At 40.7% G+C, this 51,987-nt stretch overlaps 2 protein-coding genes across 4 annotated transcripts; one reads left to right on the forward strand and one right to left on the reverse strand.

Annotated features, from left to right (window-relative positions):
* Nucleotides 1-757: 757 nt before the first annotated feature.
* Nucleotides 758-25,720, forward strand: TBCE (tubulin folding cofactor E). 3 transcript variants are annotated; one of them, XM_061365682.1, is made up of 17 exons: nt 758-835; nt 1,525-1,625; nt 4,182-4,266; nt 10,628-10,820; nt 11,865-11,949; nt 12,667-12,766; nt 14,919-15,021; nt 18,794-18,870; nt 19,073-19,168; nt 20,424-20,488; nt 20,589-20,653; nt 21,086-21,238; nt 21,963-22,116; nt 22,656-22,724; nt 23,820-23,879; nt 25,184-25,275; nt 25,527-25,720. In XM_061365682.1, the coding sequence occupies exons 2-17, from the start codon at nt 1,526-1,528 to the stop codon at nt 25,617-25,619; spliced, it is 1,590 nt and encodes a 529-aa protein (XP_061221666.1). In that variant the 5' UTR covers nt 758-835; nt 1,525; the 3' UTR covers nt 25,620-25,720. The 3 variants fall into 3 exon arrangements, with proteins under 3 accessions (XP_061221666.1, XP_061221668.1, XP_061221669.1); XM_061365684.1 differs by having other exon boundaries at nt 758-779; XM_061365685.1 differs by lacking the exons at nt 758-835; nt 1,525-1,625; nt 4,182-4,266 and adding an exon at nt 4,941-5,045.
* An 835-nt stretch (nt 25,721-26,555) lies between these two features.
* Nucleotides 26,556-49,177, reverse strand: B3GALNT2 (beta-1,3-N-acetylgalactosaminyltransferase 2). The gene is made up of 12 exons (XM_061365686.1): nt 48,890-49,177; nt 43,021-43,168; nt 41,600-41,700; nt 40,302-40,495; nt 38,916-39,011; nt 34,410-34,520; nt 33,640-33,718; nt 32,203-32,386; nt 30,459-30,584; nt 27,792-27,951; nt 27,344-27,400; nt 26,556-26,981 (listed from the first exon to the last, which is right to left on the reverse strand). Exons 1-12 carry the CDS (start codon nt 48,990-48,992, stop codon nt 26,847-26,849), a joined length of 1,494 nt encoding a protein of 497 aa, XP_061221670.1. The 5' UTR covers nt 48,993-49,177; the 3' UTR covers nt 26,556-26,846.
* Between the last annotated feature and the right edge of the window lie 2,810 nt (nt 49,178-51,987).

A 51,987-nucleotide genomic window follows, 5' to 3' on the forward strand; every position in this document is an offset into this window, starting at 1 on the left:
AGGGTGTTAGGAGATTCTGAAATAGGAAGCAATGTGGAGGATGTCAACTAGGATTTCATAACCATAGAACTGTGAAAGCTCTAGGATCTAGTTATACCTGTCTCCATGAAACTGAAGAGCTTTTAGTAAATATCTGTACCCCAGAAATTGCTATGTAAAGAATACTGTCCCATCTTTCACTTTTTACTGTTAATCTGCACACATTGTACACCTGTCAGTGCCCCAGCCTTTAAATGTGGCTTTACTGCCTTTGCTCAACACACAGCCTGCTTGTAGGCAGAAAAATGCGCACTACTTGCTTGCCTCTAAGTGTGCTCACTGCCCTTAGCTGAACTCAACGACCAAAGAGGTTTGAATTCAGACGCCCGGCCACTGTAGCCCAGGGGCACTGGGTCCCCTCAGCGCAGCCCCTGGTCCCAGCCAGGCTCCGAGCCCCGCCCAACAGCGCACCTTCTCCTCGCCCCACGGCATTTTGGGAGGCGTAGTCCAGGGCTGTCAAGTCCTTGCGGAGCGGCCGCCTCCACCAACAGCGCTACCCAGAAAGCTCTACGGCGGCGACGCCTCACGTCGAGTGCCTGTGAAGGGGATGACTTCACGGGGTCGAAGGTAGGTTTAGGCCAATAGCGGCTGAGATAGGGCGGCACTGGGAGCTGGAGCTAATGCGAGGGCGCCGATAGGTCGGGCCGGGTAACAGCTGCCGGTCCGCGCAGAGCGCAAGAGGGACTGGAGGGGAGGCTGCACCGGGAGCTGTGGTGTCGGCGGTTGGTCCTTCGGCGCGGGTAAGAAGAGGGTGAGCTGGCGTGCGGGCCCGGCCCAGGGCTGCTCCTGCCGCCCGGTGCGTTGCTTGCCCCTATACCCCCGGCTGCGGGGCGGTGACTTGCAGTAACGGCTCTACCCGCCGCGCGCGGTAACGGTCGCCTCTCGCGGTGCCGGGCCGGGGCGCGACCGCCGGGTCCTCGCTGTGGAGAGCGCCGCTGGGAGGGCGGGGCGCGGTCTGGGGCTGGGTGAGCCGCAGGCGGGTCCTGCTGCAGGAGCCCAGCATGCTGCCAGGCAGTGAAGAGGCAACTCGCGGCAGGGCGAGTACGCAAGCAGCGACTTCCGTGTGTTGTGGGCATCGCTTCTTGCTCGTCACTGGGAATAGCTCACAGCAGCCTTCCAGAATCTAAAGGAGGCCGACAGGAAACCTGCAGAGGGGCTTTTTACAAGGACGTGTAGTGTTGGGACAAGGGGGAATGGCTTTGAACTAAAAGAGGGAAAATTTAGATTAGACATTGGAAAGAAGCACTTCACTGTGAGGGTGGTGAGGCCCTGGCACAGGTTGCCCAGAAAGCTCTGGCTGCCCCATCCCTGACAGTGTTCAAGGTCAGTTTGGACGGGGCTTTGAGCAACCAGGTCTAGTGGAAGGTGTCCCTGCCTGTGGCAGGGGGTAGGGACTGGATGAGCTCTAAGGTCCCTCCCAACCCAAAGCAGTCTGTGATTCTGTCTCTGCAGGTCTGTGAGTAACTCTGACTTCGGTTTTCCCAGGATGACTGACTGGGTGCCTTCTGAGGCACTGGGTCAAAGAGTCTTGTGTGGCACAGAGTATGCAACTGTGCGCTACGTTGGCAGTGTTCCTCCCACAGCAGGTAAATGTTACAATAGTCAATAGCCTTTACATTTAATGGTTGTTTTCAAAATTCTAATTATGTTCTTAATTTTAAAAAAGTTAAGTAGAATGTGGGAATATACGGATTGGTTGTTTTCCTCATTGTTCCTATATAAATGTGGCAACTTTTAATGTAGATAGGTTGTTAGGGATTTTTTTTATTTTTATTTTTATTTTTTAGTCAGAGTTGACACAAGGAGTGTTAAGAAGAACTTTTGGTTGAAATTGGTTAAATTTATTTTTACAGCGTAAGGATCTCAGTGGCTTCTGTTTTGCATTAGTTTTCATGAGCAGTCTGCTCCCTGATCTTTGTGTACTGGCATAGTGTGGGAAGGAGAGAGATGGGGGGCAGCAGCAGATCAACAGACTAGGCGTGCTCCTTTGATAACACGTTCACATTCATGGGGACAAATAAGATGCGGCCCAGCTTGCTGAAAGATCTCAACAGTCTGACTGCAAGAGCCATATATGTCATCTTTGAAAAATTGTGGTGACAGGATGGGGACATTAAGAATTTTTGGAAAGAGAGTAGTCTTGCTTACAGTTCTTGAAGAGGCAAGAAGGATGACCAGGGAACTGTAGACTCATAAGCCTTTCTCCAATTCCTGGAAAGATCACTTAGCACGTTCCTTTGGAGACCATTTCCAAGCCTATGAAGGACAGGGTGGGGATTGGGAATACTTGATACTTTTAAAGAATAACAAGTTGTGCTTGGCAAATCTAATTACCTTCTATGATGGTAAGACTGGGAATGTGGACAAAGGGAGAATGGGGGTTGTTACATACTTGGTCTTCAGTAAGTCTTTTAACAATGTCTCAATAAAGAATCTTGTTTGGAAGCTGGAGAAATACAAGTCAGATGAATGGAGGTTTCAAGTCTGCAGGTCTATGAAGTGGATAAGTGGTAATCAGTGACTTTATATCTGGTAATGCATGAGTACTGCAGAAATAAATGCTGGGGTCTGTTTAACATATTCATCAGTGTCTCTGACAACAAAAAAAAAACCAAACTTGCTGATGTGACAGAAGGTAGAACTGCAGTCTAGAGAAGCTTTATGAACTTTACGTTTGGGCCTAAGCGATTTAAGAAGGATAAATTTCTACAGGTAGTGCAAAACAAACCTGCATGTCAGTGCAGACTGGGAAACACTAGCAACCCACGGGGTCTATTGTAAAGCATTTGAGAGTTAAGGTGGATACTGTCATGAATGTGAGCCAACAGTGAGCTCATGTCACAAGCAAGATACATGTTGTACCTTTGAACAATGAATATGGCCAACAAATCAAAGGGACTTGTTATTCCCTCTGGGGCGGGTGTTCTTGGTAAGTTTTCACTGGTTTTGGACGACCCCAGTGGAAGAGGGATGTGAATAAACTCAAGAGGATCCAGTAGGGGGCTGCCAAAGTTCTCAACAACATAGACCATGTACATGTGTTTTGGAGAGGTTGAGGGATCTGGACTTGGTTCAGGTGGTGAAAAGATTAAGTGGCATCTAGTAGCTGCCTGCTGCTGTTTGGCAGATGGTTACAAGGATGGCAGAGCCAAACTATTATTACTAGTATTAGATTATATAATAATGGACAACGGCCACAATTGTGGCTGGAAAGGTTTAAATTGGACACCAGTGTGTCGGAGACGATAGATAATGGTCTGTGGTGAAACACACAAAAATAGAGCAGTACTGTTTGGCACGGGTTGTGGGAACATAACCTTGAAAACACCGCTGTTAGCAAAAGGGGGTCTTATACCAGTTGCAAGACACATGAGATAATGGTCCGTGGTGGGTCATCCCCAAAAATCCCCTAAAAGTCCCACAGTTCACTTTGGAAATCCCCAGACAGAGACCCTTTGGTACTAACTGCGTAGTCGTAGCAAATAGCCATAACTGGCCACTCCTTCCGATGTAGGCTGGCCCCCTCCATCGGAATGAGTGTGCCCTTTCGCTGGCATAGAAGCCCGAGCCTCATGCAATGCAGGGAGGCAGACCCTCATGCCACCCAGGTCAATGTTGCCTCCATGGGGATACTCACCAAGTTTGAGGCTGCTGCCTCGCACTGCGATGATGGCTCTCAAAGCTGATTTCCTGATTGTCATCACATGGTCTTTGGGATTGGTAAGAGAAACACACGCCAAAAATATCCATCACTGTTTCTTTTATGCTTTGGCAGCTCTTCCTCCATATCTTTTCCTATAGTAATAAACTAGTTGGGTTTTATCCATTGTGTCTCATCTCTCTCTCAACCTGGAATCCTTGAACTCTGGAACAACCAGGAAAATCTTTTTCTCTACAGAAATAATGCAGCAATGGAATTCTCTACAGGAATAATGCAACCAAGTAGGTTGGAATGTTTCTCTCCTTGGAGATTTTCAAGATCTGGCTAGGTAAAGACTTACCTGGGTGACCTGTTTTAGTGCTGGTGATAGTCTGCTTTGAGAGAGAAGGCTGGGCTAGGTGAACTTCAGAGGTTTCTTTCAACCATGATTTCTATGGCTATGATGCCATAAATCTGAAAACGTATCTACTGTACTTTTCAGGAATTTGGCTTGGTGTGGAATGGGATGATCCTCAGAGAGGAAAGCATGATGGTACCTATGAAGGAACACAGTATTTTAAGTGCAGGTAAGTTGATTCAGAGTGTTGGTATGTCATGTGTACTGATACAACAGGATGGTCATGGGAAGATGCTCTTTGTGCAATCCTTTTGTTATCAGTTGGCTAATAATAGATAAATAAATGAAGAAATCTGAATGCTGTGACTAGCTATACCATAAAGGCCTGGTGCATTGTTATTAATCCAGTTACAGGGATTAGAATGTGGTAAATATGTAGAAAATACAAGTAATGTTTTCAGAGGTACGTCACAAATGTGACTTTTGGACAGTCTGACCTTAATGAGATGAAATGGAGAGATTTTTCTGCCTCCTACTTTCCAAGGCTTGTAGTAACTCTAAAAGGCAGTTTGATTACATTTTGTTTGTAACTGTTCAAGTGCTCATTCAAGTGAAATGAATCTAATATACAGAAATCCTGTGACAGTAAGCACTGAGAATTAATAGAAGGCTTTTGAAAATATGAAAGAAATTGACAAACCAGAAAATTAATTTAAAGTGGTCAAGTGGTCTGTGGCCTTACTTTTGGCTTTGGTTTGTTGGAAAAATGTAAGAAGATTTTTCTCTGAAATTAATCCTTCATGTTACTTATCTTGAAAAAGTTAAAGCCATTGATGAGAGGATGAGCAAACTGGTTCTGGTTTTGTTTTTGTTTTTGTTTTTTACTTGCATGCAAATGAAAGTCATAATAGCTGAATTAGGTCAGTCCAGACATATGTCTTGCTTAGTTCCTTGCCTATGACATTGGCTAATAGCAGACTGCTGGAGAAGTGTGGAAGAGCAAGAAAAGTATGTAGTGAGTTTTTCAGAGTCTCATTAGCTTTAGCTTGTCATGGTTCAAAGGTACTTTTTTTTCCTCAGAGCCAGAGGTGGTATATTTGTACATGTACTTTGGTTTGCTCTCAATGTGTGATTCAACAGACATTTTTTTTTAATGAGAATTTCCTGCAGAATAATAATTAAGAGTATGTAGACACAGCACATGCACGTGCTTACCTTTGAACATGTGTTTTCAGCTTGTAAAAAATGGTGATCATTCCCACTTTTATGAGTAGATGAGTCTTGTCACTTTCTCCTGTCTCAGTGTAGGAACATAATATGGAAGGGACTTAGAACTGTTGCTGTAAAATGTCACATAGAATTAAAAAAAGACATTAAAATTACTTCTGCATGCCCTGTTCAAGAATACACTTCATTATCAGTTCAGATCAAAACTATTCTCAAGCCAGCAAGTAGAGCTGATTGGTCTCGGACTGAACAAGCAGAAGAATTTATCTGTTAAATAATTAAAAAGTAGCTATTTTGAAATCTTTTCTGGGAATACTATCTTTTCCCTGTACTCAGATAGGCATAAACATGGAAAGCGTAGATTACATTCACTAGTGTAAATCACAATTCTTAGTCTGTATCTTCTTAAGTTCTGCATTTGTGAAAGGGTGAATCCCTAGAGATGTCACTATCAGAAAATGAGATGATAAAATCTGTTCTTTAGAAGAATAAAGAAAAAAAAACCCAACAACTCACTGGTGAGGACTGGATATTTTTTGCTTTATATATAATAGTAAAGTAAGGCTTAAGGAGATTAAGCATACTTAATGCAAGAAAAAAATCAACATTGCTGTATTTTTCTTAGCTGAAAAATAGGAAATTATGTTCTTAGAGTAAGCATGTCTTTTGGAGTAATGTATTAGCAGAAGTTGCTTCTTAAATGCTTTGAGTTTAATTGAAGCAGTTTCCAAGTTGAAGCTAGTTGTATTCTGCTGTAGGAGAAATAATAAAAGTAACTGGCTGTCTATTCCAAACCTCTATGGACAGAAGAAGCAATTGAATGTGTGGTGGATGTTTTTATGAAACTCAAGTGCTTTATGTTTGTGTGTATAGTATTTATATACATGTGTGTAAACTCTTGCTTTTCTAGCAGCTATTAGTGTGCTCACAGGAGATGAGATCTCAGACAGTGATCTCAATTCTTGTACGAATCAACTTTTTGAGTGAAGCTGCATATACCCATAACATTTAAATATTGTGATTCTTAAACATGTTGTTCTTACAATACCTCTTGTTTGTACTCTGCTGTGTTCCAATCAGAGAAAGTCTTTCTGGAGTCTAAGAGAACAAATAATAGTTCCAGCAGTCAACCATGACTCACAGACATAACTTTCCATGTGCAGACTAATTTGGTTTTGTACTAATTGTGAAGATGCGGGCAAACTTAAGTAAAAAATGATTACCTTATTTCATCAAAAAGATGCTTAAAAAACCCCAAACCTAAAACCCACAACCTAAAATGTCATGTCTTTACTACTACTGTTGAGTAGTTTATTTATATAACATGTATACGTATATAAAAATAATTTTCTTTCCCCTCAAACATTATCGTTAGTATCCTGTACTTACCAAGCCTACCTTTCTCACTCTCTGAAGTCTGATAAGCAGAAGCAGCTGATGAAGTAGCTTTACTGTAAATAAATGCAATGAGAGGACATTTTAAAGTTCTTTTTAAGGTAATTTTGAAAAGAATGCCTTTAAAAATTTAGCTTTTGGAATGACATTTCAAAATGAGATTGTAAGAGGACAATAAAACTGAAATTGAGATTCTCATTATCAGAGAATCTTCTTATTTGGGTAAATCAGAAGGTTTGCTTACTTACATGATCTTTGCAGAGATTTTTGAAATGTGACCTAAACTTTTTGAAAATGTGACCTAAACTTTCATGTTCCATGGCAGTACACTTACCTGGGTCATATACTATGTGGTGCTAATGAAACTTCTTAAGAATATGAGAACCAAAGAACAAAACAGCCGTACTTCAAAATGTGCTGACATGATGAGCATGTTCATCAACTGGGTTAGCTAGAAATGGCAATGCATACTCTAGTGGCATTTTTGTGACTTTTTTTTTTTCCCCCGATAATAAATTCTTGTTTCCTAATAACTGAGGAAGCTATTATTTTGGCTGTCAGTTGCAGTAGTGTATCATGTAATTAAAATAAGTGATCTTCTACAGTTCAAGAGAAATGAGAAGTAATCAAGCCTTAAAATAGTGTTAAAATTTAAATACAGCTTTTGAAACGTGAGTATGCTTTCAAATATGTTCTTGTCCCACACACCCATTCATGCAGTTATATGCATGTGCTACCGTGGGAGATGTGAGTTACAAGCACATGCACCTCCCCTGGGAATGTGAGTGCCTTAAGCCTCTGGAGGGAGACATGGGTGCTCCAGCTCTTGTGTCCCTGCACTGCTTCCTGCAGGCTGCTAACATGCATGCTGATAGAAACCACCCCTGAGGCCACAGGAGCACACTGAGATGGGGACATATCTGTTGTTCCCAACGATGTCTTCCTTGCTGGGCGCAGGCTTACTTGGGCATCTTGCCAGATGGCTAGGAGGCAGCTCTGTCTGGCCTAGGCAAAGCAGTGGTGCTGGAGGGGTGACTTGAAGGCACCAAACCAGGTTTCAGCTGCTGCTCTGGTACCCTCTTCTTTCTCCCCACAGTTACAGATGTTCAAGCTTCTCTTATGCATGCAGTCAAAGTGGAGTCAGTCTTAGTCTGGCATAAAGGTCATCTTCCTTAGTTCTTCTCTCAGTCAGTATTCAGCTCACGCACAGTGTTTACAGCGGCATTGCTATTTTAGCAGCTGTTTTTATCCTTGCCATTTTGCTGGAGGAGATGTGTGGATTCCCCAGCAGTAGATGACATACTTCCCTGCCTATCTCACAAGATGGGAGTAACATCCTGGTGAATCATATATTTAGAGTGCTTTGAGTCATAATTAAAAAGAACATGTTCCTACCCATTAAAGAATATGTTTTGTTCTTCCCAGAGGAATTCTGATATTTCAGCAGATATTGTTACCAAAAGTATTGACCATATTAAATCCTGATACATTTCCCCAGGTTTGACTTTCATAGCAAGCCAGAGAAATAGAAGTATAGTAAAGCTTTCTATGGTGTTTTCAGCCTGGGAGAACTGCAGTTGCTTCTCAAGTCTTTGTAGCCTTTTTTTCCCCCCTCTTTGTGTTAAGTTTTCTTCTGATGGGAACTTTGAATTTTGTATATTTGTGTAGTCCTGAAATGCCAAATTATCCTGGCAACGGCATTTCCTGTGTTTAGTTTTTTCTTCTTCAGTGAGTTTTATAATTTGCATACACACATGGTTTTACATCTACAGAGAGCAGTTTTGATTTATCATGTACTGTTTGCATGAAATTTATGTTCCTGCCCAAAAGATCTGCTTGTATTAAATTAGACTACCTCTCCTTCAAGAATGACAGATTCACCTCAAGAAATATCTACTTAGAGCACAAACAAATTCTTCAAATATAGGAAGATGTCAGTATCATTGTAGTGTCTGTGAAGACTGCCATTCAACGAAGGGAGAGTGCGCTCCCAAGATGCCCCAAAAGTTCTTGGTTAGGAAGTTTGGGTTGTTACACTGTGTGTCACTGTACCCCTCAGAGACTTCTGTTCTTTGCTGTCAGTTGAACAGTGTTGAAACAAAACTTGTCCAGTGCACCAGGAGAACCTTAAGATAGCAGCTGGAACTGCAGATGTCTGGCTTTCCTTGTTTTGTAAAAGCTCAGACTCGGCTTTAATGCTTGTTTGAGGAGGGTAAAGTTGCAAAGAACTTCAAGTACTTGCTCATCTTTTCAAAGCTTCTGCTTTGATGCACCACAGCAGATTAGTGCTAAGTGTCACAAGTGTTTGATGCTGCAGATACCTCAGACTGTTCTAAAATTTGAAGGGTTTTCCTTACTGCAGTATGTAGATTCTCCTAAAAGAAGTCTGGTCTGTTGAGCACCTTCCTGTAAGAGGAAGAGCCTATCTAGAAAAGACACGCATGGATTCAGCTAGCTATATTTTATAATGCCTTATGAGCTTTGTAGTGTGTGCCTCAGTTGTGATGATACTTGCCTTGAGAGAATCATTGCAAACAGCTGGTACTGGGCAAAGAAGCCCTTCCATCCACCTTGATTGTCTAGGCTGATAAAGCTGAGGTCTCTCTTTTTGGCCCAGAAGCCCATAGCTTACAACATCTAGCCAAATGTTTGCAAGCTATGAAGAACTTCAAAGGAAAGGAAGAAAAAACTTAAAAGAAGATTCGAGATTAAAAAAGTTGAGAATTGAAAAAGCTTATTGAATGTGAAAGTGCACACTGGATTTACATTGTCTAAGAGTATGCCTTTCTGCTTGTTTTGTAATCATTGCACTCTAAAACTTAGTCACTGCAAAACTAGACTGAAAATGTTTTTGAAGTTAACAATATGTGGTTTCTACCCAGATCCTTTAGGGTACTAAATTACTTAAATAGGCATTAGAAATGTTGAAGAATGAAACTGGCACAGGAAATTTCCAGTACTGCTTTTTTAATAAAAATGTGAAAATACAGTGCCCGAGCTATTCCATCTGCTTGTAATAGGTCCATAGGATTCAGGGTCTCTAGTTACTGTTTTTCTGAGATAATTTTCAACTCTGTAGTATTGATGGTTTGTATTATGGTTTGTTAATTGGGCAGTTGATGTTTACATGCTGTTCTGGAAAGAGGATTTTTGTTTACATAAGTGATTTCTTCCTCTTGGGTACTTTCCAACCAGAGTCTGTTCTCTTCTCAGCTGGAAGGCAGACAGGTAATCATAACTACCAATTTTCTTCCTGCTGTTTTCTGGCTGATCCTCCTATCAGATCCTCCGTCTGCTCTGTGATACCATTCCCACAAATTGTCTCTGTCAGTTCTTCCTGAATGCTGTGTTTCATTGCTAACTTTGATAGAAATTGTCAAAGCAATTGTGTGGCAAGAAATTATCATGCAATAAAATTTATTCAGTGCTCAAGAAAAATGAAGAAACTGTGTAGAACATACATGAGCTGGATAATTCTGTTAAATATTCAGTTTCAAAATTGTTGCTGAGTTAGTAGCAGAATTTTTAAATGATTGAATTTAAGAGTTCCAAGTGGTACAATTTGCTTCATGTGTCATTTGTGTGGATGGAAGGACAAGGCTGCGTTCTTGCAGAATTACAAGTGCATGGTAGAAACTTAATTTGCTGGAAAACCTTATTTTCTAGTGAGTGTGGCAGTTATTTGTAATAATGGCACTGCCATTGTAATTTTGATGTGCAAGTACATTTGGAGATCTGGTGCTGCAGCTCTTGTGCCATTTCACAATATGAACTTGTTGGGTCTGATCAAAGATACTTTGTAAGTTTTACCTGGTCTCCGTACTGGGGACAGTGATACCTAAAATTAGCCTGTAGAATTGTCTTTTGACTGCTTTGGTCCCCAGTGTTTAATAAACATAACAATTAGTACTTTTGAGACAAATCATTCTTATGGTAGCTCTTCATATTTCCTGGCTGTTCTGTTCTAGGCATCCAAGAGGAGGATCATTTATCCGGCCAAACAAGGCAAATTTTGGCATAGATTTTCTTACTGCAGTAAGGAATCGGTATGGATTGAATGATGAGCAAGATGCTCAACATGGGACAGAGAATACATTAGTATTTGGAAAGAAGACTGTGGAATTTGTTGGCATGGATTCTATTGCAGAACAACAAAGGCAAGTATAATATATGAAAATCCAAGAGACACTTAGCACTTGATTAGTCAAGTAGTAGTTCAGCTATAAGGAAAGGAAGCTGGCTGCCTTGCATATAATATGGTCACATCTCTAAAAGTAAGCCAAATTGCACTCTGATGAAAGAGACAAGAAATCTTATTGTGGCTTCATAATTTACCTGTTTTACAGATAAAAACTGGGATTATGTAATGTTTGAGTGCTCACAATACTCATTTTGATTTCATTAAGTAGGACATGATATCTGGAGAGGAATGAGTGAGATAAATTGTGCACATGCATGGCCCTTTTAAAATACATGTGGTTTTATATTTTCTTAATATTGTATGGTATTTAATATTTGTTTACTTATATCAGTAATGACTTCGTAACAAAAAGAGGAAAGCCAGAAAGTCACTGTACTGTTAATGAAGTTTTTCAGGCAGTTCATTTCATGTTCATGTATCTGGAAGGGCAAGAAAGGAAATAACAAAGTGTAATAGCTTGCAGTTTTAATGGCCTCTAGCAGTAGAGGTATCCGTTCAGTAGATGGCAGTCTCCTTCTGAACCGATACTCCAAAACTATTCTTCCTTTGTCTCCCAGAACATAAGCAGTTGAAAATACTCTTTTTTTTTTTTTTTTTGATAATTGATACAAAGAATGCCCAAATCACTTAAAGTTTTGCAAAAAGTTTTTCAAGAAACCTGTTTAACTTGGAGCGTCTAATTAAATTCCAATTTGAGTAGCTGTATTTTATATGGTTTATCAGTCTCTCTTAAATTGGGTTAGGGTTGGTTGGGTTGTTGGGGGTTAGGGTTATGGTTCAGCCAGACCTATTTTGTAGTCACAATGTAAAGGCAAAAAATAGAAAAGATGTATGTGTTTTCAAGTAAGAAAGACACTCAATGTAGCAATCTGCATATTGCTAATTCGAAAGGAGACAGTATGTATGGAAAGAATATTATTTAGTTGTAACAACCAGGTATTTATATAATGTACCTATTTCTGTTTGAAGATTACTTAACAGAATGTTCTTTCTCATTTAGCCAGCTGAACCAGCTGGTAGATATCTCAGTGTGTGAGTGTGCAGTGAGCCATGCTGGTCAGAAAGAGGAAATCAGCAGAACGTGTGCTAGTATCCTTTTTTTGCTATATTGTGTGATACCACAAATGAAGTAAATACTTTTAGCATTCCAAGTGTTCACTTCAATGAATCATATCTGTATCCTTTTATTAAAAAAATGTTTAAAACTGCAGTTTATATTTAGAAGCTTAATGTAATGTTTACAGAGTTAAAAAGTAGATGCCTACAATTTTTGAGAGGGAATGCAAACTGTGGATAGAAATAGAAATATGGTCATAGGTTGCTCCTGTGACTGCAATCTCAGAAGGCTTCAGCAATGTTTTGTTTTGATTGTTTTTCAAATTTAGCTCTAGAATGGATAACCCAGTAAAAATATAACTGAGATGTCATGTAAGCACCAGAGGTTTCCAATATATAATAAATAATTTATTCACTATACAGTGTGTTGTAGCAGTGTTGCGGAAATACAAAGCAGGTATTATTTCTTCATTTATAAGGACTGGTAGGAGTTTCTGCCAATGCAGAAAATAATCCATTTTAGGATTTGTAAAGTTAAGCTCTTTTATAAATCTATAGGCCATTTCCATACCGCAAATCGAAATACAATTTGTTGTAACAATATATATTGTAATATGTAATAGTATTTCTTAGCTCTAACAAGTGTAATCTGTTTAAGTTTATTTGATTCAAAGCCAAACCCTAATTCTAATTTCTGAAAAGAAAGTTCAGATTTTAGATAACTTTATTTTTCTTAATGTGAAATTTCAGATATCAGGCATATAAATCTATCAAAAAATCTGATATCATCTTGGGAGACAGTAACAGCTATTGCTTCTGAAATTCAAAATCTGGAAACACTTAATGTCAGGTATAAATACTCATATTTGGGTTTCTGTTCATTTGGGTTAGAGACTAAAAAAAGGCTCTTTTAGACACAGGGTCAGCTTTCTAAAGGTATCTAGACGCCTCAATACTCGTTTAAATGGGATATAAGTTTCTAAATACTTGTTTTTAAAAGGCTTGTCCTTAAACAACTAATGAATGTGCTATATTTTTCAGACATTCCTTTTCAAGACTAGATCCCTAGGAGTTCAGCATCTATGCAAAACTAAATTCAGGGAAAGTGCTTGGGACAGATGGATGTTCACTGGAATTTTGTAAAATTAGAAAAATCCTGGTTGTCTGAAAAATAGAACACAGATTTCACCCATTAAACATTCACAGGAATTTAGACATTTGTCAGTGTGTTCTACATTACATAAAAATTATGAAATCCGTTGGCTAAGGAGCCTGGTTTAAAATGCATTATAGATTTTTAGAGTGCTGTAGAATTTTACCTAGGTTTACAGCATTGTAAGATGCCCTTATACGCTTCTGTGACATCTAAGACAATTAATTCTCATGATTTAAAAGCTTAGTTTGCCACAAGGCAGAAATGGCTTAACACGTGTATGCATCCACATTGTGTGTGTGTGTGCAGTGAGCCTGGTTTGCAGTGTGGAGCCCAGCTTCGCAGCAGACATGGGCACACTGGCTACATGCGAGTGCAGCAGGTCAGACTCTTTGGATGCTTACACTTCTAGTACACACGTACACGCTGTACTGGACACATGCCAGAATAGTTTTCTGCTGTTAACTAACACGATGGATTAAAGTCTGTAAACAGGCAGTAGCCTAAACCACTGATTTTTGAGAGTGTTATAGCTGCAGCTTTAGGAAGCTTTTTTTGTTGTCAAGGTTAACATCCAGACTGCTGACTCTTTAAGCAGAGTTGTTGAGCTGCTTTGGAGGTTGTATTAGTCATTGAAGGCAGCAGCAGGGCAATAGGAGTGAAGGCAGAAACCCAAAATACAACTTTTTGAGTCTTGGAGACTGGTGTTGAGATTAGCAGCTTCCAAAGTCTTCCTTGTACAATACACATATTGTAGCTGAAAAAGTTGAAAGTGATATAAGCTAAACTGAAATAAATATCAAGTTTAATTAAAAAAATGACCCCAGTTTTTGTATTTGTTCTTACAGTTACTGTGAGAAAAATGTATTTCTGAAATAGTTGTAGGTGTTCTCTTTTCTTCTGTATTTAGCAGTGAACAGCTGTTTGCAACCTGGGTGCTATTTGTAAATCTGTCTTTGCCTAGAGCAGATGTTGTCCTAGTTTATTATTGTCAGCATGCATGAGAATATAGAGAATTTATTTTAATTCACGTAGAATAATTTTTTCAGGTTTTCATTGCTAAAAAATATGGTCTAGATTGAAGGGTTTTCGGAAGTTATTTGTGATAAAATTGAAAAACAAAATGGGATTGGTGCTGGAATGTGATGCTTATGACTACTAACTGAAATAGTTTGAATTTGGTTTTTATTGTTCTGACTTTGTTTACTTTAAAAAAGAAAGATGTTGGCAGGTAAGTCTGTTAGTGACATTTGGTGCAAGCAATGTTGGAAGAAAATAAGAGTGATTAGTCATCCTTCAGTTCCCTAGGAGCTTGTTAAAATGGGGAAATTTAACCCATACGTATGTAAGTATACCTATATTAGGAGGTTTTTATCATCATATGCAGGTAGACTGGACCTTAGGAAGGAAATAAAAAAATTGTTCAGGGGTGAGTAATGAAAACTAATTTGAGGATTGCAGATTTGAGAATCTTTTAACTATTTTATGGAGATATTTTGCTATCAAGAGTGGATTTTACATCCTTTCTTTTACTGGGGTCTGGGTGGTCATATAGGCTCTAAGGTGTTTAAGTCCAAAATTTGATTTTCTTCATTTAATGAAAATCATTCTTTTTATACTCAAAACTTATGGGAGGAAAAGGTGTGAAGGAGGCCACAGAAGAATAAATGGGAATAAGAAAGTAAATTAGAAAAGCTTGAATGTAACTAGAGAGGTCGTTTATAGTATTTTAAAATATTTGACACTTCAGCAGTGACTAAATTGGTTTTGTCTTTAATACATAATTCTGTACCAGTGGCTTAAATAGATGCAATTGTTCGTTAAGTTAATAATTGTTCTTCTTACACAGTGGAAACAAAATGAAATTTCCATCTACGTCAACTTCTGTATCCAGTGTATTTTCAAACTTGAGGGTTCTGGCACTTAATCAGACTGCAATAACATGGACAGAGGTAATAACCTTTCCTGGTTTTGTTTGTGTTGTTAGGTTTTTGAGGCAAGGAAAGCACACTAAACATTTCTCTGTTATGGTACTCTACTGAAATGTAATCATCCTGAGACAAGGTGCTGTGGCATATAACTGCTAGTCACGTAGTAACTAACATAGTTGGTACACAACCTAGGAAGTTATATTGGCACAGGAGTCTACTAAGAAATGTTTAACTTTGCCTGCATTTGTAAATAACCAAGTCAAGGTAAAGCAGTTGGAGTATAATATAACTTCATGTCCCAAAGGTTTGTGTGAATTAAGACTTTGTTTCCTTGTAGTTATTAAAGGTTTATCTGTATTTTTAACCATGTAATAGCACAAATGCAAATGGAAAGAACGTATGTCATTATGACGCAAAGTACTTGTGTTGGCATCACTTTGCATCAGCAGGAGATTGGCTTAGTTAGTATCTTTGCACATACTGACCATTCTTGAAATACAAGATGCCTGGTTATATGCAGCACAGATATAGCACAGAATAAACAAAGCTCTGGCTTGTTTCAGGGAAACATGTAAATGCCTCTCTCCTAATGTCTTATTAAGAATGATGCCCTGTTTTTAAATATGTTAACAGTGGGCCTGTTTTCAGAGATGGGGCTTATGAAGCATATCAGTAGTGCCATGTTACTTACAATGGCTTGTAAATCCAACCCATTAGTTGGATTTCTCAGGGGTAGATTTTGTGTGTACTGCATTGTGAGTTTACCTGAATTTTCATGGGTTTGCTGCCAGCCACAATCCAGTAATAGAGCACTTCCCAAAACTGGCCTTGAGATAAGAAACTCCTTCATTCTTTCACTTGCAGCGGGGCTGCTATATTTCTGGTTTGCGTCCATTCACTGTGCACTTATTATCAGTGGGGTTTATGCTAGGACAGTTTATAATCCTTCCATAACAGCAGCAATATGAATGGTGAAGTGAGTGGAAGAATGAAGTGGCTGCAAACACATTAAATGTCACTTAGTGCTGATCAGGCTAAATTGGTGCATTCATTGTGGTGTTTAAAATGTTGGCAGCTGCCAGCAGCTCTCCTCCATGCTAGAGTGGCAGAAAGGCTGGTCTGAGCCCTGGCTGCAGACCCATCAAGAGTTCTCTAGGGGTAACTGAGTTTCAGAAAGAAGCCCTGGGTTAGTCAGAGCAGTTTAAAATTACATAGCACTTGCAATTGGTTGTGAAGCTCTGCTCTAGCTGATGTCTCATCATATGCAGGAAAGATGTTTTTGGTCCAGAAATCTTTTTTATAAAGTTGAAATTTGTTTGATTTTGTTTTTTTTCCTTTATAACTGGGGAGACACAAGCCTGTGCTTAAAAGTGGTGTTGCACGACAGTCACACAAAAGAGAAAAAATAAAGGGGCCTACCTGACACTAGCACTCTATGAACAAACCACTTGAAAATATGTCTGCTTAAGCTGTATGGGGAGTTACTTTGAAAAGTCAGCTTTTTTAATGGAAAATAATAATGAATATGACCCAGGCAAAAAAAGCAATACAGTGATTGTCAATGGGAGCATAAGCAAAGTCTGAAAATCCTAGAAATGTTTGAATTAAAATGAAAACAATTTAATGGTGAACAGCATTTCAAAATAACATATTGCCATATATGAGTATATGGCATGGGGATAGTTTAAAAAAAAAAACAACTTTTGGGCCTTTTTCAGTTGTTCCTCTTGATATACTTTTCACAGTAGGTTGACATGCTAAACTTCCACAACTATGCATAACTCCACATTTAAATGTGTTCAGTACAGGTTCTCCAAAAAGTCCTTTCATTATGCATACGTCTAAATACATCTGAGGTTTCTATTAACATATCAGTAAAAGAGCTTATTACTGTATTGTAATTGATTGTTCAAAACATAATATATGGCCTTCAAGGGGGGAATGATGTCCTGTAAGGCACCTTTCAGTTACACACCATTGACTTGGAAATTGGATTAATGCATTTTGAGTTTCTCAGAAATGTGATGTGGCAATCATTTGTTTGTGGCAATTTTCTAGTCATTTGGTCAGTCTGTCAAAGTCCTCTGATGCTTCAGTTTTGTGTAGTTTTTCTATTCCGTTCATCACAATGCAGGGCTTCTGGGGGAAATGCCCCAAAAGTTCTCTGTAGCAAAAGTGCACCTGAATTCTCTTGACTCTACAGGCTTCTCTTCACACTTCCTCATAACTATTAGGAAAACTTTCAGTCTGTCTTACTGATATAGGGAAACACTGTCCAAATTAGAGAGAGAAGATACTGGTCTTCTCTGCTCTTGCTCTGGAGCAGGAAAACCTGTATGTGAGTTTCTAAGTTTATGTATGTTGCAGATATGGCAGCAGGATGATGTTTCATTTTTTGGGGTGTGAAGCAGTTGAGCCCCAAGTTGTACGCTGCTTGAAGAGATCCCAGTGTTAACAGTCTGTAGTGTGTATATAATGAGACAATTACACATACATCCAGCTGTGTAACTTTGTACAGCTGTAACAGAAAAAATGAAGAAGAGCTGATGAAAGGAGGCTTTTTGGTGTCTATGGTAGAGGACATTTACAGGGTAATTGGTTAGCTATGTATGTAACAAATTGAATTTGATGGTCCAGATCTCTGAACTGCACTGCTTTGTAAGCTTTGTAACCTCCTGTAAAAACAAGCTTTAGGCAATTATGCTGTGCATGTGCATGTGCATGTGCATGTCTGTGTTCTTCCATCTCAAAACCTTTGACTCTGCTAGCCGATTACAAACACATTGTGCAAAGAAGTGGGAGCTTAACAATAACTTATTACCTACAAGTTCCCAGAAAATAGGAGGACAGAGCCTTATGAGTTCTCACCAAGGAAGGAGTAGCAGGATGAGCTCACCCTTAATTTAACTCTGGAGAATATACACAGAAACCTCAGTGAAAAAATTACTTTGCCATTCACAGGCACAAATCTGTAGAAAACCAGTCAGTTCCAGTGCTTACGCAGCTCCATTGCCAGAACTGCAACATTTTTGGCACTGTCACAATTGCATATGAAGCTGGGCTTTATGCTGGCAATTTCTATTGCTTTGTAATAAGTGTTTAATTTTTAAAAGTTGTGTTTTCTGCTGTAGATTTTGCAAAAAACCCACAAACCACTTTATAAAATAATGGGGTTTTTTTAGATGTAATTTCAGGACACAAGGTATAAAGCAAGCGCATCTTTATTCAACTTGTGGCCTTTTTGAACTAATCTGTTTTCTTTAGAGTACTTGGAAACTTCAGGATATGTGCTGACTTATGCAGTTCTTGGGTTTTAATGGTTTCATGTGCTGGCACGGTCTCGTAACAGGGAAGCCTTCAAGCTCTGATCAAGACATGCAGAAAGTCTCTGTCAGACCTGATGGGATGTGCAGATGTTTAAGAACTGTTAGCAGTCAAGTATGTACTGCTGTTTCCTCTAGTCATGATAGGTAAAATGTGGTTGCTCCAACCATGTTGAATAAACTCGGTTTTCAGGTCAAACAGTTTGAGGCAGGGCAGCTGTTGGCCTCAAGCCTGGAACTGTAGGTGCTGTGACCACAGAACCCCTTTGGTGTCATCTGTGCTGGCAGACCCGGACACAGGGAAGAGCCAGCTGTGCAAAAGGGAGGGCCAGTCAATCTGTAACACTTGTTTCTGTGGGTTTGGGAGCTACGCCTTCCTCCGAACATGTTCTGAGGAAATCTGCATAAAGTATAATTTCTGGAATAATTTTTCCCAGCTTTTGTTATATTAAATGAAGTTTTGCTCTTAGGTTCTTCTTTGTGCTCCAGGATGGCCAAGACTTGAAGAATTGTACCTTACTTCTAATAATATTATGGTTTTGGAAAGGTAAGATGAGTAATGTATGTCAGCAGATAAAGTTACATTCCTCTGATGTTTACATTACTGTGACATAATTGTAAATAAATGATGCAAACTTCAGAATATTTATAAATGTATGGAATTATTTGCATGCTGCTCCTTAGAAAAGAATTGCTTTCATTAACGAATAGCATTGAATGTTCTGTGTTTCTTTTCCCCACTGTGGCAGGCCCGATAATGTCCTGCAGACCCTGAAATTGTTAGACCTTTCAGACAACCAGTTACTAGATGGAAATCAGCTGCATCTAATAGCACATCTCCCCAGGTAGCTATTAAACAAATCTGCTGGAAATTCTTTGTCCTGGATAGTCATCTCCATAGCCTTTGCTGACTGATTATGATAGTATTGATGTTGCATGGAAGATTTATGGAATATTGAAATACAGGCATTTTGCCCTCTTGAAGAGAGTAACTGAATTATTTAATTGAGCTGTTTTAATGTAACCTTATTTTTGTTGTATAGTAACACATTCTTAAGTGGTGTTTCACTAGGTTTTCATTATATACTTACAAAACTAAAGTGATTTATCACATTACTAAGTTATTTATGTATTAGTATGGACAGGGTTTTATCCAAGATGACAGGAATGTACAGTTTGTGTGTAGTGGCAAAGCAAAGGAGCTGTGGAAGTTGTTTCTTGGGAGCAGTCTTCTGACTGTGTCAACACAGCGCAGGCTCACCAGTAGTGGCACAGCCACCTCTGGGTCAACTAAGCCTGCCGGAAGCAGTCAGTTTGTTGGAAGGGGTCACTCCTGAGGCTGACACCCTAAAGGTTATCAGCGATGGACATTGCCATCATGAGCACTGTACCCTGGTGGCCCCTACTTACTTGTCCTTTGTAAAGAAAGCAAAATATAGAGGGGTTGGAGGGAAGTAAAAGAGTGCGGTGATAATTCGTCCCTGTTGCTTTTACCTGCTCCTGATTATTAACTATGGGGAAAGTTATGTTTTCGCTCTACTGGTATAAGTGACTCACTTTTGGAAGTTTCAGTGTTTTTTGGGGTAGCTTAAAGACTTTGAAATAGATGTGCTTTAAGAAAACCCCAAACCAAACAAACCCAACAGTATAATCCCCATACTGCATTGGTTAAATGTGTTTCCATTTTCTCAGAAGAATGTCTGTGCTAACAGCCTTTACACAGACACTCCCAGTTTACCGTACTCTCCATAGCAGCATCTTTATGGTAGTTGCAGCTTGAGCTGTGATTCCTTGCTTTGGGCTTACTATCCAAGGCAAGGAGGTGTGTGTTCCTGAGGCACTTTGATTACAGCAACTGGAAAGCTGTGGGATTAATACAATAGTTTTGCTAATTTGTGGAATTATTATCTTGCACTGTACACCAAAATAGCAGCTGTGATTTTTAAACAGCCACAAGCTATTTAAATTCAGGAGCCATTCAGAAAGCTTGGAATTATTATATGTTACTCTCTGGACACTCCGTTGGAGCCTGGGTAGTGCCTGTGAAGCTGCTGTTCATTTGTGCCTTGTACAATAATCACTGTATCTACTGAATTTCAGATTAGAACAGCTAATACTTAGGAACAGCGGAATAGCTTCTATTGACTTTCCTGATGCTGGATTTGGTATGTAGAAGGAATTTATTTACAGCTCTATAATTCTGTTTATTTAAAGTTTTCTGTTTATTTAAAGTTTATTGTCTTGTAAATTTACTTTTTTTCCTAGGGTGCAAGACTAAAATGTTTCCTTCACTAAAGCACCTTGCGATAAATGACAATAAGATATCACAGGTGGGTCAGACTGCTGTAGCTTGTCCATACGTCTGTCTTTGAGAGTAACTTGCAGTTTGCTTGCTTAAAATTTCTTTGTATGCATGAGATCCTGAGGCAGAGGCATAATTTAGAAACATTTCTTAATGTCTCAGTTAAAGATGTGTGTATGGTAGCTGGTCATACCTCTGCTACCTCATAATTCCTCTTGCAGAAGTCTAAGGATCTCAGATGCTGACTAGTGCCTCATTTGTTTACTTATTTTTCCACAGGTTAAGTGAAATGTTTTTTTTTCCTTAGCTAAATGTAACAGGTTGAAAGTACTTGGTTCTTCTCACCAAAAGACTAATTTCAGTCATGGTCATTGTACAGGAAAGGTCAGTGTTACTGTGTATTGTTCTGGAATGAAGAATGTTTTATGTTTCCTCAAAAGATTGTTCCCTTCCATTTCAGTGGTCATCTATCAATGAGCTTGATAAACTGCCAAGTCTGCGGTCACTGCAGTGTCACAATAACCCTTTCATGGACACAGAGAAGAACCCAGAGACCCTGAGACAGCTCATTATTGCCAAGATAAGTCAACTGGAGGTTTTGAACAAGTCTGAGGTACGTGATATTTCAACAATTTGCATGAACCTGGGGGGAAAGCATTAAATCAGTGCCTCAGGAATTGTTTTCAGTTCCTTTTAAGGTTACTGTTTGGGTGCAGGAAAAGTGCCAGCTGTTCCATCGCCTGTCAGCTGGGCACTCCTTAGGGCTACAAAATCCAGCCCTGTTTGTGAATGCTGCTGACTCAGCAGGGACTAGGACAAGACAGAGGGAGTGTGTTTTTTACCAAGTGCCTAAGTCATACTGAAGTTGCAGGACTGTTAACATTAAAAAACATTATCTGGCAAAAAAGGAGATGAAAAGAAAAAGCAGCATAGCTGTTTCAGTGTCAGTGATAAAAGCATTTACCTTCTGCAGTAAGACAATGGCTACTAGATTTGGTTTATCTAAACCAAATCAAGCTTTCAGCAAATGTGTATCATAAAAGAGAGCAGAAGCAGCATCAGTTCTATAGCTACAAAAAACATCCTTGTGTCATCATGTACAGCAACATCTTTATGTAATATTCATTTCTGAATCAGTCAGTACATGGAGCTTGGGTTTGCAAGGTTCTTAATAGCTTTAAAAGGTACTGAATGTATAAAGCAGTCAGTACTTGAGAGTTTAGCAATAAAACATACTGATGACCTAAGTAAGAGCAAGGAGTCAGTGTCACTGATCAGATTTTTCTTCTCTGTAAAGTTGTATAATTAAATTATGCACCATTCCTGTGTCAGTACAGATCCCTCCTGCTGAAAGAAAAGGAGCAGAGCTTGATTATCGCAAAATATTTGGAAATGACTGGTTAGCAGCTGGGGGGAATTGGAACCCGGAAAAGAACAATCCAAGTGAAGAATTTCTTGCTGCTCATCCTAGATATCCGTTGCTTTGTCTTAGTAAGTACAAGTACAGTAAAAATAATGCTCCCTTGCTCCTGGCATTGTGGTAGCGCTGGTTTGGTCTCTCTTCCCCTTGATGCCTTTTTCACGTGCTGCCTTAGGAAAGCCCACCCTGCTGGAGGCCTGCATGCAAATGGCTTTTGCATAGCACTGCACCCTTCCAGACACTGCTCCCTCTGAGATGACACCTGTGAGTAGATGCACAATAATTCAAGGCACTTTAGGGATTGGCTGTCTCCACATGGGGCTTTTTTTAAAGTGGGAATGTTATGCAGTACCTGCCTGTGCCTGTCACCTGCTCCACACCACCCATATGCCTCTGCACCCTCCTCAAGTGCTATAGCAGTCAGTCCATGCTGATGTCTGTAGCACCTCGCCTTGCAGGAGCCTACCACCTTCTATAGGCAATATCCTAGCTGCTGAGGGACCTGAGGCAGCAGACTTGCGCCTGATACACCACCACAGTGCTCTTAAGTCTACTCCTGAGTTTGAGTCTTTGAAGGGTTCATGAATATGGGCACTTTTCCTTCACACAGAATATGGTGCACCCGAAGAAGGAGAACTGAAGGCACAACAGCCCTTGACTTTGAAAAATCAGCTTCTGAGTAAGAGGCCAGAAATGGTCAAAATCTTTCCTTCTGCATCTAAAATATTTTACTAGCTCAGTGTTTCCTGGGTGGATGTGGATAACAAAAGGTTCAAAAGCCTTTCAGACGTCACAGAGTTCCAGCTTGTAATTCTGCTTCTCTGAACTGTGTGTATCAAGGAGCTTCACCAGATACCTGCCCTCTGTGTCCTCTGTTGTCATTTCCCCCTCAACCCAAGCCAACTGATTTTCTTAATTAAGACTTAATGGAGAATAGAGGTAATCAATACTCTGCTGTTGTATAAAAGCTATATAGATTTTATATAGACTCCTATATAGTTTTTATATAGGCTTCTATATAGCATTTGAGATTTTAACCTCAGTAGCTACACTGGTTTGTGATAATGTTTTTCATAGCTTCTTAGAAAACTATGGGTAGCTTTGGTATTTGGGGCTGCCTAAGTATTTCAGTTGGGTTACATCCCAAACTTAGAAATTCACTTAGCTTTGTCAGTTGATAGAACTGAACTTTTCTTTACTCCATGGGCAAAATAGCATTTGAAGGCATTACATTCTAATGCATTTAGGTGGAAGGAATCTAGTTGGCTAGACATAATAGAAACCTTTTCTTAAGGCCAAGTCTTTTAATGTCTGTAAAGAGAATTAGGCTAATAACTTCCTTAAAATGTGCTTGTGTGGTGCTTTGGAGATATTAAGGGTCAAAAACCTGCTTTAGATTAGCAAGCAGTTTCCATTCTACTGCAGATTATTTTAAAAAGCTAACTGGAAATTAAGCATTGTTAGGTAAATGCTCCTTTGAACCAAAGAAACAAGTCTTAGGGAGTCACTTTTAAAATATTTTCCCTACAATATTTCCCTATTGTTCTTTTCATCAAAGGTCAATAAAAATGTGACTATTTTAATACAATTACTTGTAATTTTTCAGAGAACGACTCACTGCTCTCTTAGCTGCTCAGATGCAGGCTATGTCCTCATCTTCTAGCAGATCAAGCTGAGCTAGGGGAAACAATCTGTAACAAAAACAGACTAGAAAGACTCTGCTCCTGCCAGGACTTAACATTCATTCACTAATGCCTCACCTTCTTTCCCTTAGCTTTGACAATTAAATGTCCTGAGAAACCTGAACAGAAGCCAGTACAGAAAAAGCTACCAGGTAAGAAGTCTTGGCTTGTGTTTAAGTTCATTTGTAGCTCCTTTGCCAATAACTGTTACAGAATGGCAGCTGCCTCTGGCTTTGTTGGCTCCTTAAGATTCTTCCCTGACAACTCTGTCATATAAAGAAATGACAAAGGCAGAAATTGTTTGAAAAAGCCATTGTTTTTCTGACCTTCATACTTACTTTTAGTCCAGCTTGAAGATTGAAAGCTGATGCTTGTCTTGCGACTTCTGCTGCTCATTTCATGATAAATATGTTTGAGGCAATCAAAGGCTAATTAACAACTATGAAATCTCATAACAGCATTAACTAAATAACAAGATAATAGGATCTAGTATCTAACACATTAAGTTAGAAATCTAACTCTGACCTGTATCAGATTTGTCTTTTGAAGTTTTAATGCCTGCAGTGAGACTAGAATGAATAGACTTTGTTCTGAATCAGACTGGTGTTTTGGAAAAGATGTGGAGTCTGAGAGAAAAGACTTACTCAAGCTTTATTCTAAAATAAAAATCACATTTATTATCACAAGTTGCATAAAATCAGATAGATACAGCTTTTACAAAAATGTTTGATAGAAAAATATTTGTCTAAGTACAATGTGTGGTATTACAGGAATAACTCGCTATTGCTGTGCCTTTAGGTAAAGCTTCAAAAGAAGTGAAAGTTCAACCAAAAAACTGAGTGTATCTATTGCAAACGCAGGTATCACCTCTAGAACAAACTACATTTACTCATTCCAGATCCATTACAAAAAAATATCCCATTGTGTAAGTGACTTAGTAATATAAAGCACTCTACAACTCTGCTGGCAATTGGTTTGGGACTACTTAATGTAATGCCATTTCTAAGAATGGTGTTAGTTCCACAGGGATATGCACTTTTTTTGTGCTGGGGATGCCAATTCCTGGTAATGAAAACTTCAAGGAACAGTCACCAGACGCAAGTGGTCAGAACCTGACTGGTGTGTGTCCCAAAGGTCACTTGGTTTAGCACATAGTAAATACAAATTCAAAAAAGGTAAATTATGAAGCTGAACACTTCAGTTTGGTACAAGGGATCAGAGCACTTCAGCCATAGTAGCAGATCCTGTCCTATCCCCCAGAGATTAAACCATTTTCAGTTTTATATTAGCAGTTATGGTTTCAGGTACAAAAGGTATTATTGCAGTGTTAGAACTGAAGCAGCAATACAGCCTTTCACTGTTGCTATAAGCAAGTATAGTTGAAGCACTAGTACTTTGCTACAGCTCAGTGCTAGCAGCATTTTTCTAGTAACTTTTCTTTCTTTCCCCTTGGCAGAGTCTATGACTGTTCAGAGGGTCAAAGGATTGCTGTATCGCCTACTGAAAATTCCTGGTTCAGAACTGAAACTGTCCTATGAAAGTTCTAAAGTAAGTTAAAAATGGGTAATTAACAATCAAACACTGCATGCTGCTAGAGGGCAATAGCACGTTCTAAACTCCTACCTAATGACATTGATTTCACTTAAGGAGGCCAGACTTCATGCTGTAATTTAGGACCTAATTTCATTCCTGTAATATGCCAGATCCTCCCTGACTGCAACTGCCTGATCTATATTTGGTTTACATGAGCAGGTTTCAGTGTAAGTCTCATCAGGTTGTTTTTCCTTTCTTATTTCTAGCTGGAAGGAAAAGAAGTTGAACTAGACAACGACTTAAAGCCTTTGCAGTTCTACTCAATAGAGAACGGAGACTGTGTGCTAGTACGGTGGTAAGAAGGGCCTCTTGTGCTAGACTGAGGGAACAGCCAGCGCTGGAGCAGCAGACAAGTTAAAGGCTGCCCACGGACAGTGCAGACAGCCTGTGCCTGAACACACATATGACATGTGGCACCGAGGGCTACACAAGAATACTGTCAGCACCTAAACTTGATTGTCAGTCTCTATGAAAGCATTTTGCTTTTGACTGAATCATCTTACTTGAGAGATACCAAATAGTGCTTAAATGCTTAAATGAAATAAAACTTAAGGTAACCTTTTTGCCAAAATTTCATATAGTGCCTTCCCACTGCAGTGGTGACAATTTCTTTTGTGAACTAAGTACGTGTTTTTGACTTAGTTGTGATCTTTTGGTGTATAATAGGACAAAATTAGTGCTGCACTGAAAGAGGCTACTTGCTCACTTTGTTTTCACCTACCTTAAAGCAAACAAAAGTAAAATAGCGTAATCGTAGAAGTATCTACGCAGCCTTAGACTATTTAAGGTCAAAACCTGATAGACCTTCATTCTACCAATACTACGCTGTTAACATACCACACTATAAAGTCCTCAGCATACTGCAAGGCATTACTGATTACCTTGCATTCTTCCATGTGCTTCAATCTTTCTTTACTTCCCTTTGTGTACCCTCAGACTCATATCTAAACACCACAGTGAGCTATCAGTAATCCCTCCTAATCAGGACAAGTTTGCAGTACTTGAAGATTTGGTATAAGCAAACTTTGATACTGTTTTTATCTAAAATGACAACAATATAAACAACTAAACATAAATCCTAACCCCTAGCTGTCCCAGCCCCTCACACAGCACAGGACTGGCTGCAGCAGTTCTCATCCAGGGCCCTGGTGTGGAGCACAGCTCTCCACTGGAGCCTGGTACATCTCTACACTGAGTTAAATCAGTAGTACTTTAATTTATAAAAGACAGGCTAGTTGGCATTCTAATGTGCATTTATTAATTACAAGTAGGTCTTTGACTTCATATAAAAAGGAAATTTTTTATCTTAAACATTTTGGTTTTTGTCAGATCAACACCTATACAATAGAAAATTAATAGTATCAGTCCATTTGTAATTATCAAAAGGGATGTGCAAATATTGTAATACTTTAGTTGAAAGCCAACATTAAAAGATACCTTAATACTCCTTATTGTTCCAAGAATGAATCCAAATGTACACTTTTCCATGATCATTATATGCTACCCTGTTTTCCAAGGCAAATCCATCATCTCTCCTCACATCTACAAGGGTCTCCACAAAGTTCCTTTAGTCTCCAGAGCTCTCTCAGTTCCTGGGGAGAGTACTGTGGGGAAGACAGCATGCCACTCTCACAGGTCTTCTCACATAACCAGAGACTATCCTGTTTGTTAGAGAGAGAACCATTTCAATTGTTTTTCTTACAAATAATTTAGTCTTCAAAAGTCTTTACTTCTGAGAATCAGGTTTTCATTGTGTCTAGCACCAAACTTTGGACACAGAGGTCACCAGCTCGAGGTGTATGTATGTATGTCCCTCTCTGATCTGCTATTTGGAGCATGAGGGGTTTGTGATTTTAATTTTTTTTTCTTTTAAATTCCTCTGAACAATTTTCTGGATTTTAATCCAATTGCTTTTATTTATTTATTTTTAATTAAAAAAAAATACTAATTTCCCTATTTCATGCTACCTGGAGCAACAGGCATGTTCTCTTTCCAAAAGCGCAGGGAATTTCTTCAGACTTACTTGATATCGCTTAGGTCCTACAGCTGCCATCCAGATGCCCATACTCACATCTTCACCCTGAGATGACACATTATGATAAACCATACAGATATTAGCACCAGGAAAGCATGAGGCATGCCTTTGTAGTTACCTTTTTTTTACTGCTGGTACATGATGCAATTTATCCTAATTCACAAAAAGCTATGTCTGTATATTTTAGAGGTGTTAAATTAATCCTCCCAGCTTTCCTCTGAAAATACACTGTTCTTAAGAGTATTACAGCTCCAGAGGTTCTCAGTCCAGCATAGTTGTGCTTTGACCTACAACAGACACAAAGCGTAGCAACCAAAAGCACTGCAAAAAGCCAACTAGGACAACCCAACACAAACACTTGAGCAGTGTTCTTTCCTACTCATACAGTATGCATGCTGCTCCACAGACAAGTTTAAGTGAACCAATGTTTTCCTACCTGGTATGTCTTTAATCTTTCAGAGTTGCTTGCCAGCCACTGAACAATGTCTTTGGAGATGACATAGCCAGATCCACAAGCAAAAGCTGGGTATGCAGGGCTTGGGTACTCCAGCTCTTGCCATTTCCCAGTACGATCAACCGCCCAATTCAGTCTGAAACTGAAGACCATGTTAGCCGTGAGATGCTTAGACAAACCTATGAACACTGCTAACAACTGAAGTAATATTGATGATAAACAATAGTAACAGGAAGAAGCAGAAGGTGATTATAATTCCTAGCCTTAGTTCTCCAGAGCACCCATGTAATCAAACACAACAGCTTTAAGTGTAACTATTGTTTGGTCTCAAGTCTTGGGTAAGGATAGAAAGTTCTCAAAACAGAAACAAACACAACACTGACAGGTCTTAAGCATGTCTGCACCTGCTGCTGGGTTTTGATCCAGGTAAGTGCAGGTAGCCTTACCTGTCTTCTGTAATGGCACATCTGTGTGCCTTTGGTTAACCAATACAAAAGTTGGTGCCTCCAGCAGGAGTGCAGTTATAACCATGTTACACATTCCATTTTCCTAATAAGACTAGTGGCTGCTTAAGAAACAGGAAGCAAGGCTAAGTATTGGGGTTTACATATACCTTCTCTAAGCTGTTTTCCGGATGAAACTCAGCAAAGTGGATGATAAACAAAGGCTGCCATCAGAGTTACAAAAAACCTTCCTGGCACTCATCTTCTCTAAGGCAGACTGTACTCGCTACTGGAGGCCTGCAGAAAGCCTGCTGTGCACACTATTCACACTGATTCCCATCCCAGGCAGTGCAGCACAGCTTTAACACCCTGCTGCACCACACAGCACTACGGGCCCTGTTAAACTGCTGTGCCAGGCAGTGAGAAGTGCTCCACTTCTCTTGTTTGGGAACAGGCTGGTGCCATTGCACTCACAGTACTTCACACTCCAGAGCTAGGTGTCATAACTATGCCAATGCAGCAAGTTCTGCCCCTTTTTGCAAACAGGCTGAAGTCATGAGCACAAGCAGAAAAAAGCTTTAGTGAGCTTCTAAGAATTGTCACCTCAGACAACAGCTCCCTAGGGGAGGAACTGCATTTGAGTGGCAGATCTGTTACCAGGCTCCACGTATTCACAGCTGAAGCTGACATATTAAAAGAACCAAGCAGACGAAAGTCAGATCTGATCCCTGAATTCACTTTAGATTCAGTGTCTCTCACTCTGGCATGTCATAGCAGGAAGGGTGCAAACCCCTCCCGACTGAGGGGGTTATACATATATGATATATGAACCTTCTGCTCAGGAAGTTAAGGTCTCCACACACCACAACCAGCTCAGGGAGAAACCAAAAAGCATTTCATTTGTACTTTGCCCCAACGCTCAAGTCTAAATATACAAGATGTCACTGAGTCTAAAGGCAGGAGAGCTTGTAAGGGTCCCCAGAACCACTCAGAAGACACCTGCATACTTGGTGTTGATACAAAAAGCAGAACACACAACCAGAAAACTCTGGCCAAGGAGCGTGCCCATAACAGGCAGCAACACAAAGACAGGGACACCTACCATTGTATGGGTAGGGACACCAGAGAGAAGGAGAGCAATCTCTTTCGTGTCGCATCCTTGGCTCTAACAGCCAAGAACAGAGTTCATAAGAGCTTTCCCTACATCAGCTGGAACAGCAGCCCAGCCAGCTTATACGTGGTGCTATTTTAACTTTTGCAAGTTGGTCTCCACCTTGTCCAGGAGATCCTGACCTTTTAAATGGCTAGAAGGAACCTGCCTCACCCTCACTCTTAGCTTTGTCTTGGGGTAAAATTTAACAGGCACCAGGCACTCAGGGTTTTTCTACAGGCTACAGAACACATGCTCACCACACAGATCTTTGAGATCATCACAAGATAGCCAGCTATTACACACGCACTTCCATACACCTTATTAAATCACCTTATGAATAAGCAACAGTCAGTACCAGATACATGAAGCAAGCCACCTTTAGCAGCAAAGGCCAGCTTTTCTTCAGTAAGCAGATGGCAACAGGGAAAAACATTGAGCCATTGTGCTATACTGAATGCTATGGCAGCATAGCATTTCTGCTCCACTGGATGTTGCAGCAGTGTAGCAATGCATTCTGTGGTTGGAAGGAAAGGAAGAGATGGGCTATTTTGATCCTAGTTATTCACAAGTGTAATACAGGCTGGGAAACTCAATCAAGAATTCATTAATCAGATCTACCATTTCAAATAAAGTGCAGACTATAAAGGCAATTTTGTTTCTCTCATTTATCCTATTTCTTCAAGCCCACCAGAAAAGTTACACTGGCTTCAAAAAAAGTAACATTTACAAGTCTAGTACATACTGGCCTTTTAACATCACTGCTGGAATGCTTTTATTTACTTAAGTACCACAGCAAAAGACAATATGCAATGCATTTTAAAACTAAGTAAGGTATTCAGCAAGTTAACTCATTGTAAAGACACACTCTGGAAAGCTGTTGTAAAGGACTGGTTTCTCTCTTCTGATTTTCAAAGTTTTACACATACAAAAGTCCTGCTTTTTATAACTAGCTTCCATAGACAGAAGAAGAAACCCCACATGAAAACAGACTTAAAGCAGTAAACCATTCACTAAAGATGTGGTATCTCTTAAGTTAAAATAAAAACAACTCACTTCCCCCACCAAATGTTTGGCCTGTCCAATTTTTTCTGCATTATCCTGTTAAAAACAGCCTCCAAATCAATGTAGCAGTCGTCATCTGTCTTCAGCAACAAATCAAAGCTTGTTGACTCAACTGTCCTGTAGCCAAAAAGAAAAGCAATGAGATGCTGAGCTGCAGCCCACAAACTAGTTACACAACAGAACATGCCACAAGGGTTTTTAGGGAAGCATAGGGAGAAGGAATGTTTTTCCTACCCTTGGCTTTTAAATGTTTTCCCTACCGACCAAGGTTGACTAACTACAGAAAGGAGATGCAGCTGCATCCAGTGATGATCTTACAACGTGGATTTATGTATGAGCAGAAGAAAACAAACTTGGAAGTTGTGTTCTCCAAGACAGATGGTGGGTGTACTAATCTGTCTTAAACAGTATTGACCTCAGAGGGGTATGAATCCCTGATGAGCATGGCAGCACAGCTGTTAAAAGCCACCGGCTACATGTCAGTAGCCTGTTCTTCAGGATGAGCCAGTCAGTTCAAGGGCGATACAACTGCAGAAGGTTGTAAGAAACATCTGTGGAAACAACTTGGTACTTAATTCTTCTTCAATAAAGCACCCTTCAAATATGACAAAAGTAATCTTTACCTCTTTGAAACAGTTCAGTATCTGTCATTTGTAAAATACCTAGAACAGATTTAAGATTCTAGGCACTATTCCTGGGTTGATTAAAGGAACATTGTTTTTTTAAGGGTAACTCTTACTAAGAAAGGCATTTTTCCTGAAGCCTTTGATTACTAAATCTTGAAAAATTTGCTAATCTGTAAGAAATGATCACAAAGATCTAAGTCTTGTAATTTAAACTCCCTTTTTAGACCTGAAAGCATGGTTCAGTTTTTCAGTTACATTCACAATCATTAATTTCTTAGATAAGGGCATAATCTTACAAGCGACTAAAACTCTCAGCTATTTCTTCCTCCACAGCAACATCAATTAATTGAAAGAGCTGTCTCAGAGTAATGGAAAGAGTTATAAATTTGAGGTAATGAACTTATTAGATTCAACACAATGTAATACACTGTGAAAATTCTTCCACTCGGCCTTCTGCCCACCTGTACACAAGCTTCCTGTCCTTCCCCTCTACTCAGCACTGGTCATGCCACATCTGGAGTACAACGTGCTGCCTTAGGCACCCCCGCCGTACAAGAGACATGGACAGACTGGATGGAGTGTGCGGCAAAGGGCCACCAAGATGATTAAGTGACTGGAGCATCTCTCCTATGAGGAGATGCTGAGAGTGCTGGGACTGTTGAGGCTGGAGAAGGCTCAGGGAGCATCACCAATGTGTACAAATACCTGAAGTGATGGTGTAAACAGACAGAGCCAGGCTCTTTTCAGTAGTGCCCAGTGACAGGACGAGAATCAAGCAAACTGAAACACTAAGTATACAAACTGGTCAAAAGCAACCCCTTAATAGGTCAAAGGTGCTAGTTTTCAGTCAGAAACAAAAGAAATTTCAAGGAAGCAAAAAAGTTTTCACATCAGGGCTCCTAGAGCAGAAGCCTTGCCAGCGCGTGCTCACCTGAGGCACCAAGGGGCAGCATTCAAGAAATACAGGTCCTATTATGTTACTAATTACATGCCCCCAAAATTGTGAGATACAGATACATATTTCATGGTACCTGTCAGGTGGGTAATGTGCTCAATCACCTTGCCCTACAAACAGCATTTCCAAGAGGAAATACTTTATTTCAACTTACCATCGGTAGAAGTTCAGCAGTTTGGCTGGAACATTTCTGTAAGTGTCAATAACATCTACAAAGACAATATCATCATAGGTGCTGCTTTCTTCCTTCAATAAAGCATCTTCTTTGTCAAGGTTTTTTATGTGACTCGTAAACCTTTCTGGGCGAGTATGGAGGCTTTTCAAAAGAGCATCACCTTCTGAGAGAAACAACACCCATCATTAAACAAAGACGCATCTCTACATTGTATTTCAGATGTTTCTCTCGGATCACACACAACATATTGATAAATGAATCTGAAGAGTGTTCAACTCAACAGGGTTATGAAAATCCTGTAATTTCTGTGAAATGTTAAAAGTTGCAGACTTTTTGTGTAAGGTTTGATACAGAAAATTAAAGTTAAAAAGTATTCTCTAACTTTTCAGTAATGAAAGAATTCAACTTTTTAAGGGTCTTAAATATAAAGAGTTGTCTGGGACTTCCCTATTAACTCTTACTGGTAGAGTAAAAAGGCTGCCATTACATCGATGGCTCCTAAGCATGTCTATCTAGCATAAAAAGAATTAACTCCCAATCAAACAAACAAAAATCTGATGCTAAATATAATCAAATGCACATTGCTTTGATATAGCATGGGTAGCCCCGGCTGAACCGCACCACAGAACTGACTGCTGGCAGAAGCTAAAAAACACCAAACATTGCGGGAATACTAAAGTTGTTGTAAGGAGATAGTTTGTGGTATTGAAGAACTTTGTGAATAAGGGCTCTAGCACACCTCAGTTTAGGTTCCTACACAGATAAGAAGACAACAGATTGCCCAGTTGTATCTGCCAGGTCATGGGAGTAACGCTTCTGTTGGCTCAGATGGACTGACATGGATACATCTCCTCTAGTGCTATGTGGCTGAAATCTCAGGCATTGGAAAGGGCTTCTATGGAGTCTCTGAACATTCTGCTAAAAGCGTGTAAAATACCAACAAGGGTGGAAAAGCAGACTATGCTAGGTAGTCACTGTCTGTCTGTCAGTAGTTAACATTAAGCTTCACAACACAGTACTTCTAGCAGCAGTAGTAGGACTGGGAAAAGTGTGAAAGTTATCAGGGAAAGATTTCATTGCACAATCTTTTTTAACTTGGGCCTGGGTAACAAAAAGAAGGACAGAGAAGAGAGTCTAGATTAAAAAAAAAGATATTTCTATTAAAAAGACAAAGGGCTGCAAGTCAGTCGGCATGGCCAACAAAGAGGAAGCAAAGAAACCACATCAGGACATTGACATTAGACATAACACCACCATCCCTTTCCCCCCCAAAATGCAAAGAAATTAATTGTTTCTACTAGAAGAAAACAAGATGATCAAGTTCATAGAGATAGCACAAATTTTACCTAAGAAATATAACTTAAAGCTCCTGTTTTATATTAACATCAAATGCGATGCTACATTTTGTAGACTTACCTTGAATAGTGTAGATAAAACCCCCTGCTATTCCCTCCACGCCTTCTGTGAGCTCATGTGGCAGTGACCCTTCCCCTGCCTGCCAGGGACAGATAAAGGGAAAGAAAAAAACTCAGTTCATCTCTCATTACTGATCTGTTTTTCCCCGCGGTTTGAAGGTGTGACGTTTTCTGCACCTAACAATTAAATTCACTTAAAGCTCTTCCGGTTTAGGTACCTGCATAATGGAAGACTTGGGCTAACATTTTTAACTGTAACGTTTTGTGGCATTGTTTGAAGTTTCATCTAAAACCAGCGGTCTCACTGACAGTTTTAGAACAATGGTTCCAAAGCCAAGGTCAGAATGTAAAGTTATTTACAGTTAATGCTAAGTTACAACAGCACAGCATGTTTAAGCAAGCAATGTTTTGACAGGAAGAGAGACACACTGCCAAAAAGCAAAAAACCAGGCTTAATTTCATCAGTTGGGAGTACAGCACAGGATTTTCGACCCACATTTTGCCATCTGATACACTGATACTGCTCCACACCTGACAAAGACAACAGATGAACTTTACTCCCTTCAAATGAAAAGAAAATGCCACTTACTAGCATAGTTTTTTGCATGCCCCTGTCCTTTCCCCAGGCAAAGCAAATTTGCCCTCTAAGACAACAGAAGAAGGCCAACTGAATTAACAATTTACAGAGTCATACAGGAAAGTGAAATGCTAAATACCCAAGACTTGTAAGTAAAATAGAAGCATGGTGAACGGGAAAGTGATGTGACTCACGGTAATGACTCTGAAAACACCCCCTCCATCATTCACCGCCACTTTATGAAGGTTTCTTGAAACAAGACCCTGAAGATCCTGGCTTTCCCACACAATGGTACCTTCAAAACTCTGGTAAAAGAGAAAAACGCTGTTATGCAGCTATTCAACGACTTCAAAGGATGAAAATCAAACAGTTTGGGGGGTTTATTTTAAAACAGTCAGCTTGGTGAAAGTTATAGCCTGAACGCACAGCGTAAGGTATTTTTATTGAAGTGTAAGTAAAACAAGCTACACATGAAAGAAATACATCTGTGAAACTCAGTAACACGTAATCATGCTTTTAAGACTAATCATGAATCTCTGTATTGGGAACATTAAACTTTTAACAGAAGCCTACTGTAAAAGGCTTTGGATTTTTAACTTCACTAAGATGGCATTTAAAGATGACCTGAAGTGAAATTTAAAAATCAACTACAAAATCTGGTGTTACAAAGAGAATACGTTAAAACAGATCTGGAAATAAGTGCAGCTTTTTAGTTATCTGCCAAAACCAGAGATCAAGAGACTCAATCCTGACATCAGCAAAACTCAAAGGAAAATACAGCCACCTTTATCCTGGCAAAGCTGTCACAAGCTACTGTAGGAGTCACAGAACCCTGACCTCCTGTCTTGGGAAAGAAGAAAGACGAGTGAATAGATTTAAAACTTTCTGGGTTTAACTATCTATTTAAGTTATGTCACTCCATGGTTTGTGTGGATAGATGGATAGATAGATAGATAGACAGATAGATAGATAGATATACACACAAGAATAAGACCAAAAGTTCTTGCACTTTAAAGCATTTCACCTCAACTTGCAACTGATGCAGCTAACAGTCCAACTATTACCCATTTTATGTAAGACTTTCCTGAAGACCCCTGAGAACACGTGAGGGGACAGGAGCTATGTTGTACAGGTAAGAGTACTGGTAGTATTACGATTTCTTAAAAGCAATTTCACCCTTACAACCAGGTCGTACAGACTCGGTGCAGGGTGATCATCCCCTTGACTGCTAGGTGAGCACATTCCAATTTGTTTCTCCAATTTCACAGGAAGAACACCAGTAGCTAGTGTGGACCTTGGAACAGAGAAATAACTGGTTTCAACTATTTGTAGACACATTTCTGTTGCCGTAGGAAGTCTGTTTACTTGTACTGACCTCTCAGCTCTTCTCCATTTCAGCTTCCTTGTGCTCCAAAAACCTTCTCCAGAAACTCCCCAGTTACTGACATACCATTAAGTTTAGCTCAGATTTCAGCTCAATTCATTGTTTTCCTCTAGAAGTAGGTCTTAACATTTGCAGCAGTCTCGGTATATAATGCCAGCTGCATATTTCAGAAGTCTCCCATCTATTATTTATAATGCCAGCTTTACAAACACATAATACAGAGAGCTGGTCAGTGTTTATTCAAGCCTGACTTGCATGCTCAGTATCTTCCCCTTGTTTGTTTAATTACCTATGAGTTACCAAAACAAATGGACCACTACTGAATTTTTTTTGGTTGCAGAACCCCTTAATACCCTGCACAGTAAAACCCCAAAGCTCAATTTCTCTATCTGCAGAGGCTGTCATCTCCCATTCCAATGTTTTTTGCTGCAGGGACTAGGCTCTCATCTCACTTCCCTGCCCTGTTTACACACACAGCCTTTGGCAAACTGTTTAGTGAGCCTGAGACTCCTTTCACTTAGCAACCAGAAACATTAGAATTCTCACCACTGACTATCACTGATACTGACTTCAAACCTGTGCCATGAGTCTTAGTCAGTTATTATCAGTGAACCTCAGTGCAAGGTGTCCTAAGGCTGCAAACTATCGTATTTTCCAGGTTGAGAGACTTGTAAGCAAATTTTCTAATGACTTTAGCCTTCAGCTGTTCTTACTCTAAGCTGCTTACTAAGTAAGCTGAGGCCTGAACATGCTTAAAGTAAAAGAAATAGTGGCACACCTGAGACTACATCATCTGATTTTCCCCACTCAAATTCCAGCCTTGTTGCTGCCAGAGCGCAGTGGCATTTACAGTGAATACCGAACAGGTGTACTGACATAATGCAGACCTGTCAAACTCCTTTCCTAATGTCAAACGGTGCTTTGCTTTTGGTTGTTCCAACTACTCCCCTTTAGCAATACAGAGCATGCATAGTACAGAGCCCCATTTTCATGCAAGCAACCCATGGCTTTTTGACAGAGTGAGTGCATTGCTAAGACTTGGCTGTAAGAGCCCCTGTGTGAGTTTTAGTTATCTGCTAGTGGTTCTGCTTTTCTGCGCTTTCAGTCATTCCAAAACCGAATGATCGATTCTGTCTTTGACAGTCTGGCTTGCCAGATGCTTATTCTAATGCTGCATTTCCCTTCCTTTCCCCAAGCAACAGAAAGAGCAGCACTTCAGCTGGAAGATGAATGACACTCTTCAGCAGTCTGTACAACCCATTATTTCTTGAAGGTGAAAAGGCAGAGAATAGATGTCTCAGAAACCATCTTACAACAATTAAACAGTTCACTAAATTTATTGCTCTCAAGCAAGTAGATAGGAACACGTGGGCATTCTATCTCCTCTGAATCATCTTGTACGGTTCAGCATCCTAAGTATCGCAGGAGACTACATGCTGTGCATAAGTCCTATTAATCTACATTAGAAACATCATGTTATTCTGTAAGCATTCAGTGCATGACACGTATCAGATTAAGGAAGCCCACACAAAGAAATATATGAATACTAATATCCCCTTTCCAAATGAAATACTTCCCATCTGCCTCTCAGGAAAATGGCAATCACTTATAGCAAAATTACAACCGCCTAGAATGCTAGTGTATCAGAACAAAGTCTTACAGGGAAAAGGCTTACATGTTAAACTACCAAACCACTAGCTAACCAATACTCTATTTTAAAAGAGGCAAAAACCCTGAATCATTTTGATATCAAATTAGATTGTCAAACATACAGCACAAAATACTGCAAGAGGTCTGTTCACCCGAAAGGTCTCCTGCCAGGATAACAAACATGCACAGTATTCAGTAAAAACTGGTTCAGATGAGAAACCAGATAATCAGCTGCTGATGCACCCTAAAAAGAGCAGGTTTCCAAATGCATTCATTCTTACCCAGGGGAATAAAGCAGGGATTAATCTGGCCCCAAATTTCCTCTCCTCTCGTGGTCCATTCTTTCATAAAACACTTGATTTCTGGCATAAGAGAACAACCCAGACCCAAAGACAACTTACAGAAATAGCAGCAAGGATCCAGTCATATGGGAGAACATTTAAGTGGAGGGAAACAGCCTAAAATGGCAGCTGATGTATTTAGTGAGGCATCACTGGTCCACTGGGATCCTTGTACCTGGGAGTGTCTGCTGAACTAGAATTTTCATTCTAAATCAACTTGTATTCATTAAATGTTCACTGTAACAATATCATTTTTTTCCTACCTATATTCTATTTCTTCAGTGTTTAATCACTTTCCATCCTAAGCAGGCACAAGTAGATTCTATATCCCTATAACAAAACCCTTCAGTGTTTAATCACTTTCCATCCTAAGCAGGCACAAGTAGATTCTATATCCCTATAACAAAACCCTTCAGTGTTTAATCACTTTCCATCCTAAGCAGGCACAAGTAGGTTCTATATCCCTATACCAAAACCCTGCTCTTGGACTGCATCCCCAGTCCCAAAGAGGTTTAAAAAAAAAAAGACCCTGCCTTGTTACTTTAGGTAGCTGTATCTTAGGACAAGCAAGAACATTAACACTCATTACTGACCAAAAAGCAGTTTTCTCCAAAATTTCTGAGGGGGCCCCCCATTAAAAACAAACAACGCACTTCTGCCGAAGGATGTTGACAAGTTTTGAAACTCCAAATGTCAGTCTTCTGTGCAACACATACCTCCTCTAGTACATTACAGATGGACCCTCCTAAAGATCTTGAAGTTCTAAACTCTTGCTTCTTTGCATGGTTCAATGAACAAAAAAATCCTCACTTGTGCATCCACAAAAGGAACAACCAGTAGCCCTCAGTAACAGCTTTTTTAATTACAACTGTTCAATACCATAATTCCAACCATAACACACATCATCTTGCTGTTATCGGAAGGAGTAACCCCTTTTCCAGCTGTTCTCTAAAAATCTGCGCCATCTTCCCCTCCTCATCTTGTGTACTAATGTATGAAAAAGCAGGAGGGGGAAAGAAGTGTGTCATTCTCTGGTAAATGCTTCCACAGAATTGAACCAGGCACAATTTTCACTCAAACTGAAAAAGTTGCTGAAATTGCTACTATTTGTCAATGTAATTTTTAAATTGATTTGTATTTTTCAGGCTTTTGCTTTGAAAACTACTGGTGATAATGAGGTGGGGAAAAAGAAATTCTGATTTTCAGCATATCCCCTCGGCTAACATTCCAGAGGTCTTCATTTGCCCTTTTCTGCCTCATGCAACGGCCAGTTTTATCAGTCTCTCCAGCTGATTTAAAAGGACTGCAGGCAGTTCTGCACACACCTCTGGCAAAATGAACTGCTCCACCGGCTTGTACCACAATTTGTTCACTTGCACTCCACAGCTTGGCGGACTAAAGCGAGCACTGAAGAGAGCTTCCTGCGAACAACAGAAAAGAAAAAAAACCAGCCAAACAAAACACATTAAAAGTGCTGTGAGATTATGCAAATCTTGATCATCTCAGTTACAATGGAAGGAGGCTCATTGATTGTATAAAGTTTACTGAAAGTTTTATTCACACAACAGTCTCAGACTCCACAGAATTCAAGTATTGGGTTGATATGGTGGAAGCAATCAACAATGGAACAAAAGTGCAAGTTCAGCTAGAATCCAATCAACAGAACACATCACTTGGAACACTCAGACTCGTCTTTGTTTACAGACTTCCTGCCTTCTGTTTAAACAGCTGACTACTATTAATTGCACTGGAGGATTAACTGACCCCTAAAACCTAATTGCTACTATATTATGTAGGCCACCAAATGGCTGAAAAGATTCTGCACCAGACTGCATTGTCAGACTCACAGTCTTCAGAAAACAGTCTCCAAGCACTCCTATGATACTAATTTTTTTCCTTCACTGGAATTAAAAAGGTAATACAGATCAAGTTATTAGGCTCTCAAGGTTTAGAATTCTAACATTTAGCAAACATAAACCTGATTAAAATATACTTTTTTTTTCCTATTATAAACCGTATTTCAGTATACTTTCTATACTTCATTCTAATTATTAGCTTAAATTTAAACCTCCTTCTACTGTAGCATAGCCAGAAGTCTTGAAATTAGCCTATCAAGTTACTGGTAGAGATAAATGCAATATACCAAATGCATCATACCCAAGTAATTTTTTTTTCCTCCAGGTTAGCACTAAGCTATTCTATCAAATCCGTAACAGTTTGGGAATGGGAGGAATTATCACCAAAGTTTGATTATTACCTGTAAATAATAACAGTTTCTAGAAACCTCAAAATGTCTTGCCAGAAGCCACACAAGAAAAAGTTACAGCTCTCCTGCATCTCTCTGCTTGAAGGCACCAAACGTGTCTTTCTGCTGATGTGTTTTAAATATACTCAACAGATTAATTTTTATTCCTTAATACCTATCAATACTTTAGAACCTCAAACACAATCAAAACTGTGTCTCTGCATCAAATGTAAGTGTTCTTTAAAAAAAGCAATAAAATTAACTCATAGCATTTCATCTTTTCCTCATCCGGGATGTGTGTGAAATAAGAATTTGCAATGCAACAGAAAGAAAGTGTTATTCATATGCTTGTCAGTTAAATACTTCTCTTTTAATAACCAATACAGCATGTCACTTTCTGTAAGAATTTAATCCACACTAAAGTGACAACATGCTTTAGTCCATTTTCAAAAGAAAACTACAATACCTCGTGTTCTGCCTGGTACAGCTTTACAGTAATGTTCCTCTGGAATCCCACTCCATCAGCCTCATAAAATACCCCAAGACTGGTAATGACAATGGGGTAAAGTACACGAAAGTTCACACTGACAATTCTGTCTTCAGATAGCTCAGAAGGTACATCCTCAGGGAGACTGAACGCTTCAATTTCCTGATTCAAAACTGTATGAAAGAGAAAGGACAGGGGTAATGTGAGAAGACTTCTGGGTCTTTAAAACTGGATACGCATGAAGCACATTGGATACATGCAAAGCATTCCAATTAATGAGCATGGCTTGCAAATGCACAAGGATAATCAAATGCTGGAGAAGAATAAAATACAACTGGCTGCAGACTGCGGAAAGGAGAAATTCAGAGCGATGCAGCAATGTGCAGGCTACCAGCAATTGCAAGTCAATGTCTACATATCCACAAAGACAATATTAGAAACACAATATATCCAGAGTGAAGACAAAAATTCTATTTGCCTGCATGAATACCTGTATATTAGCACATTAAAATAACTGTTCATCAAAATGGCATACACCTTCACTTAATTCTGCTGCCTGCTTTTTGGCATGATTTCCCCCCTCAACCCTGAGGTACCATTTATTCTCTGGAGATTGGTTAAGCAGTGGATGTTGACATTCGAAGAGAAAGTAACAGAAGTTTCATTTTATGGTGAATCATGGCTCAGAGTACCAAACAGTCCTAAGTTACCTTGCAATTAAAGAGCAAAAATAAAATAAAAACTAAAAGGTGACAGAAAGAATGTACAATTTTAATCATGATTTTTTTTATATGTCAGCAATTAATATTTTCCCCATGGGACATTTAATTTTTTTCTCTCTAGAGCAGAATCTGAAAAATCGATCAGCCAGGCTCGCTTAGAATTCACTTTGTCACCAGAGAAGTCCATCTGACACTTGAGACTGGTGCCTCACTACTTTCTTCACATATGACACTATGCCAGGTCATTCTGATTCTCTTCAACCCCATTTTATACAGAGATCAGGTAAAAATGTATGTTTTATGAGAGTTCCCCAATGCAAGGAAAATGCAGATCCATTAGAAGTCAATGGCCTCCCCCTTCACACCCCCAAAGATCTCTCCCTTTTACACCTGCACAGGGTACTTACAGGAAGATTATGCAACAGCTAAGACAGCAAGTTCTAGATGGCATTTATTTTGAAGCCTGGCTGCCTCAGTTAAGCAACCAAACTACTCTCAGAAAAGATGATTAGTTCTAGTTCAGATCATAGTATTTTTAAAAGGTAACTGCTATACCTGGGTTACTGATGTTCAGAAGTTTGCAGGAGTAGGGGTCTTCTCGGTCCTCCACTGGCACAGCACAACCATGTGCACCTATTATAAACTTCACAAGGACACTAAAATAATTTGGTTTTATTAACACCAGTTCTCTTCCCTCCTCCCTCCATCTTCAATAACCTTATTTCATCACAACAGCCTGTCTTTCACAGAATTAAGACTTTGAATGCTTTAGAAATCAGTGGTGAATGTATGCTAAGGAATCATGTGAATCCCCTCTTAGGGGCTCAATTCCAAACCCACATTAGCATTTCACAATAAGAATGCAGGAGGACTGTCAGCTAGGAATGGGATTTAAGACAGCCAGCAAACTACAATAGGAAAGGACCCAAGGCAAAACTGAGGGATCCCAAAGATCTGCCCTTCCCCACCTGGCTTTGTTACTTAACTGAGAGGTGTTTAAATAGTCTGCATTTAAAAGCCAATGAGAAGGAAAAAAAAAAAAAAAGGTAGAAGAAAAAACCAGACACACAGCATCAAAGGAGGAACAAGGACTCCAGACTATCTGTTACAGCGAAACGTCTCAATTTTGGATTGTAGCAAAGCAACAGGTTGCTCTTTGCAGCCCAAATCATGATTGTGTAACAGTCAGGAGGAGACCAAGAAGCAGCACGAAGGGGATCCACCATAGCCTAGCCTTTCACCTACCAGAGCTCCTCCTAGAACTCCATATAAGCTATGAAAGGTGACATTTTTAGATGACTGAAGTAGCTATGCTTCACTCCAAACTGTGTGCTGGCACCAAATTTGAGAACAGTAAATGGCTTTCAGAGCAAGGCAGCCACCAAGATGTGAGGCGTATCAAGATGACAGTTTCCAGGAATGAACTGCAGCAGAATTTTCTCAGCAACAACAGAGCTGTCTGTAGAATGTCAGGTCTAGGCAAGCAATCAGGAAGGGTTCTGCTGGTCACTCACACTGCAGCAGTTTTGTGCACCTGGCTCAGTGAGAAATAAACCTGTACTTTGCAGTTGAGACTGTTCTAAGTTTTTTGTGGTTCTTTCACCAAATGCAATCCTGTCTGCTTTCAAGTATCCTGGACTGCTAAGCATTCCAACTTGTATTCCATACAGAGTGTGCATTGCAACATAGAAGAAGGAAAGTCTTATACATCACTAATGAACAGCAGCAAGTAATTACAAAACAAACAGCAGTGACCAGTCACACAATTACATTTTATTCCTTGCATAAAAAAGTTACAGTCCAGAAGAAGAAACAGTCTCATATGATACTAAGCAGGTAAAAACAAACAAAAAAAAAATCAGAGTGTAAGATGCTCACAAATAAAGCAACAAAGGAAATACTTAAAAAAAACCTATATCAAGATATTTAAGCATTACAGTCTTCCCCCCACCAAATTACAAAACACTAGAAATTACCGTTGGCTCAGTGCAGAATGTTGTTTCAGGTGCTTGAACCAAGTGCTCCTTATAACACTGCGCAGTTCATGATTGTGTCGAGCTGACAAAACACCTACAATAACATCATAATGTTTCAGCTTCCACTGAGGAAAGAAGGCCAGTGGACCTAGAAATATAAAGTGACAAAGATTTACCGAATGCACATATTACCAGGCCTGAGTTGGAAGCAATAATTAAAATGTAACTCAAAAGCAAGAGAAATGGGAACCTGAAACACAACAGGAAGCAAAATTCCTATTGCAATCAGGGAAACATTTTCAACATGCCATAGCCTTCACTAGCAATCTCGGAAAACTTTACTGCCCTGAACCAAGCAAGTCAGCGCAGGTAAGTGACAAAGCTATGAAACTGTGACTCACAAAGGAGGCAAGAACATAAGCCTTGGTTTTGACTGACAGCATCTTTCATTCTTTAAATATGTGCCTGCCTGTCCTATGAACAAACTGTCCCCTGAGAACATGCCCTTGCTGGCCTTCTCTTTCCTACCAAACATCGTGGGCAAGCCACAATGCCCTACTGCTCTCTCTGCAAACTCTTGAGACAGTCTGTTTGCTCCCTGATGCCTCCTCCAGCATGATTTATCCTAAGTTATTTAGGATATTCTCAACTAATCCACTTCATAAGATAAGACTAAAAAGGAACAATACCCCTCAAAAAAAAAAACAACAACCCACACACTCCAGGTTGTCTCTATTATTGAGACTCTGCAATCATATTCCTGGTTTTTCATGCTTTTTTCTTCTGTGCTGCTTTGTGAAAGATCTAAACACAACGGACAGAACTAAACTGGATTCAAAGAATGCTGACACACAGAAAACGAACAAACCAATGAGTAAAAGCAGGTCTTTCCCTCTCTCTAACCTTCTTCACCTTAAGTAATCTGGTATAGCTCATCTGCATTACAGGTTTCTCTGCCAGCAGAGCTACAGGACTCCCCTGTGGCACCTACTTTATACCAGAGGTAAAAAACACTAAGATGCACACCCCTGGTTTCTGCGGGAGCACAGTACTTGAAACAGACAAGCCTTCAAACAAGCTTTTGAACAAGCTTTACAGGTTGAAAGAGGCAAAACCTCTGCAGGCAGAGTCTGGATTCCTCTGTTTTCACAATAGCAGTCCTTTAAAGAAATAGGACAGCAGAGTCCTGAATTGCGAAGTGTAATAACAATATTGATGGGATGATAGTGCTCTAAACACCATTAATGATATAGCACTGGAACACTTCTAGACAAATCTGGGAACGATGGAAAAGCATCAGAAGCATAGACATAAAAGGAATAAACCAAATCCTTTTTGCAACACTGAAAATAATGCCCCCTCCACCTCTTTTTGGGGGGAAGAGGAGCACAGAACTTTATCCTTTGAAAAGAACTCACCAGTCTCTGATCCCATGGAACAAAAAGCCTGCTCCCAGGCTGTTCTACTCAGCAGGCAATTTAGAAGACAATTGGTGAAGACCTTCCTTCAGCCAGAAGCATTGCTTTCCAACCCTGGCAGAACTGGTGCTCTTTGCCACCTACTTCAACGCCAAAACACAACAATGCAGCACCAGTGCTGCTCCTTAGTAGTTTGTAATGTGTCTGGCATCAGTTTACAGAATAACTGCAAACTCTAAAAAGAACCCCAATTCAGTTGGAAAATACTGTCACTTTTGTTGTAGATTGTCAGTTATCTCATGCCCATCAAAGGTGAGGTGATTGTTTTTGTTGAGGATGGCCCACCCCTGGAAACAATGCTATAGTAAGATCTTATAGATGAAGGCTGGGAAACAACCAGCATTTTAAGCTGAACTGCACAGGTACTGCCAGTGCCAAACCTGACCCACTGATGGAAGGTTTCAATTTCCAAGGCCACCAGCCTGTTAGTGTTTACATGCCTACAAAATATGAAATAACTTTGTGACCAAGCATACTACTCCCTGACAGACAGGCTTAACAGACTTCAGACAATTCGGTTTCCTTAAGAAAGTACACATTTTGGGAGAATTTCTCCTTACAGAGCATGGCATCACTTTCAGAGGCCAGCGACTGAAGAAGTACGTGCTGAACCACAGGACAACAGATGGCATAGAAGCAGCTTCTAGAAAATGGTGGGTTTTAATCTGTTGCATAATTATTCACTAGTAAAAGATTGACTGTAATAAAACCAAAAGGGCCAATTCTTAGCTGCCACACACCCCCAGAAATGTAACAGGAATAACGTCTTAAAGGGCATCAGCATCAGCAAAGTAGCAGCATATTACATGGAATGTGTGGGGCTTTCTGATTAGGCACTGTAACTGAAGCCCTACAGTGAGTAATTTCCTAGTCAATAAAACTTATGCCATCAATTAAAGCACACAATTAGCAATGAATCCACCTGGAGTGCTAAAAGCAGGTCCGTCTGTTCCTTCCCAAGTTTCTGAGGTCATTTTATAATTAGCATTTATCTAAGATTTTTACAAAAATTAACTAAAGCTTCCTACCCACAAACTTCCTTTGGATAACACTTGTTTGCAACCAGTTAGACAAGGACTTAAATTAAACCTAAAACCATGTTCTTGCAGAGGTCTTGCTTGGCAACGTGGATTACAGTCCCATTAACTGATGAACAAAAAGAAAGCAGGAGCCACCAAAGTCAGGACACTGAAACAAAGGCCAGTGCCTTTGGTCTTGGAACTGATCCTATTTATTTTTTCCCTTTAAAGAGTACTGCCTACAAAAAAGTGTTCTGTGCCTTCCGTGACACCAAGGTGAAATGGATCAAGAACACAGAGAAAGTCAGAATACTGCACAGGTAGAGAAACAACTGAGGGCCAAAGCATGCAGGCAGACCACAGGCCTTTCACATGGTGTAGTTAAGAAAGTTTTATTAAAGGCAATACTTCCAATAGATGAAGAGAAGTAGATGGAATGGGTGAAGACTGGAACATTGTTTCATCTGACCTACAAACAGCAAAAATGAAATGTTGTCTGAAACAAAGCCTATTTTGCCAGGAGATGTCAGAATCACCTGAATTGCTTTAAACTGGAATAAGGTAATTTAGATTAGATATTAGGGAAAATCTTCACTATGAGGGTGGTGAGGCACTGGCACAGGTGGCTGCCTCATCCCTGGCAGTGTTCAAGGCCAGGCTGGATTGGAGCTTGGAGCAACCTGGTCTAGTACAGGGTCTTCCTATCCAGGGGAGGGTGGCTGGAACTATATGAGCTTTAAGGTATGAATTGCTCAGCTAAAGAAAACAAAGGTTTAGATCAGATATCTTTGATTTCCATGGTTACACCATGGAGGTGTACCTTAAGGAAGAGAAAGACCTTTTAACTGAAAGCCTTAAGAACAGAAGGGCATAAACCAGTTGCAAGTGAGCTTAGGCCAGAAATGAGAAAACATTTCTAATTAAGACAACAACCTTATGGAACAGCTTCTCCCTCAACCCTCACTAAACAAATTTAGGCTGCCCAGCTGCCATTTTAAGATAGAGACCAAGAGTTGCTTATTAGAAGTAGTAAGCAGAATTGATGGTCAGAGATGTCTATTCCAGCCTTGGGTTAGCAAGTCAACAATGTTAAAGTAAACAATCATTAAAACAGGTTATTAACTTTATAACAAATTTCCATTTGTGTACATGTGCATGATGACTACTGAGAGAGGAATTAAACTCCGCTGTTCACCCTGCCTTTGACCTCCACTGGTAGCTAATTTTGCAACTGTTCAACACTGCACAACTACTGAGACACACAGCAATATCAAAGAATACATGAATAATGCATTTTTATGTCACAGCTATTGTAAAACACTGCCCCATGATCAGATTTAGCTTTTATTCACAGCAGTGATTCCAGCTAGAAGGTAATAACGAGGAGCTGGAGCAGTAAGCAAAAAAGATCCCTCAATAATCAAATGAAACAAGACTGGCTTTCTCAGCCAGTACCTGATCTTCCTAAATAGTTCCAGAATCAAGAAGCCTTTTAATAAATAAGGACATTTATTACTCTTGTGTATGAATGCACTGATGTTACTAAAACACTCCAAATAATAACAAAAAAAATATTATACAAAACCCCAGCAGAAATAGAAGAGGTCCCTTAAGCCATTCTCCTTCCCTCTGCCAAGGCAGCTGTAACTACAGCTTGTACATTTGGCGGTACTTTGAAAACTAAGAGGCACTCTTCCTTAAATTATCATGCGAGAATCAGACCGACAAATAGACCACGCATGTACAATATTGAGCATTTTCCTATAAAAGACAAGTTCTCTTTCTGTAAGAGGTATCAGGTTTTCTCTCCTCATGTAAATACATTACACAACAGGTTACAACTAAATAACCCTTTCACAAACAAAATGTGCACTTAGTCTTTCAGTAGTAAAAAAAAACAACACTGAGGTTTTTTAATCCTAATTATCCTAACTTCATCCAAAGCAGCATCGTTTCACAGTAACAAACACAAATGCCAGTAACAACTGCTTGAAACAGTGAATCTCTGAAAAGATCCTTCCCTCCCTTCCTCCCTCCCCAGCTGAGAAACTTCTGGATTTTCTTTAGAAATATTTGTTAGTGGAAAGCACCTTTCTGCATGAAAGGTTATAATGAGAGTCCACATTGCCACTTCCAACTCCAAATTAACACAGTGAAGTTAAAAAAGCAGCACAGTGAAAGATGAGGAACAAACGCAACCAGGCAATTCAAACGTTGTCCTGGCTAACAGGCAGAACTCCTGTTCTTTTACAATTGCGAGCACTACTCATTTGACATGCCATGGCCAGAATACAGACACACAGACACCCGTACAGCTCTGCAGCCTTCAGAACGTGCAAACATACACGATCTTTCACACCTGCATTATTAGTTGCCGCTGGCAATCAGCAGGCTCTTGTTTCCTCACGGTTGCGCACACTGCACAGGGCACTGGCACCCGTAGCAAAGCTGGCTTTGTTGGTGAACATGCTACTGGGTCCCTAGATAGAGTTCTAAGAAGATCTCAAGTAAAAAAACACCATTTATTCCCTGCCATTTTTTTTTCCAGATACCCTGTAGAGTATTCTTTAATGTTGTCAGACAGCACCGATGGGTAGCTGATAAAAGTTGCTGTTCCAACAGATGCCTGTTTCTATGAGGTATGCACACCTGCGGCCTTAAAACTGCAACTCATTTTATGCGGATCACAACTATAGCCCTTCGGGGTCTGATTTCACCAGTGCTGGATCACAACTCATCCTGAGAGTCACTTTCTGCACCTCAGGGGTGTTGAAGACCGCCACAGCAGAGCCGGCACACCGCACAGCGCTGTTCCTAGCACCGGGAAGGGCGCGGCACAAGCGGGATCGGTGGTCGCGGGGGGCATCCATAGCGCAGGAGACGTTCAGAAAGGGCTCAGCCCCACAGAACGCAGCAGCGCACCCTCGACAACCCCGCACCGCGGCCGGTGCCTGCGGTGTGCGCCGCAGAGCCAGCGCGGCTACCCACTGCCCGACGGAACGACCCCGTACCTCACGATGAACCCACGCGGGCGCTGCGGGCTCTCCGGGAGCCGTCCCCCGGGGACTGCCCTCAGGTGCCCGGCAGCCGCAGCCAGACCCGCCGGGAGAAGCGCTGCCCACAGACACACGGCACCGCCGCGGCGCTACGCAGCCCAGGGTCGGCCACGACCTTTTAACTGCCAGAGCCGCTCCTCAGCCCCCTTTCCCCGCGCAGGCCCCGCAGGGTCGCCACCGGCCTGAGTAACTGCCCCAGTCCCGAGTCGCCCCGTTCCTCAGCCCCTCAAGCGCCCAGTCCCGCGACCCCCGACCTCTCCTCACCAGTTTCCCGGTGGCGAGGGAGCCCTGCCCGCCCGGGGTGCCCCTGCCCTACCTGCCGGGTGTCTCCCGGGGCCGCCGGGGCAGCCAAGCAGCAGCCAGAGGTGCACCGCGACCCCGACCGCACAGGGGCACAACAACACCAGCCAGTTTCGCATTGGCCGCCGCCGCAGCCAGCCTCTTCCCTCCGCGCCGGCCTCTGCCCGCGGCGCCGAGGTGACGGGCCGCCTCGGCCGCCTGCGGCTCCTCCCCGCGCCGCCGCTCCCCCAGGCTGGGCCCCTCTGCCCCGCGGCCGCCGGGAGCTGCAGTCCCACCCCAGCGCCGGCGGACAGCGGCAGCGCGGGCGGCGGCGGCGGCCGCCTACAGCCCCCACAATGCCGCGGGGCGGAGCAGCGCGGCCCCGGGAGGCCGAGGCGAGGGGGGCCGGGTCTACCGCGTACGGCGGGGTGGCGGTGGGGGGAGCGGATCGGGAGCGGTGCCTGTCCCGTGGGAAAGCGCTGCGGAAGCGCAGCTTTACCTCACGTTTCAATGGCGGGGAAGCGTAGATGCCGTGGGAGGGGAAGAGTCGCAGGGAACAGCGGCCCGGGCAGAGGGCTCAGGGCCGGGGCCGGGGCACCTCTCTCCCGGTTGAACTTCGTTTCTGCAACACTACGATTATCTGATCAATACCGCTTCTAAAAAAAATCATCGTATAGTAAGTAACAAAGTATCTTTCCAGAACAATCCTTTGCTAATCTAATAAAGTGAAGAGAGTGCTTCACTTCGGCAAAGAACTACAACGGCACTGCAAACTGTTCCTGGAGTGTTTCAGTCCAGCAAGGGACATGCTATTTGACTGGAATTCCAGGAGTGGGGGGATTTTAGACAAAGTGTCTTTAACTGTGGCTGGATCTTGGTCTGGAATTGATAGTAGCGTTCTTCTTGTGGCAGAAGAACATTACAAGATGTTAATTACCCAAGCTAGGTTTCACATATATCTACAGCTGCCACTTTGAGAAGCTGGGTAGCTACGGACTGCAGAACACCATGCTGACTGAAGAGGTTTAAATAGGATTGGGTGGAGGAGAGCATAAACTTAGCACCTTGGGAAGTTACTTGCCTCTGGTCCCTCTGAACACATATAGCAAAGAGAAATGTTTCCTTGGACACCTGTAGGATGGATCTACCTGAAAAAGTTATGTGGGTAAATAAGCAGAGGCTTCTCAGAAGTTAATGTATAAACTAGAAGTTTATATGTATTAGGTGCAAGGCTTAAACAAATGCTTGTTGATGCTCTTCTATCAGAAACACATAATTTAATAATCAAACCTGACATGTATGAAGTATAATTGAAAGAAAGGATTGAGGTTTTATGAAAAGAAGACTAAAATCTGTTTTTTTAAATCCCCAACTCATAAGAAGTCTTTGGAAAATGCCTGAAGTCCTCTCAAACAGCTTAATTAAGATTAATTTTTCATCAACTGATGACTGTAACCTTTATATATTGGGTTTAAACAGCCAAAGGAGAATGTGTTGGAAATAGATCAACTTTAGTTTACATACTTACGCATATTTAATATGCAACCGGGTGTGTCATCATCATCATGGCTTGACTTTGTGAATGAAGATTTGGGAAGGGCTTTACCCATGCTTGCTACAAGCACGCTGATGACTAAAAAGGCCAATGTGGGATAGGCAAATCCGGTTGCAAAAAGCACAGCGAAAGGTCTCCTTGGGTGGTATAGGCGAGGCACAATTCTTTCTATGTTGTCTTTTCTCCTCAAGACTAATTCTGCGTGAGTTCTCAAAGGAGACAACGGTGCTATGGAGCGACCAATGTTCTGAACCGCCTGCATGCAGGGTTGTGTCTGCAGCTTCCAGTGCACCTTATCACCTGCCGTTTCATCCCTCGCCTGTCGCTACAGGGCTTTGCAAGTGTGGGTAAACCCTTTGGATTTTTTAGGTGAGGCACAGCGTGCGCAGAACTGGCCCCACCCTTTACACCTGAGGTTTATCTGCCAGGGCCTAGCGAGCTTGGACGGTGACAGCAAAGTCCTCAGGTCGTAGGCTTGACTACAGTATCCTTCTCTTAGATGGATGGCCTTACAGGGCTAGATGAGCTCCATCTGCCTGGGTTTGAAGCTAGAGTTGTCCTTGTCCTAGGATGGTTGCCCAAAGGCTAGTGAGCCCATCCTGTCCATGGACACGCTTTGACACTTCAGTTCAGACCTGTCTGGCATGGGAGACCCTACTGAAAGCATATGCCACCACCAGCATAGCTCCCAACCTCACAAGGGCACACAAGGTCTTTCCCCACGACAAGGGGTGTCCATGAAAGAGAACCTGGTGTGTACTTGTTAGCAAAGAATAGTACCATTTACACAAGAAGTGCTGTTGTTACTCTCTACTATTTACATTTTCTTGCCTTTCAGCAGGTTCAGCTTCAGAAATAAAACCTGGTCCAACTGCTAATATTATGCTATATTTGCCTGTATTCCTTGTAGTCAGTATGTTATGTTCGCTTCCCAAGCCTTACCACGGGCCAGGTGAACAGATGGGGATCAATCTTATAAACATGTCTGGCAGGCATTACTTCCTTGCAGACAAAATGGTGGAACCAAATCCTTAATATCTTGCTTTCTCTATGGTATTACCTACCATGCCTATGGATAAAGAACTATATATTGTGCAGAACAGGAGAAATCTGTTTCTCCACAGTACAGAAATAGGGTATCCTTGTCAAAAGGATTATATATATATATGTGTGTGTGTGTGTGTATATATATATATGCATTTTGTTAGTCATGCAGGAAATAGTTAAAAATGCAGTTTACTTGTAGAGGGCTGGCCTTTCCTACTCCATTTTCTGTCACTTTCTCTGCAAGATTTTTAAAGCCAAAGATTTAACATAAGCCTCCCAGCTTCATCATCTGTAGAAGATGCAAGCAGTGGTACTTCTCATTAGTGTACGACACTTGGAAGTGTCATCTCTATACACCTATGTATAAATTGTAGATGCTCAGACCCAACCATTAACCCAGTTTTCAGAAGTTCCCATTAGCAAAGCAGTTTCAGTTTGCATTCTTGAGTGCTTTAATGAGGACTAGTGTTTTGGGGAACCAAGGTGGTATGAGACTGTCTGAACATGGGTTCAAGGCACCGAGTTTCAGACAT

The sequence above is a fragment of the Neopsephotus bourkii genome, unplaced genomic scaffold (genome assembly GCF_033783945.1).
Source record: "Neopsephotus bourkii isolate Nb327-2 ecotype Australia unplaced genomic scaffold, CSIRO-AGI_Nbou_v1 NB_1292, whole genome shotgun sequence".
NCBI lineage: Eukaryota > Metazoa > Chordata > Aves > Psittaciformes > Psittacidae > Neopsephotus > Neopsephotus bourkii.

Excerpts from the sequence above, each read along its gene's own strand:
- B3GALNT2 (XM_061365686.1), bottom strand. The coding sequence starts at position 48,992 with ATGCGAAACTGGCTGGTGTTGTTGTGCCCCTGTGCGGTCGGGGTCGCG. Across the intron at positions 34,521-38,915 it reads AGCAGTTCATTTTGCCAGAG|AGTTTTGAAGGTACCATTGT; the intron begins GTGTGTGCAGAA and ends CTCTTTTACCAG. Across the intron at positions 32,387-33,639 it reads TTTTATCTACACTATTCAAG|AAGGTGATGCTCTTTTGAAA; the intron begins GTAAGTCTACAA and ends TGTTTCTCTCAG.
- TBCE (XM_061365682.1), top strand. The coding sequence starts at position 1,526 with ATGACTGACTGGGTGCCTTCTGAGGCACTGGGTCAAAGAGTCTTGTGT. Across the intron at positions 20,654-21,085 it reads ATGACAATAAGATATCACAG|TGGTCATCTATCAATGAGCT; the intron begins GTGGGTCAGACT and ends CTTCCATTTCAG. Across the intron at positions 21,239-21,962 it reads AGGTTTTGAACAAGTCTGAG|ATCCCTCCTGCTGAAAGAAA; the intron begins GTACGTGATATT and ends GTGTCAGTACAG.